Source organism: Chanos chanos, chromosome 3, assembly GCF_902362185.1.
Source record: "Chanos chanos chromosome 3, fChaCha1.1, whole genome shotgun sequence".
Taxonomy (NCBI): domain Eukaryota; kingdom Metazoa; phylum Chordata; class Actinopteri; order Gonorynchiformes; family Chanidae; genus Chanos; species Chanos chanos.
This window is the reverse complement of record NC_044497.1, coordinates 26291254-26362862: the sequence shown is the minus strand read 5'-3', so window position 1 is coordinate 26362862 and position 71609 is coordinate 26291254. Positions and strand designations below refer to the sequence as shown.

Here is a 71609-nt window from a genome sequence, read left to right as displayed (position 1 = left end):
ATCTGTGTTATTTTGTTATTACTCGCTTGTTTATTAAAAATAATTCTTTTCTTATTTACTTCCAGAGTGACTCATATGTACCCAGAGTGATTCATGCCAAATGTCCTTTTGTAACAAACATTGCACAATCCAGAGTATTGCTCAGTCGTGCAATTTAATGATAGCACAACAAACTACATCCAACATCTCAACCTGAATGCAGAGTAGACCTATTTTAGGTTGGGTACAGGTTTCAGTAAACAAGCACTTTAATATAGCAATTTTACAGTGAGCCATTTTCCTCCTCAAACACTGGTCAGCAGATTGAGGAGAACCATACAGGCACAACGTGGAAAGTGCTTGTAAAGTTTTACAGGATTTTAATAACAGCACAGGCAAGGAGGAAAATGAGAGAACAGCAGAAAGGGATAGACAACTATAGATGAAGGGAAGGAGCCAGTGACTGAGTCACTGCGTTACAGCTGACACACGCACACACGAGCGGTCTTTGAGCAGGAAAACACTAAATGCTCTTGGAAAGACATGAGAACTCATCAAAGCTAAAGTAGAAATTTGTTCGTGAAGTAAGACATTTATACACTGCTATCCAGCCACAAGCTAGTCGCACAAATCCGATCTGAGATAAGGACATGAGGTCTTGTCATACTTTCAGCCCTTGAGATGTGACAGACATACTACAGGCAGTACACAAGTCTAGTGTTAAGCACAGCAGACCACTTTTTAAGGATAACTGTTGGTAAAAAAAAAAAAAGAGAGAGAGAGAGAATTGAATGGTACAGTACGTTAAATGCACAGTTTTACAAAGTTGAAGCCAAATGCATAAACTTAAATTCTAATAAATCATAACCATGGCTGATGTCACCACTCATGTAAGTGGGTGAAGGGTATCAGAATCCAGCATGGACACCCAAAAGTGGGCATTCCCCTGGCACTGCCCAGAGTGTAGGACCCTTCAGTTGGCACCAGCCAGCTCATGATGACTGTGCATGAACTACTGCAAATAAAACACGGTGGTCTCTGAATTTATCGTGGGTCCACACAGTGGCAACCACAGGCTAAAGAACTTCACACTCTAATTGAAGGTTGCAAGTTTGGGGAGGGGAGGGGGGGGGGGGGGTTACACTGGCAGTCTTTCCCACAGTACTCTCCTTCTTTCAAAGGAAACTGAAATATTTCGGACAGGGATGCGGATTGTTAATTCAGTTGCTACACTGCGGGCCTTTTGTTGTTGTTGTTGTTTTTTCTTTTTACTTTTTTTTTCCAAAGGCATAGCCAAATGGCTGACAACCTCTGAAGGTGCAAACCTACCAAGGTTCTTAATCATTTCAGTGAGATTCATTTGGCAGGGAGGAGGGGAAATGAAGAAGCCTTTTATTTAGGCCCCCTGGGATTGCACCCAACAGCCAACATCAGGGGCATTTTAATAAAGGGACACCAGCATCAGTGCCACACTCTGTGCATGCTGAAATGCCTCACTTCTCTAAAGCATAACTCTGAAATAAAGAGAAAATGACCACTTAAAATACAGCATAGCATTTTTAACGGCTCTGCTTGTCATTCTTCAAGGAGAGCTGACATAAGGTACCGAATGAGGTTTAACTGTGAAACAGAGTTAGAAACAGAATGGGTATAAACTGAAATGTGAAACAAGATTTCCTTACAAATCCAACCTCTGAAAAAGGATTATAGCAATGGGTGGACATATTCATTGGTAGGTGGTATTTCCCAGTGGATCTTAACAAAGCCAGGGAGAATTATCGTCATTTTTGAACTTTTGTCATTTTCTAATATCCAGAACATGGTCTCACGTGCTGTTCAAGGAAAGTTTCAGTTGATGGAAGAAACCCAAAATGGAGCTAAGAAAAGACCAAAACAATACTTATTCACATTCATTCAGATAGCAAACCATGTTCTCCAGGTCCACTGCCATTTTTACAATCTCTTCAATAACAATCTCAGCTCTTTCTAAAAGAACAAAGACTCCACGCTCTTTAAGAGCCATGACTGAAGTCAGATGCCCCTTAAATGAAGACTGATGGAGGAAAAACACAAGTACCAAAATATCTGTCTATTACCAACCACGACCCTGGATGGCTGGGAGTTTGAGTATTGATTGGACCGTTAAACGTCTTAGGAACAATAAGTACGAAGGCCCTGGTTCTGCTGTGCCAGCCTAAGGACCAGAGAGACACAGCAAATTGGCCCACTTTCATAGAAGTCTTCATAATATTTGTCCAAGGCCTAGCTGGAATGTGGGAGTCACTTCACACATCTGGTCGTGCAGGTTAGAGCAGGCAACCTCTGAATATCTGTGATGAGAGAAGCTCCTGGGCCTAGACTAACAGTTAAGTTGTGAAAAAAAGCAGGTAGCTTTAACCATGAAATATTACACAAGGCTAGGAATATGAAAGCCAGTTACTAGAATACACACCTCATCTGTAATGTCAGTTCGTTCCAATAGTGCTGTCACCCAACCAGTCACGATTCCAACAACAACCCTTAGGACATTCGTGTCATTTTTCAAGACGGCCAATGTTGTTTAAAATCATTATCAGTTGTTAACTGACTGCTGTCTGAATGATGGAATTGCTTTAGCATGATGTGATAATTTGTGCAAACTATACATTTTTAGGAAACAGATGAATTGTTTTACACTATGTCCAATCCAAAATACAAAATTTAGAGGTTGGAAGCGTGATTATTTGGGAGTCTGAAGTCACTGGTCCAAAAATACCATTCTAATACTATTCCTTAAAACCATATTTAGGTTGTGTCATATGGATATAACAATCATGTATGCCAGTCACACTTGACTTGAGGGAAATATGATATACTTAGTGGGGAACAACAGACAAAAAATGGGAGGGAAAGTGGGGAAGGATGTGGTCAGGGGGGAAAAAAAGAGATGAGATTACAGTTGGAGAAAACTCATCTGGTGGACCCGAAAACCAGCGTCTGCTTCAACACCCATTCCTCTCTCTGCCAGCCAAAGGATGGAGGGATGGAGACAGTGAGGCCAGCTGGAACCCGCCTGACCCACTTTCTCTCCTTTACTGTCTCTCAAAGCTCAGCTTCCTTCATTCTCCTCCTCCTCCTCTTCCCTCCTTCCCTAACTCCATCGAAATCAACTCCAGATCTCCACAGCAGATTCCAGCACCTTTTAATTGATTTCATCTGCAGAGTCGTTTTGTGCAAGGATACAGCCTCGTAAAGAGGAGCACTGAAACTTTTTGCTACCCACACTGGTATAAGGAAAGTAAGTTAACCTATGGCTTCCACTGCATTTATTGAGATGGATCCAAAAACCGCTTAGACACTTCAGTCATTGTTGTCAAATGCTGCCATGTCCAAAGCCACATACCCATTCTACGTCTCCACCTTCACAGAGACGCCGTGTAACAGGAGTTTTCCTGTTTACAGTGGAAAGCACTCTTACTTTAAAATGAAAAAAAAAGAATAAAAATTATTAAAACTGTCGATACTGAAATATGACTCATCTTTATAATGCCATCAAGCTTGCAAACATAAAACTGAATAATGTTCAGGTTCTTTTAAACCAAAATATCTCCAAGTCTTGGGAATACTGCCGGCTTGTCTAGAGAACAGGAACCAAGATGGAAAAACAGGATGGATGGAAGAGATAAGTACAGGTAAATGATGGCCTTGATTCATGCCATACTGCCATTTGTATAACCAGGGGTTGACAGGTAGTGTTTCAGGAGAGAGAGAGAGAGAGAGAGAGAGAGAGTGATAGCAAGAGAGAGGAGAGCTGGTTCCCACCAGGCCGCACTCTTCTTCCTCTTCTCCTTTCTATCGTGTGGAATGTCTGCATGCCCCTGTGACATGCAGACAGAAAAGAGCAAGCCCAGCAAAGTATGTAATTAAAGCAGCAAAGTCAAGTTTCAGAATGATTTCTCAGAACCCAGTTCAGCCATATTTCAAAGCAGGAATTCTCGCTCTGAAAGCAACAATTAAAACCAAATGGAGATTGCTAGTTGGAGAAAGCTGCAGAGAAAAGTGGCTGTTATTCTTGCCTTTTTTTTTACTCTGCTTCAATTATTCAATGGAACACTGTTGAAGTGCTGCTAGCAAGTCAAAAGAGTCCAAGAGGGAGAAGTGTTAGGGTAAAAAGTCAAACGAGGAGGCTAGACCCACCTCCGGGTGGAACAAACAACAACAACAACAACAACAAAAAATGTAAAGAAGAAAAAGATACAAGTTTAAGATCCTTCCAGATATCTTCCTCATTGTCAAACACTCACGAAAGCAACAGTCGCCTTTAGAGACATAACAATGTAAGACTTTAAATAACCACAAACACACAGTTACTCTCACACACACACAAATCAATCAATAGAAGCACTGTACCGTGCTCATCCAATGGCAAAGCTCCATCTTCTCTTTCTGTGTACCATTTATCGCCTAACTGCTCACACACAATGTGACCTGGCTCTTTCACTCCTAACCCTCAGCCATCATTTTCATAGGGACCAAATGCACGTGCGCGCACACACACGCGCACACACACACACTCACCATACACAAAACAGCCCCTGAACTTTAAGGGTAGGGCAGTGGGGCGAGGGGGCAGCTGGCATTCTATTTGGGCCATCACTGCATCTCATCTCAAGACAAAGGTCAGCAACCGATTGGAGAGGTGACCTGATAAGAGCGCACACACTAGCAAAGGTCAAAGGTGAAGAGGCGGCATGCAGATATAGCTGAAGATTGTTGTGTTGTCGAATCTAAGGTCATGTCAGGTTCAGTTAAATGTGGGTGTATGAGTGTTATTTATTATTATTTAACTACCAGTTGTATTTAAACATTTTGGTTATTTAAAGTGGTTGACACGAATGAGCTGGCCTTTTCTCTCTCTCTCTTCTTTTTTTTTTTTAAAGACGTTAAGTTAGGTAGTTTCGAAAACGGTGTAAAAACAGTCTGGAGCGTAACACCTCTCAGACCGCGATTTTTATCTCCACCCGAAAACACAATGCTGCAGAGAGGACATCTGGTCTTTAGTAGTTGGTTAGAGAGGCCATAATTTCTCCATGCCCAAAATTCCACCAAAATATTAGAACATTAAACAGGTATTTGACCCACATCTAGCAACTTCCGCAACTCTTTCACTCTAATGTCCTTTCACTGCTAAACACTCCCTGTGTGCCACCATTCAGGAGAAGCTAACCCGACTAAATCAAAGACGTTAAGAAAACAGAAACACAGTGCCACTAAATGCTTTTTGGTTCACACAAAACATTGTACTCATCACAGCTAGTGAGGCTCAAAATAAGTAAATAAATCAAAATAAAAGTTCCACTGAATATTTCTGTCCTCCTGAGAAAAGTGGGGGAAGGAAGAAAAAGAAAAAAAAAGAAACAAAAAGATGAATATAAAGCTCATCCTATTAAATTTTTATGAAGAAACAAAACTTTAGTTCAGTTCAAAGGCTTTTCTCTAAATGCTAGGTATTTCAAAGCTTTAATGAGTTGTGCTGCTCCTCAAACGCTAGCAATTTACAGTCCCTCATTAGCAAAGATCAAAGCTACGGAGGCCATGTATGTGACTCAGTAATCAACAGCACAGAAAAATAACTAATACATAAAGGAGACCTTCCTGCTCTGAGGATGTTAACACTACCGCTGATTTGGTTGGAAATCAAGACACTAGTGGAGAAAGACCGAGACCTCCAATGAGGTTAAGCATGCAGAGCTGGTTATCTGTAGAGGTTAGCTTATGTCATTACTGAATAGAAAATGATTCCTCCGTAAGTTGTTTGTCTTTTCCTACAAGAGTGATGCAACAGGTGTTATTATGTGTGTGCCCCCCCCCCCCCCCCAGCCACCCACCCCAAAAAAGGAAAGGATTTACCCATTTGGTTATCATTTGTGGTGTGATTCAAGCACAATGTAAAACCAAATAGAAAGACATCAAAAGAAACATATCAAGAGTATCAGAGTTCTTGGGATTTTTGGGACTTAAATGTCAAATAAGTTTCTCATTTTAATTCAATCCTTGTGTTAACTGAGCCAACGAATAGGCTTTCAAACGCCATTAAAGCCTCCTTCGTTTGTGGTGGATTCCATGCTTTAACTCTAATTGCATGAACCATCCTTGGCTCACAGCAAGGCTGTGGGATGTTCCTGAAAGTTCTCCAGCAAAAGAGGAGCTGCACAAACATGCCAGCAACTGAGAGGAGGACGCTGTCCTTGAAACCATAAAGGGAAAAAAAGGGGGTAATGATGTCCAGGGAACACCTGTTTTCTTTCTTCTGTTGGTCATCTACCACTGAAACAACAACATGACTCAAAGCAGACTGCACACTGGACAAATAAACTCTAGCTATAGACAGACCCTAGCCAGGGGTTTAAAAAAAGCCATAGCTAACCAGGACACTTTGGACATTTTGTTGATTCACAGTTAGCAAAACGAGACAGCTGCCAATGAGCACAAATCCCATTCACCCCTGTGATCCACAGCTAGCCCGCTGAGCTTCACCACTGGAAGTGTGAACACGATAAAAGTCGACAGTTCTGACGCACGGTACCAGGCCATGAAATTGGAAATTCTCTCATTCCACACGAGTGGCTTCGCGGTATCCAGGTGCGAAAGCCACTGAGGTATCCTCAGCTCTTCTGTCCTTTCTCCAGACAAGTGTAAATGAAAGTCTCGGGAAGAGACGTGCTGCAGTGGGAGAAAGAAGACAACAAAAGAAGAGCCATCAAGCGGCCAGTGAAAAATCCTGCACTGGCCCCGTGGCCAAGCCCAAGGTGAGCAGGTGAAGAGTTCACTGAGAGTGAGAGGAAAAAAGAAAGCTTAAAAAAAAAAAACAAGAACAACAGTCAGCATTGCCGTTTTCACAAGTTAGTGCAGGATGTCAAGCAAACATGGCAACTGGTTGCAACATTTGAACAGCTATGTTTGTGCTTCAGGGCAAAAATTGTAGGGGTACAAAAAAAAGTGAATGAATGCACGATGGCTTTGCTAAAATTTTGCATGATCGAACAATTACATAATGGGCGTACTCCGTTAGGTAGGGCAAAAAAAAGGGGAGGGGACTACAACTGGTCATTCATGCAACAAAACAAAAGCCTGTCAAGTTGAGAAGAAATACCTGTTTAAAGCTACACATGTTTCCATCCTAAAGAGGGCCTACATGTTTCTTGTCACTGGCAGATCAACACACCAACACCCACTACACTCTGTTTTCCTCCATGTAGCAATCTGCTCCCATTGGGTGTTGGCATTAAATAGGGTAAACACTGATGCCACAACCAGAAAAACACAAATTACAGCACGCCCCTGCCTTCCACTGTCAACAAACATCCTTTCATCCGTAGCTCTTGCTCTTTCATACATGGAGAGCGATGCTGAAAGACACAGAGACGTTTATGCTAATCTGGTTTTAGCTCGCAGCCACCGCCGCCTTTACAGTATTTGACTGGAGAAGAAGGGGTGGAGGAAAACGGATCTTTTAGCACCTTTTGGTAAGGCTCCAGCTGAGTGCTGTGATGTAAGGCTCCAGTGGAGTTCACATCCCTTCCGGTTAGGAGCAATCCCCTGAACTTGGCCCTCGAAAATAAACAACAGAATGCCACATCTTCCGTTTATCATTTCAGATAACCAGAGAATTCACATTTGTTCACCAGTGTGTTCAGCTAATACGGGTCAATGATATGGGTTTTCAATCTGCAGGACTACGGTAGAGATGGAAGATTAAATACACATGAACCCAGTGTATACTGGAGTCTGGCAGCGCAAAAGCGATTGAAATTCATCAAATATATCAAATGTATTTTCCAAACATGAACAGTGTCTTACACAGCAATTACTAATGGTTTTTCACATATAACCAGAGATAATCGCCATTTCAGCTGAGTTCTGTGTAAAGAAGTGCTTTCAAATCAAATCATTAAATGTTCTTCCATATGAAGGACTAACTCTAACCATATCATTTTTGAATTAGACCTTTACTGGTCAAATAAGCCATATAACACTCCACTGGAAAACAAACAACTGGCATTGTGTAACTTCACTTTGGTTCCAGAACATTCTCAGGGCCAATCACTGAGAGATCTGATACGTGTTGGCTTCATACTGGATGTTTCATTCTCCCTCCAGATGTTGTAAGACGATCACGGTGAAACAGAGCCAAAAGATGGAAAGCATCTAAGAGACAGATGCTTTGCCTCTGAGCAATTCAGCCACTTGACCTTAAGACAACAGATCAAGAGCTGGACTACAACACCAGGGGTCAGGCAACTGCTTTGCCTCACTCCACCTGAAAAAGGCTCTGAAAATCCACAAACCTAAAAAACGATCAGTGTGTCATTTAAAAGAAGTTACAAATATGACATTACTAAGACAAGCTGAAATGATTTGTGTGTTATATAATGTGCACTAAATTTAGGTTACATAATGCAAGTCTGTCTGTATATTTGTAAGGTTTGCCATCATCTTAACTGAGGAGGCAAAAAAAAACCCTCTTTTAACAGAAAAAGGGCAAGCTTAGAACTGAATTTTAGAAACATCAATGGTCATATCATGTCAGATATTTACTTTTTTTTTTTTTTTTACATATTATATCTCAAGTCCCAAGACTGTGAAAAAGGTTAGTCTAACTGTGGAAAAAAACAAAAACAATATTACATCAAAACCATTAATTATTCAGCTTTTAATAAAAGCTTCCCTTACTTGGTATTCAGAAAGTTACAGTTTTTGGCCCCAGTAAACACATTCCTGTTCTGAGTGTAGTCTCCTTGTTATAAATCACTGTCATCTAAGTGTTGCGGTGGATTTTGACCATTTGTGGTCACACTGGTGGTGAGAGGAAGCAGACCTGCATTATGGCTGGTTGTTAAACTTGTCAGGAGTTGACAAAGCGAGGAGATCCAGCAGATCTGTGTGACTCACGCCAACTGGGATAAGAACTGGACAACAAAGCCAGTTAGACCACAAGAGAGGAGTCATTTACAGTGCTCCACACTCCTACAAATCTGAGGCGTTGTGAGATCAAAATAAGCAGGCCTGTTCAGAAACTGTGGAGGAAGGGAACGACTGGGATCTCATTCAAAGGACTTGGCCATCAGCTGCTAAACCAAACTATCTCCTCAAGAGAAGAGAGTGAGAGATTATCTGTTGGAGCCCCAGTGACGCTCACTGTGTAGCCTGAACTTCACCACTGTCATCTGGCATAAAGACAAATGCTTCCCTGTCAGCTTTTCTGTGGATTTCTATGAGTACTTTGTTTAAAAAAAAGAAAGAAAGAAAGAAAGAAATGAAAAGAAAAGAAAAAAAGATAAAGCATTTTCTGGTCCAACAATACATTTACAACAGCTTCAGTTATAAGCCCAGGTTCTGCAACATCTTTCTAATCTCACATTGAATCTCTGGCCCAGAAGGCAATCCAAAGAAAAAATCCATGCAATTCCTAAACCCAGTCTCCAGTGTCCATTCAGTTATCCCTTTAGCGTCCACTCGATTTGCCTGTCCATGCTATTTAGCTGTGCTATCATAAAGAATAGCTCCATACCTTACAGGCTACAAACAGTGTCATTTGGCTGCCTGACAATGCCTCTAAGCCCCTTCTTCCCTGCCCTGCCCACTCCATGAGGAAGGAGAGTAGAGCTATATCATGGGCTAGTTCTTTTCTCTCCTGTCTGGAGCCCAGTTTCCCTCCAGCCACATATGCATCCTGCATTAATGGTCTTCCTCCATCCAGATGTTACAGGAGGAGGTGGTAGGGGGCGGGGGGCGCACTGCTATGTGAGTTTCAGAGTTAGCCCTGCCTCCACTCTGCAGACAACCACCATTTCCTCCTTCTACTCCTCTCCTCCCCATGGTGCATTAGAAAAGTTAGCCCTACTCTCAAAAGCTAAAGCCACAATCAACTCCTTCAAACAATGAGACGATAAAACAATGTGGGAAGAGACAATAAAACAATTTACTCTCCATATTGAATACATGCCAATCATTCTCACATCACAGTTAGTTGTACAATCAGCATTAACATGATTAAATGAAAAGTGCAAGTTCCTTTACAACATTACCTACCACTTTTCCACTAAGAACATGCTCGAGTGAATTCCAAGTAACCTCTCTATATTAAAGGGACTGGAAAGATCCAGAGTGGATGGGTTTTCCACATATTACCTAAATTAGAACTTTGTATTCTCATCCTATCAGTAGCAAATGAGAATGTACACAAATGACACCATATTTGACAGGCCATGTTTGCAAAAACTGAGGATGAAGATAAACAGACCTGTAGGATGTAGGTGAGATGTGCAGGAGAATTTTGCAAAACTAGCCAGGTCATTAGAAAAGTCCTGCATCACATGAAAACTCAAGGTGGGATTTTTCATTCATATTCCACAGATAAGATCTTGCATGTAATACACAGATGTTTGCAAACTGTGTGTTAAGGGCATTACCCTACGTGTGTGTGGATTCATCATGCGTGTTCGAGGGAAACGTACATAATCTGTCAACTCCACTGACTGCATCTAAGAAAGGGAGGACGACACCTTCAATTCAGTGAACAACCAAGACTTCACTTCACTGTGACTATAGCTAAAGCTATGAATGTTTCAAAGATCATATTCTAATGTTTCCAGATATGATATAAGCTCATGTCCTGCATTATTTAAGTTAGGAAATAAAAGAAGAAGAAGAAGAAAAAAAGAAGAAATAGTCGGAGGGATCATTTATGCATTGGTTACAGAAAACTATTTGGGGTATTTATGCAAAGGCGTCCTACGAATTTTGTAGTAACAGACTGCTTTTCCTATTAGACATCGTATTCTTTCGGTTCACTACGCAGAAAGAGCATGCAAGACATAAAATAAACTTTTGGGGTGGTCGGGGCTGTGGATGGAACTGTCTGTGAATCACTGTACGAGCCTTTTTATGATGGAGCATACGTTAAATCAATCGCGCATTTGCTGCAAATCGCAAATTCACTCCAGGGTTTACATAATCCATGGGATAAGTGTATGATCTCTTTATTCAGGAATGTAAAATACCGCCATCCTTAGCATGAGGTCACCTGTAAAAGTTTACGTCGCCAGATCAGTGAATGGACTGTTAAATGGACATATGGCACATTGGTCTTAAGAGAACAACATGACTACTGTAGTTAACTGTATTACTGTGCGTTCATTTGGAGGGGACAGCTCATAAAACCAAAAATGAGAATGATGGAGGTCGATCGATAGCTGTCGGTTTTAAGCCACAAGACTAAAGTTAAACACTAACGAAATGTAACTGGTATAAGCACTCGTCACGTCTGAAAAGGTGTATTCGCAAAACTGCCTTCGAAACAAATTCGCTCCAAATTACACCACGAATTAAAGCGATGACGGCGTCTTTATGGAACAGGCCATTTAGACCCGCTCCTCAGCATTCCTCCAAAACGTGCCGCTCGGACAGTAATAATAATGATAAGAGATTATAAACGTACGTATGTGTGTGTGCAATTTTTCATGAGGTAAAAACATGATCGACCTCGTGAAGATGCGTCCTCACACTCGGTAAATGCAGGGCATTCTAGTTATGAACATCGCATGGGATTCGCGCTGTGGCGACTTCAGGATTCACTAACAAGCAGGCCGTTCCCTTTCACTGATATGAACTATGTCTCTCTCTATTGCCTTTCGGTAGCTCCGTTAAACAATGAAATCACATGAACGCTGTCATGGTGTTGTGGAAACAAAGGGTATCATGCTGTGTGCTACAGTAATTTATCAAGAATTATGGCCAACAGCCTGATTTGATTAAGCATTGTGTTTTGATGCATCGAATCTATGGTCTGGATCAATGTGATGCTAAATATACGTTTCCATTTTCTCTTTTTTGAGTATTTTGGGTAACTGAACAGCAATGTGACGTGCTACATAACTAATAATTACAATAGATAAATTGGCGTTATTTAGATGATGTGCTTTGCTAATGGTCGACATGTTACATTGTAAACAACCTGAGGCAGCAAAGGCAACAAATGCGAAAATGTAGCAATCATAAGCACAGGTGGTTACAAAACATTCAGTTGCGTAAAATATGACAAATAGGCTATCTTATTTCTCTGCACTGGAAAATATGTATTTTGACTGTATATTCTCGCTCTGCAGTGTTGAAAAAAATATAGCTGAACATTCTTTGTAAGTTGGTTATTTTAAGGTGTTATGTGGCCATGCAGGTAGCCCACCGCTAGCTAAGAAACCTCTCAGATGTAGCCACTAGCCTACTGAAAACTTTGCTAAAATTGTAGCACAGATTCAATCGGCATGCAATTGCAGCAGTCAAGAAATGTGACTGTATCGTTACTTACCATCAATGGCTCTGCTGGGAACTGTCTGCATACTGAGTAGAAATCCAAGGGAAAGCAATCCCATTGCCAACATGTTTGCGTTGCGAGATGTCATTGCTTTAGAGTATATACGAAACGTTTATTGAAAAGGTGAAGTTTTAAGGCTGGATTCATATACCTCATCCGAGCCTTTCAGTGATCCAACACCGCTGCTTGTTCCTTGCGCTTCCAAAAACGCTCTCCCACTAGCTAGCAAAGGTAGCTGTGCACAGTCTGAATAACATGCAGACAATTTCATATAAAAACGAGGCTTTTAGAAGCCTTGAGAGGCAACTTGTTGTGCTATAGCACAGTCATGTATGTTGTTTACGGATGTTTACCAATATACACACGTAAATAAAAATGCTGTTTAAAATCAGCATTGGTCACTGGGGCAACCAACCGTTACGCTGAGAGAGTCGAAATATTAAAAGCGCCTGTTACAGCAAATCCGTGTAGAGGCAGTGCATTCAATGATTATTCAAAAAATAAAAAATAAAAATAAACTAAGGGCGCCCTTTTCCTTCGATGCCCCACCGCCTCCGATGCTGGTGGTTACAGTTTGAGCAAGTGGTTGTGCGGAGCCTCTCCACAGACTGGTGTATGACGTCATCCAGTCGATGGCTATTCCAAAAGAAAAAAAACGGGAGCAGAGGGGAGGGGAGGAACCGAGGGGAGCTACGCGGCACTTGCCTTTTACGCAAGCGCGATCTAGCTTCACGCTTATTATCAGTGTCCCATCGGTGAGTGAAGATCAGCTCTGCTCTAAATCGTGTTACCAAAGTCACTTGAATTAGTAAGTACGCCCTATAAGTGAACAACTTCCAATATTTAAGGCTTAAACGGAGGGTTGAAGGCGTACTCCGTACCTTCACTCCTGACGTTGAATCAGATGTCTATAAGATATACGTAATTTACATTCCAATGCACAATTTGAGAAGATAAGAGATATGCCTCAGTGATGGACGTACCCCTGCCCACCGTTTGACGACTCTTCCTGTCCCGAATCAGAGCTGATACAAAAGATGAAATACCTCCCCCTAGTGGCAAATCATATCTCTCGCGGAACTCAAATACCAAACTCGTTTTAATAAAGCGTTTTCCGGATTGTGCTTAATGAGCTCGTTTGTAGTATTTGTACGGTATATCTACGTATTGTACTGTGGAATATGTAAGATATATCTCATTATTTAATCTGGGTATGCTAAAGTGCAACAATGTTAATTCTTTTTTAAATACACACAGCAAACAGTATTTGTGACTGTGGCAGGATTTTACAGAGCTGCACAGTTTTATGGTCATAGCATCGTAAGCCTCGTCAGCGTTTTGGCTCGGTTTTGCGTTTCTTGTTCCCACCACAATTATAGAAATCGTGTTTATTGTTGTTTTTGGAGTGGTGAGACGAATTTCAGCGTGACCTTAACATTAACTCAAAGCTGTGATGAGTAGGGACGCGCCACCCTCCACCCATCCTCTCTGCAAATTGAATTCTGCAAATTGAATTCTGGCACTTGGTGATTTTTCTTAAATAGGAGGAACTTATTAGAGTTTCCGGAGGACCAAAAAAAAACGATCTTCTTTAAAGCCAGATAATCCGTCACACTACTGAAAGCCTTTATTAGGCGGTGATGTGGGAACACAGGGTTACTAAATGTCATTGTGCTTTGTTTACCTCCTCATTCAGTCGATTCCCTTGCGAGCCTCTATCAACAGCCCAGGTGTTTACTATGAGTTACATTTAACTCGTAACTTTCTGATGACTTACAGTAAAATGATGGTAATGATGTTGACTTCTACACAGTTCTAACGTAGAACTGCAAAGCGGACTAAGAGTAGGATTTTACTTTTCATGGTTATCAAATGTTACATTGCTTACTGCACTAAATTACTGTGTGTGTATTTATTAATGTCCATATCTATATAGATAGATAGATAGATAGATAGATAGATAGATAGATAGATAGATAGATAGATAGATAGATAGACTGCATGCCGGACATCACAAAAAAATGCAATCAGTTGTTTAAACTGCGTGGCATAGGACTATATGATGTTACTGTGAAAGTATGAAAGCAGAAACTTTGCTTTTCTTAACATAAAAGAAATAAAGAAATAAAATAAAATATGAGCTATAGTCAGACTATGCCTGGAAACTACGATGAATGATTATCAGTAACCTTGAAATATATGGGGTTTAAACCCCTACACACAGATTCCACTCTTTTTAACCATAACAAAGCTACGGTTCCTATATTTTTGTCACCATTGTTTTACTAGATTATTCAAGTTTTCATACTCTTGGAATAAAAACCAACCAAAAGCCTTCCTTTGGTTTCAGTTTGATTTCGTTGGATTATTACTTTTACTGGAATCTAGGCTGTGCTTTCTCACCCAAATATTCTTTTTTCATTCATGGAAAACGACAACACTAAATATACAACTCCGAAACCAATGCGAATGAAATTGTCCTCTGTCATAAAGAGAAAAAACAGATGATAGTTGGAACCTGTATCCCTGTCATAGGTTTGGTATTCTGGAGCTTCTAGACTGAATCCAGATAGAGCTCTGTCTGAGTCTATTTCTGTGGTAGAAAGGGTGTACTGGCACCGGTGATTCTGGACATTTGGTGTCTCTTTGAGAGGATACAGACTGTCTCATTGTCTTTCCCTTCCAGATGGACAACGGCTTCCTCTAAACCCCAAGGCCATAGAAACCCTACAAAAAAAAAAGAACAGGATCAGTGATGATAATAATAAAACACTTGGAGTGTGTACAGTCTTGAGACCATTCATGAGTTCCCTCTGTGAGCAAAGATAGACAGAGACCCCACTAACGCTCTGACTCTCACTATTTCTGTTCTCTTTTAGCAACTCTTAGGGCGTATAGACAGACTCATTGTGTAAATGGTCTGTAAGGAATCAAACTTTCTCTGTTCTTGGACACTTGTAATCAAGCCATGTCCTGTTTAGTTGTAATGAGATAAAAGGCAGTTGTGTTGCTGTGTGTGTGTGTGCGTGCGCGTGTGTGGATTTGGGTGTGTGTTGCTTCTGTCTTGCTGATTAAATTATGAATCTATTTTATCCTGTCTGCCAAAATCAGGTCTGTTAAGTGTTTTTAGAGAGGAAAAAAAATGCAAAAGCCATTTATTATTTTTTTCCCCATAACATTCCAAATGAAAATGTCCAGAAAGTAATATATTGTTATTCAATCTATTGAATAAAGAAGGACTGTAATATTGAAGTTAGCGTAAAATAGAGACATTGTTAGGAAATTTTTTAAACCCTCCAGTCCTGCAGATGGCACCGCATACCAAATATCTCATCTGTCTCAAATGAAACAACAAATTGCTAAGAGCAACTTTTTCCATGGTTCTTAGGATTTGAAAACTTTGGCAAGAGAGAGAAAGAGAAACCAGACTAAACTTTACAATGACAATTTACTCAAAGGTTTAGCTAATGTGACCTTTCAGGTCTTCAAAAGTTCTGTAATTCCCAGTAAGGACTGCTTACAGCTTTGGGTAGGTGCAGCTGTGAGCTGACGGCATGCAATGTGGAGAAATCTAAACTTTACATTGAGAGTAGGCCAAGTCTGAACTGTGTCATGGAACACCATTCTGACCTGAATGAAGAATGTAAACAGGGTTATGTCACTATGTCATTATGATGGAATGACACTTCAGCTGTGCATGCCCCACCCCTGGGCCCCGTCACAGGGTCACAGAGGGTAAAGACCAGCTTGCAGCTTGTTCTATCACAGCATTACAAACTCATATTACATATGTAGACATATAATATAATGTCTATATCTATATTCTATGTATCATCTCTCTCTCTCTCTCTCTCTCTCTCTCTCTCCCTTGCTCTCTCTTTCATTTTAATGAAAAATGTCTAAACCCCCATTCATAGCATAGGGTACTTTATCATGTTTAATTGATAATTATTCTTTATTGATCATAGTGCTCTCGTATGTCAACATGCTGAAGAGGCCTTTTAATGGGGGTAAATTGCAAATTAAGGGTAAATTTTCAATAATATGCTTACAGCAATATGCTTATTAACAAAAGCGTTCTACCTCAATGAAAAAACAAACAGACAAACAAAAAGAATAAAGAAACAGAGATGTTCATATAAATGAACAAATTAAGTATACCTATTTTTCATCTCACGGCACAGTACACACGCTTCTCAAATAAAAGTGGAGCTCTCTGTTTTCCAAGGAGCTCGCTGCCAGGAGGATGTTTCTGAGATCTGGAGACAATCTGAGCAGGGTTGTGGCATGGGGAGGGGGACAGCTATGTCTGGGAGGTGGCTGGGACAGTGCAGTCTCCAGATGTTGTGGACTGGGGGGAAAAGCCGGTGGGATAGAATTCCAGCTATGTGAGGCATGTGTGAATAACAGAGATGAAGCGTCTGGTTGTCCATTCGTCACAACATGCCATGTCTGTCATTCTTCAGGCAGAGGAGGAGCCTTGATGAAGATTATTGTATTGTGTGTGTGATAAATCGATGTAAAGTGACTGCATATCTGACACTAAACCACAAGCCAGAGAGCAGCTGTGACTGAATGCCCTCATAGTTAATCGACAGTGAAATACGGAGAGAGTGAAAAAAAGCGGCCAAGTCAAACAGCATAGATTTTTTTTTAATTTAATTTAGTTTTTTGTTCTTATCCCTGACATCATTTCTGCTTTGTGAACCTTAACCTCCTGACTTAGTCTTGGACAGCTGGGTTATGGTATGTGTTTAAAGAGGTTAGATATTGGTTTAGGTCTTACATTCACGCAGATGTTGTGCACAATTATTGTGCCACTCCACGTAATGAAATATATTTGCTAGAAATGAGAAGTGAAGTACAATTGAGAAACGAGATTCTCGTTTATTTCTTTAATTATTTGTTTGTTGTCACACTGATAAAAAACTGACCTCATCTAAACCAATTAAACATTTACAAGTGAGTCAAACACAGAAATGGACATTATCCAGTAAAGCAATAGTTGTGATAGTTGAAGACAGAAGACTGCATTGTTGTATCCTGAAACAGAGCTGGCGTGTTGTGTGGGGGTTGGTTTGAGAGAGTGCCAGCGTAAACAGTCCCAGACCACATGTTCTCTCAGGGTAGAGAACCTGGACACTCTCCAAGCACATCTGCACACAATCCCCTTCCCTGCCTGCCTAGCTACACCACCCCGTCGGCACAGACTGAGCTGTGTGAGGAAGGGAGGGGCAGGGTGCGGTGGGGCGGGGTGGGATGGGGGGGGGGGGGGGGGGGCAAGTGAGACAAAAGAGCTGTAATCGCCCCTGAGTTTCTTTCCCAGACTCCACCAAAGTATTGCAGACAGTCATGAGCAGAGGAAGCCAAAAATTACAATGCTCCTCTTCACTGATTCTCTGGACAATTCTAAGAGATAAAAGAAAAACTTAATTGAAGTTCTTTTGCTCCTATAGGACAAGAAGTTGGTGAGAGAGAGAGAGAGAGAGAGAACTATTTTTCATCTTTTCTAAGTGGGCTTGGGAAAAACAAAAGGAAAAAAAAGAACATATGTATGTTAGTCTGCCAGCAACAAGAAACTCTTAAGATTGGTCACACTATTTGCTCTGTATTTTTCTTGTTGCTTTGCATGAAGTGTTACTCCATTGCATCCAGTGAGCTAAGACTGATGGAACCAGCTTCACACTGGGATTGAGACATTTCCTCTGGTGTGTGAAAACTTGAGCTGAATTGCGTCATGTAATTGGAGTGGAGGGATGTCTTCTGAGCCAGTATTACCCAGCTGGCCTTCAACCCTCAGACAAGATGGATTGTTTCATAAATCAAGGTTTGGAGTGTCCAAACCCATGCTCCACATTTGTCACTGAACTCAAGTAACATAAACACACATACACACAAAAAATACACACATACACACACTGACACGCGCGTGTGCGTGCACACACACACGCACACACACAATAAAGAGCATTACACATGCTCTAACTCAAAACTAACTCTAACTCACTCTTCTCTGTGCACAGTAAAAGGAAAAAAAAACTCACTCACACAGGATTTTTCTTTTATTTAAGATAACCTCAAACAAGTGGCGCACACACACACACACACACACACATACACGTGTCAACATTTATGTATATCTATTTATAGTGTTGCTAGTCATTTCCTATAACACAATGGATTGTGAATAGCAGGTAGTGAAGTTGAGCCCAGTGCATGTTTTCACAAGGAACTAATTACTCTGGCTTCCATGCTGACAACACCTGAGGAATTCGAGGCATGCACAAACACTGAAGATCCCCCCCCTCCCCCAACTCCCCTCACCCCCCATGAACCTACATACTCCAGCCCTCCCCTTGCCAGTCTTTCAACCCTGCATAAGTTTCGCCAGGGATATTTTTCTTGCAGCACTCTTTTATGAGAACTTTTTAAGAATGGTACACAGTACCAAATTTACTCAATTGTTTATATGGGCAATAACTGTTATTTTAGATTTTATACAAGATATATTAGAAGTTATTGCAACTTGATTATAATTCATACTGGCTTAAACAATTATGGGAAAAAAGGGTCAACATAAGGTGAAAAACAAGATGGAACAAGCTTACTGTGTTCTGAGAAAGACATATTGTAGATTTGAAATACTCAGGTAATCAGAGTGGTATATGCTAAGTTGGTACTCAATCATACCACTCTTTGTAGAAGTTTGTTCAGTTTCATGAACACCTCGCAGACGTAGGCATGTTGTTACTTTGGCCATTTTCGAGCCAGGAGATTATCGTGCAGAGAACTCAAGTGGAAGAGAAAAAAAACTTAGACGAAACATCTGCAGTTACCAAGTGAATGAATCACAGTTCCAACAAACCATCCCTAACGTAGTCATTCTCCTTTTTCTTGACTATTTTCCTGTTAGTGTGGAAGGCTGTGGATGAAGTGGGTGCTTTGGCTTTGCCAATGGCTGAGTCATGATCCAAAGTGTCTTTGTGGTTTGTATAGATTTGTCTCTGGCTCCTGCTCAAGAACAAGGCCTTGAGTATCTCTCTCACTTACTCACTCATAGCTCCCACTCACTCTTAGTGCTTTCTTTCTGTGAGTATATGTGTGCGTGTGTGTGCACGCATGTGTAAAGGATGTCCTTTTTAATCAATTTCAAGGTGTGCTTCACGAACTTTTCAGCTTCTCATTTTGGCTTTGATTGTTTCGTTTTTTTGGTAATTGGGGGATTGGAGGTGTGGTGGGGTGGTTAAATTTGTGATTATGTATAATTCCTTGGCATCACTGACAAGCCTGCACGGAAACAATGCTCTGACAGGGCACTGTTCTCTAAAAGCAAACTATTATTCTTGAGGAAGTTCGTAACCGCTGTCTCAGTAACGGCCCGCCTGAGTGTAATTTTTGATTTTGTTTCGGTTGTAATTTTTTATCAAACCTGCCAAGTACTCCTGATGAGAGTTCGCTGTTGTGATTGTAAAAACATTTACGTACGTAGAGTCTACACACATGGGGACTAATCAGCACAGGTTTCCAGTCAAGGCAGGAGGGACCGTGAAACTGAGTTGCCAAGCGACAGGCTAGTTAGGAAAACAGAATGGCTTCCTGTTATTCATCAGAATTTCAAACCACCTTTCCCAATTTTCATATTGAGTTTTTTTCCCTCCATTTGATCATTAACGCGTTAAAAAAAGAATATATCTTTATTTCTGAACACAGCATCAGTCCAACAGGAAAAGGGAGCGGAGTGTATTTAAATGCCTTCCGAAACTTGTCCCTCCCGTTTCAGTGTCTAAAAATTGTTATATGTTTGTATTAAGTACCCTGTACAAACTCTACGTGCGTATGGAAGCGCACTGCGCGGCTACGCGCGACTTCAATCACTTCCCCAGATTCCAAGCTGAATTTCCCTGGCTGACGTCAGCTGACTGCCTTGGCTGTACAAGCCGCTCCGGACATAGTGCTGTAAAAATGCTGCTCTCTGTGCCGCCAAGGACAGGAATCAACCCCTATAACGGCTATACCAGCAGAATCAGTAAGAAGGTAAAGCGATACGGCAACGCAGGCACATCGGTTGTTTTTTTCTGACCGGTCGATACGCTTATTTATGTACCCTATCTATAGAGGTTGTGTGATTGCATGACTGTAAGCTGCAGTGTCCTTGAAAGTGGAGCATACAGAAAAAAATCAACTGTATCCCCATAGCTTAACACCGGTAACTCTGCTGTACCACTGTAGAGTACTGTAAAATTTCAGCGCACCGCAGAAGTGACTGTGATTCTCTTTGTGGATGGTGAAACGAAGGTTGAGATTTTTCTCTCTTCATTGGTTCGGGGAAAGTCACCGAAAGGATTAAACTTGCGAACAGAATTGGGTATGGATTACTGCAAGCGCTCGTCGGCTCGCTTTTAGGGAGGGATGTTTGAAAGAGAAAAGACAGATAATCGTATCGCTGGAACAACAAATTATCAGTTGTTCATCCACGAAATACCTATGTCATTTTAAACATAGAAGAAATAGAAATTTTAGTTGCACAAAGTTTTTACGCTTACCGATTTGCCCCACCCCTTAAAAATCTTACTACGATGACGGGAAACATTGGCTTGCAAACAGGCTCCAAAGAAGAAAGAACAGTAAGTCGAGGAATACCTGAAGTGTTTTCCAAGGAAAAGGTTAAAAATGGAGTTAAGAATGAATTTCCGATGAATGTGTTTGAATTTCTGTTCGCTGTTCATCATCGTAATGATATTACTTTTATTCAATGTAGTTATTTCAAATACGCTTTAACAGATGGATTGTTCTACATGTTCTATATGTTCCACTTTGGTAATTGTCCTGTGTTGTGTTATCTCTGAGTTTCTTTTACGCGACGTTCAACGCACAGCATCTAAATAAGTCTTATTCGTGTATTCACATACTGTACTTTCCGCCAGGAATGCGCCATTCATGTGGACCAGCTGTGCCTGCAGATTTCAATATACTTCAGCAATTCAGATTTGAGTATCTGTACCAGATCTGTGTACCTCAAAATTAAACTTTTTCGTACAGTAGGCTACATCCTTTTAGGGATTAATAGAGTGTGTGTGAGGAAGCTAAAGATGGCTGAGAGTGTGAAATTGGTGGAAGACACTACTAAGACCGGACAGAACCCGGGCCACAAGTCATGTTTACTATGAAACGCCAGCACGTCGGTGTATAGGCTATAAATGATTTTGTACAAACAGTTGTACATTTCTATCAAAATATTCAGAAAAAATTGAATCCATGAGCCAAAGAGACTAAACTCCGCTGATTGAGCTCCTTTTTGTGTGGTACTTCGGGATGGGACGACCAGGTAGAGATTACGTTAGGGCTAGCAGGGAAAGGATGTTCATGACGGACTAATCTGCTGCTGACCTAATGACTGACATATTGTGTTGTAATGAACTTTGCACAGTAATCTCTAACATGTTTAAGAAGTCATTGGCCTACTCAGCTGCCTTAAGAAATCTCTGTCATCTTAGGTTGTGACTGTGTTTCATTGATTTATTGTTTTTCTTTTTCTCACAAAGTTTTAATTTTTCTCACAAAAAGAAAATGAAAGAAATGATGCTTTGAGAGTTAGAGTAAGAATTAGCATGATGTCTTCCAGCAGTTTAAGACCACGCTTTTCTTTTTTTTGACCCCCCCCCCCCCCCAAAAAAAAACCCCAACTTGAGACACTGATGGTTTGACATGTTCAGCCTGGAGAAAGGACACATTGCTTGTCTTTTTATGGTGCTACTGCCTTGTTTTAGGCCATTTCACCAAAAAAAGGGAAAAAATAGAAGACACACTGTGTATGCACTCAACAATATTGCATGATTCCTCTTTCAGAGAACAGCCAGAAATGAATTGGAAATGTTCTGTGAATGTTGCATTCGAGCCTTTGAAGAGATAAGATATGAAGCTGCTAGAATTCCTGAGCATGCATACATGCCTACAAGCTCCAAGTGCAACAGTGCAATATCTCTGTACTCAGATAACATAAAACCCATGCAGGACCTGCTCTGTTCCTGGAAACAGGCATGTTCATGATCAAGATAGTGATGGAGGGCCTGATGCATAGGTTTGACTCCATGAATTGCATTGATTCATAGGATTACTGACTGTACAAAATGATCAATGCTTGAGCTCCATTTCACGAAGATACCTTGGAGATACCTATAGTTTAAAGCTCTAGTTAACGGGGGGTGTTTTCGGTGTTAGCAAATGCAAGGGAAGTTTTATTTTGCTTGCTAGTAGGCTTTTAACACTTTTTCAACTTCTATTCCTTCTGCCTTTTCTTCTTCTGCTTCTCCATCTTCTTCTTCTTGCTTCTCCTCTTCTTATTCTTGTTCTTCTTCTCCTTCTTCATCTTCTTCTTTTATTTCTTTTTTTTATCTCAAGTCTTCATCTGTCTTACATTGAATGAATGGATGTCTGAAGGAGTATGTCAGCGCTAATTTGCCATGATCAAATGAAAAAGACTCCTAAGTCCTTTAACCGTATCCCTGTTGGGGGGAGTGGGGTGTGGGCAAAGTACATTTAACCTGCTGCAACATGTAAATCCTGAAATGCAGAGACAGGGGATACAGATTCCTTGAGGAAGGAGGAAAGGGTTTTGTTATGACAGACACACACACACACACACACACACACACACACACACATAAAACATGGAGGACAAAGGATACAATACTTTGTACTGTACGCTTCTTCAGATTAGGTCAGTTGACTGCTGTCTGAAAGCAACTGAAATGCAAACTCCTCGCACCACCTCTTTGTGAGTTATTCCTCTCCCTTGGCAGGGTCTTGGATCGCTCAGATTAATGACCTGGAATTCCTGGAATTCTGGACTCAAAAACAATGTGCTTGTTTCTGAAGAAGTGTTGGCTTTTGTGCAATCAAGAGTTTTTCTTTCTTTTTGCTGTTTTTTTTTCCTAAACAGTGAGCAGATCTGAAAAGTTACACAGAGGCAAGGGCTACAAAGGTGTTACAAAAAGACATCTTTCTATTCTATTCTATTCTACTCTATTCTATTCTATTTTATTCTATATTTCTGTGTTATTGAGAAGAGCCAGAGGATAGTGGGGGAGGATGTGATTTCTCTCTATCTATCTCTCTTGCTCACTTCTGCTTTTGATTACCTCCACCCCCCTTCCCTCTCTCTCTCTCTCTCTCTCTCTCTCTCTCTCTGTTTTTAATAGCTTTATTTTATTCTGTTTTTTTTCCTCTGGTGGATTACCATGAGAGAGGTTTCTCTGCTATGCAATCAGACAGTTTTACTTAGACTGGTATTACATCAGACTTTAATTTCATGTCTCCTGATTTTTTCTTTTTTTTCATTTTCCTGTCTTTGAGGTAATTTGATTGATATGTATGTCTGTTTTTATAAAAGTATTTCTTTACTTGGAAAAATGCACAATTATGCAAAGCATTGTAAATGTAAAGTTACATATTGTAATATTAAAGTGACAGATGCAGGTTAATGTTTGCTTTTTTGTTACATGGTTGTTTTTATGTGTTCTTACTGATAGCAGCTACGTAAAGTCATTAGTGGGGAAATGGAGGAAGATCCATCTGGGATGAGAAACCAGTGTATATGGATAATTTTACTATAATCATCTTTCTCTGTCCTTAAAAGGTCAATACTTTTGATAAGGATGGCATTTTAATGCTAGTTACATTTTGGCTGTAATCTGATGATCTCAATAGATATGGTTGTTCATGTGTGGTTCGAAGCACTCTGCAGTATCAGGAGTGACCTCTCGTTGATCTGACACAGAGAAGGGAACGAGTTATGCTAAACGCCATTTCTTTCACAGAAACAGTGATAGTGTATCCATGAATTTAAGGCTGCTGAATTCAAGAAAAAGAAATGTGCATGTGAGAGAAAAAAATATGTGGTCAAAGTTAGAGTAAAGGAAGATATTTCTTCCCTTCATTTTGTTCAGTGTGTTCAAGCAATGCAATGCATTTAGAGATCTGAACAATTTCAGTTTTGACAAGTTGTTTTTGTTGTTTTTTCCCTTCCTCCATCCAAGCCTTCGGATACTTGGGCATTCCTTTTTGAAAACCGTTTCAAAAGCAATTGGGAACAACTGTATCAATAATCTGGAGCCCATTTGTATCCTCTTCTGTCAGACGGCAGAGCCGTAAATATGCCGGTAAGAGTTCTACCTTAGCCCTGCATGTCAGATGAAGTCATACTGTACATGTGGTTCTAGACATACCTGGTCGTATCCCTGTAGGACTTTGGCACATATTCCCAGTGTTTCAGTGCAGCACTGCCTCCTGTGACCTCCATTTCACCAGGTTACGGCAAGACCTGCAAACCCCTACAGCGTTTTCATAATCATGCGTTACCCTTATATGCAAGTCAGCAGAGGAGCAGACTTCTGTAACACAGTGACATCTTGGTAAATTTAAGCATAGCCACAGTAATTTGATGAAGTAAAGTCAATAGTCAGATGTGCTTTATTGATATGTTGACTTCAGCTTGTTCAGGCAAATGGTCACATTGAGCAAGTCTGTGTGTCTGTGTGTGTGTGTAGAAGGTTCTAGATTGGAAGCGACAAGGCTGCAAGAATGCCAAGCTTACATGGATGAATGCAGATAAAATGCTTCACCCTGTGAAGACATCCGCACAAATCTATGTCAGGACAACCGAAGATTGTGAGGAATGTTTCTGCATCGTGTCGAGTGTTTTATGATTGTACAATCAAATGACAATGCACGAGGTGTTGTTTTAATGTAAACAAACAGGAATACATTTACAGTAACATTCATGTACAAGGAAAAAGGTATTTGTACCATGATTAGATTAAATAACTGTGACGACGTGATTTGAAGATGACGTGATTTAAAAAAAAGAATAGCAAGTAAGCAAGGATGGGCGCATTCTTAGTGTAAAAAATGCCTTTCATCTTTTACCAGTGGTTATTTTCGTCAAGTTTGTTGTCTTTCTTCTCATTGGTTTTTTCTTCCCTCTTCCTGATTGGCCATTGGATATAAGAGTAATTGTAAGGTGTGCAGTAGAACAGCACCTGGAGCAGAGCTGAGGCACAGATGGGGTTAGATGGAGGGGGGCGGGGTTAGGGTGGGGGTGGGGGTGGGGGTGGCGGTGGGGGTGAGGCGAGGCTTACTCTTCATTTTCCCAGAGCCAGCTGAGCAGAGCAACCTTAATGAGACGGTGCTTTCTGACTGAACAGAGCACATGAGAGGGATTAGCACTTGTAGCTAACAAGCTCGGGACCCAATTAGCCAGGCCTCCATTGGCCAAGTCCAGGCTGCAGAGAGAAGTGCCATTGAGAGACTGCTTCTGCAGGTGCACTCTCTTCTCATGGTGCATGGGTACCAACGGACTGTAACTGCATATCCGAATCTACTGCCAGAATTAGAAATTATTCTCTATTAATGAGTTTTTTTTAGATGTGGTTTCTTAAACATTGGATTCATCTTAGATACATGGATTTTAAATCTACACCTATTCTTCATGATTTCTATGGTTTTTACATGTTTCAGACTGAAAGATGAGAGTGGTGGAAGTTGACTGTGAAAAGTGATTTATGTGGAAAAGTCGGATGTTTGTGATGTTCTGTCCTTAAATGTCTTATTTTGGGAGATTGGCAAGTGGAGATTGGAAAGCTTCTTCATTTTAAGAAACCAAATTTGCCTGTGGCACCATTGTAACTTAGAACAGCTACTGTAAACCTAAAAATAAGGACTGAGGAGCAGTCGAGACAGTGTGACGCTGTTGTGGCCATTCTGAGAGAAAGACAGAATACCTCCATTTCTGTAATGTGAGAACTTGTGATATTGGGTTAACTTCGATATAGTTTCATTGCTTTATGTGATCTCCTCACTTTTACCTTCTTATTCCCTTAACGTAACTCACACAGAGGTCTGGACACGTTCTGTCTTGAGGAGACAGATCAATGTGTATAAATAGTACAAACAACCATCCACTGATGCTTCATTCTGAGTGTTTCCTTTGTCTGAAAATCAGACTTCATACACGTGTCTGGAAAGTCTGCCTCTCTCTCTCTACAGTTCCAGGCATACACTGCCCAACCAGTGAACTTGTGGCATCCATTAAATTGCTCCATTGTTCTCCTCTGTGATCTGATTTCATAGCCCCCGTCTAATGAAATACTTCACCCTCCCCTGCCTCCCTGACTGATGAGGAGTTAATTGGAAAACTAAGCATATCCTCTTGAGGAGGAGGGAAAGGCCACAGCCCAACTCGTTTCAACACATGAACAAAGTCGGGAAAGTTTTAATTAAAATAGACTCCGTATTATGTTACAAGTTGCCAACGTTTTTGTTACTGCTTTTTGGTACTGTTTTGCCGCAGTGGCAAGGTTAAGTTCACCGTACCATTTATTTGCATGGGCTGTAACCCTGACGAAGGGCTAGACCTTCGTCAGGGTTACAGTGCTCTTGAGAGAAAAAATAAACACTGAATTTTGAAACAGTACCTTCTGGCCAGATGTTGGGAGGAAAGAGAAACTTTTGAAGTGGTTAAAAGAATGATTTAATTTAGTGACGGAACCTTTGTTCTGGAACATGAAGCAACTTGCCTATGAGCCATGGGTGCCAATAGTTTGTCTCATTAGTTCATCAGTGTTTCTCTCAGTTTTGCGCTGGTTAACTTTAGCTGTGGAGCTGTAATGTGTGCGGGCTTCACCTCTCATCAAATGTCAGGTGAATTTCTCAGAAGCTGTATTCTCGTCCTGTCCTCCTCAGGATTATGTCATTGTCATTGTATCTCGTCCTGTTTTTTCTTTCTGTAGCAGGCGCATGTGTCCTCCAACCAGCAGATGGCACCACCCAGCCCCAACACCACTAGCAGCAGTAACAGCAGCAGCGGTGGAGGCGACCAACTGAGCAAAACCAACCTCTACATCCGTGGCCTCCACCCCGGTACCACAGACCAAGACCTGGTCAAACTATGCCAGCCGTAAGATTGCCAATTCATTAAATCATCTTTTCAAACCACTGAAACACAACTTTTGGATATGTATACATGTGGTCAGTAGGGCTGACACCAGAGCTTTTTTATATGGACTGCCCAGGGGTGGGGCGATAATTATTTTAGGGTAGCCAAGTACAATTTCTAAAACTGTTATGAAAATGTCTGCATTAAAAATTTTAAACTGGTAAGTTCATATTTGCTGGTTTGCCTCACAATAGGTGTTAGTTTACGCAGTGAAAAATGAAAGACATTCCTCATGAACTCACATATTTACATCCAGAATCCTTTCCATGGCTGTTGGTTACAAAAAACTGAGCAACATTTTTGTAATGTATTAATCTGGTTAGTGTTGCTGCACAGGTCCATCTCTTCTGTGGTCTCAAAGTCTAAGAGACTCAGGACAATACATCTTAGATACGTCTTTGTCTTGTACACTCATTATGTTAATTATAACACTGAGCACATACAAAATGAAAACTTAACCTTTTAGCCATGTTTCCTCAAACCAAGACGATTTAAAAGCTGATGTTCACCTGCTGTGCTGATCTTACTAGATGAGTTTTCTTTTCTTTTTTTTTTTTATTCATATTAGGTATATGGTATACATGTGGGCATATGTTGACTCCATACTTCTATTCCTAAAACATCTGGTCGATTAAGTGTCAGATATGGCCCACTGATCATTTTTTTATCGGCTGTCAAAGAGCTAATAACAATACCAAATTTTATTTAGGCTAGCTGTCAAGCTACAATTACAGGCTTGTAATATTTCATAGTAAACGTAGCAGGCTATATCTTGATCTCTAGTCATGGATGTACAGCAGAGCTATCCTTTAAAAATAGCAGACAAACTAACCTGTGTTGTTTCCGTACTGAAGTTGTTTAACTCTACCTGAACGGTTGTCACCAGAGACACCAGGTGAGGTATTAGGAATCCGACTGATGCACTGATTGTAAGTCGCTTTGGCTAAAAGCATCTGCCGTATACCAAATTGTAAATTGAATGTTAGTGATAGTTAGCCAGCTGTAGCTACGTCATAACTTGCTAGCAAGGTGGCGATATTAATTATCCTAGCTCTTCTACCTTTTTAAATTCTTTTAAATTCTTTTTTTTTAACCTTCATATTGTGTTTTAAGGCAAAGAACTAATTCAGGCCATTGATAAACTTAAGTCAGTGAACTGATACCCTAGAGGAAGTGAGTTACAGGGAAGGAACTGGGGACAGCTACTACTACTGTTAATGCTGGCCCTAAAGAGGTATTGAGTCTCTCTTTTCTCTGTTCTTCTATACAATTTCTTCTTTTTCTGCTGTACATTTCTGTTTTCTCAAAATCAGGGTGGGGGGTGTCTGTCTTCCCATATGAACTGGGGTGACCACAGGCGTAGCCAGACCTGACGTCAGTGGTACATCCTGACTACCCTCTGGCTCTGCTCCTGGTGGGTGAATGAGGAGAAGTTTTATATTCATGGGAAACTGTGACTCATGACTCTGAGAGAGAGTGGGAAGGGTCACAGAGACACAGAAAGAAAGAGAGGGAGAGAGAGAATTTAGATTGGAGGATTCAGTACGTAGCTGATCCTATACTCCATACCATAGGAGGTACCATAGGTTGCTGCCTGGCACACATACAAATGAATTTTATGTCATGTTGAGTGTTTGACATTTGTACAACATTAAAATATCCATCTGTCTATCTATCTATGTATCTACCTATATGTCCACACACACACACACACACACACACACACATATATATATATGGACACATAGGTAGATACATAGTGTGTGTGTGTATGTATGTATGTATGTATGTATATATATATGTATGTGTATAAAACAAGTCTAACCATGCAACCATCATCACAAAGGATGCTTGTTCTAGATTTAGCATATCATGGCATCTCACTCTAAACTTTTCACAAAATGGGCAGATTTGGGTATTGTACTGCTGTGTCGCAGTGAGTCAGGCTGTGTCATTGTTCATTGTGTCTCAGTGATCGTTCGCAAATAGAAGGGATTGCGGCCGGCAGTAGCTGGAAAAGTCAACATGGGTTTAGGTTTCAAACAAAGCTCTTTCAGGTTGGCTCTGCTGAGCCTAGACTTTCCAACAGCTCTGCATGGCTGCGTTCTCTCTTCCCCACACCTCTCTGGCTCCCTCACTTAGCCTCCATCTCCTTTTATGGACACTGAAAGGCGGAAGAATATGAAAAAAAGAGACATCAGCCAGCAATTTTCTCACAGTTTTTTTTTTTTTTGGTTGCCCCTCACAGACACTCTGAAGAGGACTTCTGTTTGGCACTTTTGTATCTTGATCACTGATAGCGAGCTTGGATGTGCAGGCATACCAATGTGGCTGGACAAAACTAGAATATCTCACTTGGAGTAGATAGAATCCATAACGACAACTGTTTGCATATTACAGAACTCAGTTCCATAAATACATTCTGTACTTATGTCTGTAACCTGTTGGTCAGACTTCTGTTTTCCATTCTAAATGTGTGACATTTTTAAGGTCCTCAGATAGCTGTCCAGCCAGTCTGCCTTAAGGCACAGAATACACCATTAGCTGAATTTTATATGAATGTTTTTCAGATTTATCCTTCTGTACACCTGTTCTTGTAGTTAATGTGCTCACGATAAATGAATTTAACATCTAGATAGTAACACAAAGACCATCCACCAAGTTGTGAAACAGCCAGAGAAAGAGTAAGACGGTGGGGAGAGAGAGAGAGAGAGAGAGAGAGAGAGAGAATGGGAGAGGGAGAGAGGGAAACATACAGACAAAGAAAGAGAGAGAGAGAGAGAGAGAGAGAGAGAGAGGCCCTCTTGCTTGCAGGCGACTTGAAGAGATGGCTTACATTAGGCTTCCCAATCCAACAGGAAACCCTGAGCCCAAGGCGGAAAAAGGAAGACAAACAAGGGCAACAGCTTTGAGACAGAGGGAAAGAGAGAGACAGACAGACAGAGAGAAAGAGTGTGTGTGTGTGTGTGAGACAGAGAGAGAGAGAGAGAGAGAGAGTGTGTGTTTGTGTATGTTTATTTGTGGGAGAGTGAGACAGAGTATGTATGCGTCAGGTGTTGTTTCGGGGAAAACAGGTAAGCAGCAGGGATGTTTGCTGGACCAAAAGCTCTCATAGTCAGCTTGAGAAGAAAGGGTTGCTTCTATACAATGGTGCATTATACATATGTGTGTGCACGCATGCATACATATAAATATGTATAAATATAAACACATATACACACACACACACACACACACAAAGATGTTATCATAACAAGGATTAACAAGAATGAAACATAGAGATACGGAGATTGTGCCCTGGTCTCTTTTGTCTGACCATTGCAGACAGTTAGCTCATGCAAACACAAAGGTTGGGAAATTTCTACATTGTAGCTTCCTGTGGCCTCTCTGCGGGCGTTCGTCTGACCATGATACTTTGTTCTCATACATGACTGAGCCTGCATCCTCTCTGTGTGTATGGGCAGGGGAAGATAACACAGTGTAGACTGTGGACTACATAGTCTAATGTCTGACACAGAGGCTGAACCCAGAGCTGTGGAGTAGGTTTGCCACAGAAGTATTGTCTACCGAACATGATCCAGAAACAGGAGGTTGTTTCCCTGGTTAGAATGCCAAATCTATTTATGACAATCACACATTGTTTGGGGCTGAGACATTGGACTCATGTGATAAAACCAATGATAACTTTTATCAAAGATAAACCTATTGTTTTTCTACTGCTTCAACTTCAGGTGGCATTGCCAACCTAAATTTTAATACAGCCCTGTTTAATTTACACCCCCGTGAAGATTTTGTAGATTGCAGTATGTCTTGGTTTTGCTCAGGTCTCTCTGAGTCATGAGAACATTTTTATAGAGCGTATTTGAGTCTTTTTGGCAGACTCATGGTTAGAAGCGATTGCGTAACCACACACAAGGACCTCACGTTCAGTTTATCAGATGAATCAAAGGGAGTCAGGCCAGGACAATGACTTACTGTAAAAGCATCAGTTTAGAGTCTTTTTTTTTTTCTTGGGGTGAATGGATGTTGAGTGTTGCTTTAAGCGTAGCATTAGGACCCAGACGAAAAGAAGTCCTCGAGGAAGCTGTTAGCCCAGTGGGCCTGAGCCAGCTGAGTGCAGGGTAGTCAAGGAGTGTGATCAGGTTACACTGCAAGCACTTACCCTGAGAGAGAGAGAGAGAGAGAGAGAGAGAGAGAGAGAGAGAGAGGACCCTGCTCCTAGCACAATAGAATAAAAGCAATAGAGGGAGGCAGGGCGCACACATACAGCTCTGGTGACTCACTGTATTCGTACAACACGGCAGTGCGGCTTCACAAAGATGCATAAAACAACCGGACCCCACAATAGCATTCATTATTGAAAGCACAGGGCACATCTCTGCCCGTGGTTTGTATTGGAACACGCCTGTGTCCCTCATAAAGATTGCATGCGAGTAACTGGAGAGGGACATGGTGCCTTTTGAATGGAAAGAGCGCTTCCTCTATCTGGGCTTTATGGATGTGTAGCTGGGTTGTAGAGATGGTTTGGCTGTGCTTTGATGTCTTGTGTCTATTTTTAGCCTCATACATCCATAATACAGCAGATGTTGATTAAATCCTTTTTTAATGACACGTGTATTTGTATGTTGTTATGTTGCAATTAAGCTTTTACACATGCACACACGCACGCGCACACACACACACACACACACACACACAACCTAGCACACTCAAAAACACACACTTATCCACAGACCCTCACATACACACACACATAAACACACTTGCACACACAAACACAAAACGCACACACGCACGCACGCACACACACACACACACACACACACACACACACACACACACACACAGAGTATAATATGTATTAATTAGTAGTGTTCCTGTATATTTCTAAGGTATGGGAAGATTGTTTCCACTAAAGCCATCCTAGACAAGACCACCAACAAATGCAAAGGTAAGGACTACAGAGAACAGATGATTGTTCAGGGTGTGTAGATTTACTAGGTTCACTTCATTCTTTTGTGTGTTAGGGGTCATTACAGAGACTCCTGAACAAGTATATTGTGAGGTCATGGTACAGAGCATGCCGTTGCATAATTCCACATCTGTCAGATGAGTAGAGTAGCCATATTACTTTGTGCGTGTGTGCATGTGTGTGTGTATGTGTGTGTCTTAGTGAGTGAGTGAGTGTGTGCACATTAGTGTATGTAAGTGATGCTGGCTGGACTTTGTTGTCTGGCTTGTGTGGAGCGTGCAGATGTGTGTGTGTGTGCGTGTGTGTGTGTGTGTGTGTGTGTGTGTGTGCGTAAGTGAAGCAGACTGTATTTTATTGTCTGGTTTGTGTGGAGCATGCTGAGGGGTGTGTGTGGATAAGAGTGAGCCGTGGAGGAGCCTGGTATCCCTGTGCAGTGTGACAGTGATTGGCTCTGGTTTGTGTTGATAGGCTATGGCTTTGTGGATTTCGACAGTCCATCGTCAGCCCAGAAAGCAGTGACTGCCCTGAAGGCCAGTGGAGTCCAGGCTCAGATGGCTAAGGTAAGAGGTCATAGCACTTCTCCTAGCTTAAATCAATGTTTTTTCTTCTTTTCTTTTCTTTTCTTTTCTTTCCTTTTTTTTCTTCTCTTTTCTTTCACCATATGGTCAATAAGCCTGAAGATCAGGATTATACGAGCTCGATAAAAAAGGGGGCAGCTTAATGGTCTTGAATGGATTTTATTATATTTCCTTATGCTTATATTATGTCATACAATGACTCATCTACAGTGTACATCTTTGTTATGACAGACACTTTTATTGGTCTCAGGAGTTTAAGCAGATGCATAGTCAAATGAATCGTTTGGTATTCTGGATGTTAGAGCAAGTCTTTTGTCACATCTGCTGTACCATGTGCTAATTAAACTGTCTTGCACATAATAATTTTGGGTGGAAGTGTTACATTTGGATAGACTGGCATTTTAAGTCCAACCTGCACTTCATCTACTCACCATCCTCCTACCTGCTTATGTTCGACATTTTCCATTAAGTCGGCGTACGTGACCTGCTGGCTGCTTCCTCTGCATGCCGCTAGGACACAGAGAATGTATTTAAAGGCCACCAACATATAAACGACACGTGTGTTCTTTCCTGACAGACCACTGAGTCACAGCCAGCTGGTCTCCAGGGCACATAATCCAACCCCTCTCTCCTTCAGGGCAAACGGTCAAACCACAGCAGCTGACCGCACGGTCTTGCGCCATCACTCATCAGGAGAAAGCAACCCATGCCCCCCATCGCCGGTCGTCTTTTAGCGATTTGACCTGTTTGGGGATTGAGTGACTTTCTGAGGCGAAATCGCTAACCATCTGAAAGTAGGGTTGAGATGAGTACCCAAAAATAAATAAATAAATAAATAAATAAATCACCTTCACTGCAGGCCGCTGCGATTGAATATACATTATTCATGATATGGAAATGAATCAGTAAAGCATTTACAGCTTTTTTAATCTCATCTGCACACCCAAGAAAATGAATATGCAAAACAGTGATGGGGTGAACTGCAGGTTTGTTATCCTGCAGCTATCTTTACAATCTTCTTAATTTGTTTAAGCGAAGCAAGATGTGGAGCCGCTCAAATGATAACTAACAAAAAATTCATTTTAACGTACCCAAAATAATTAAGCGTTTTTTTTTTCTTTTTCTAAACACGTATTTAAGTTTCCATGAGGATACATCTCCTGCTTTTTCACATTCAGTGGTGGAAATTGTGCAATCCACTGGAGGATTTCAGGCCCAGCATGTGGGCCTCTGTATGGTAATGAGAGGTCAGATGGGGGCACATGCAGAGCTGGATACATAAGCTGATCTGTGCCATCACACTTATTGAAGCACTTAATTCTTGGCCAATGGGAACACGGTTATGCAAATGAGCTGGAATAGTGTATACGTTGAACTTAGCATTGCAAAGCATTTCAGTGAGGGGAAAAAACGTTCCTTTGCGCATAAGAAGAAAAAGGCCTTCTAGTCCCTTCTACTGCCCTCTCTTGATGGCAATGAAGAGAAAATATTTTAAGAGCACAGCAGAAGTATTAGATTTTTTTCCCTTCTTAAAGTTGAAAGTTAAAGATAAGGTTTAAACCAGATGAGCTGCGTCTTCCTCTCTCATGCATTCGGGCTCTTACGACGGCTCTGGCTTTTTGCTCAGTTTGAAGAGTCTTGCATAAGACTGAAGTGGAGAAAGCCAGTGGTACTCTCCCTCGAGAGACAGAAAAAAAGACAAAGAGTTCAGACTGAGCCCAGCCACGGCTATCTCAATATCTCTCGCACATTCCTCAACCATCCACACACTCTTTCACTCTGCCCCAGCTGATCTTACCCTGCCCCCCCTCCTCTCTTTTCTACACCCGTTCCTGCAAAACCCATGTGGTGCTTGGTGCCATCTATGCCTGCATTTTATCGCCAGATTTTCATGGCCTGACGTTGTGGTGTTTGAGGAGTACCCACAGATAGATTGAGATAAGATTATGCAAAAACAGTTTTGTACTTACAGGCCTCCCCCTTTTCAGACCAGAGTAATTTGTGTAGTAGATACAAAACAGGTCTGATAAATGAGAGGAAAATAAAGAACTGAAGCTTATTCAGAGTGGTTCATCTTTATTGTCTTATGTCATGTACAAGAAACTTGATCAACACCTCAAATTGTATATCAAGATCTCTTTATACTGGCACAAACAGAGTCAAACTGAATAGCAATATTAACTAATATTACAACACTAAGATGGAACAAATAATTTCACAGCTCATTAGAGAGCAGTTATGTCATGTTTGTGTCCAGACGTGATGTTCAGACATGAAAAACGCTATGGATAAAAAGCTCACCGTTCACTATGATTTGTCGTTCTTCTCTCCATAGCAACAGGAGCAGGACCCCACTAACCTGTACATCTCCAACCTGCCGCTGTCCATGGACGAGCAGGAGCTGGAAAGCATGCTAAAACCCTTCAGCCAGGTCATCTCCACGCGCATCTTACGCGACGCTAATGGCACCAGCCGAGGAGTGGGCTTTGCTAGGTACGCCTCATAGACCACACCCCTTCCTCTCTTCCCTCACTCCTTCCCTTCCTACCTCCTACTCTGCTACTTTGAATTCGTCCAGTGAGCTAGAATGACCTTCTGTGTCTCAACAGAGGATCTCACTGTTTACACTAACAAAGCAAAAAAGGCTCCAGTGTCCTGGAACCGCTGTATGGGGTGTGAGTGCTGCACTGGAAATTGCTGTAGCTACATTTAAATATGTTCGTTTGGGGGTTTTTTTCAACAGGATGGAGTCAACAGAGAAATGTGAGGCCATCATTCAGCATTTTAACGGCAAATATATAAAGACACCTCCTGGAGTTGCAGGTACATCTCTCTCTCTCTCTCTCTCGCTCTCTCTCTCTGTCTCTTGCTCTCTCTCTCTCTTCCTCTCTCTCTCTCTCTCTCATCTCTTTGATTTTCTGCAGTAGCCTGAGTGGTAGTACTGGACTTCAAGGATATTTGTTTGTTTATTTGTTTGTTGGTTTGCTTCCTGTGTGCTTCACAGGGCCTGCGGAGCCTTTGCTTTGTAAATTTGCTGATGGAGGACAGAAAAAACGCCAAGGTCAAGGTAAATACGTACAAAATGGACGGCCCTGGACGAGAGAAGGAGAAACTGTGAGAATTATTTTCTTTTTTTCTTCTTCAGATCTAAACGTTCATTTTGTTTGCTTTGTGTTATTCACATCTTTCACTCCCCCTCCCTCTCTCTCTCTCTCTCTCTCTCTCTCTCTGTGACTCCCTCTGGTTTCAGGGAGGAATGACACTAACATATGATCCCACGCCGTCTTTACAAAATGGGTAAGTTCATTCTCAGTCTGAGACAAATAAGGATTATATTAAAGTTAGTATGTTTTGTGCAGGACAGTTTTTTAAATGTAGTATTTTTTAATCGTGAGCAGGACAAAGCTCATGTTTTTGAGAAAGACAAATGTCTCTGTCTCTCTGTGCAGGTTCTACCCCTCTCCCTACACCATCGCTCCCAACAGAATGATAGCTCAGACATCCCTCTCTCCATACATGCATTCCCCCATGTCCACCTACCAGGTTTGTGTCCTGTCAGATGCAGTTGAGTTATTTGTTTGGCAAGCAAACTAGACGTGCAGAAATCTGCAGCTCTAATTGCATTAGCTTTGGCTTTTCCTCTGTGGCGGTACGGTGTGGAGCAGAAGCAGACAGTGCTAGTGTGGGCTGGAATAGCAGCCTGCATAGTGCAGTCCAGACTTAATGCATGTACTGATTTCTGCAGGTTCACAGTCCCTCCTGGGTTCATCACCAGTCTTACCTCATGCAGCCCACTGTGAGTAAGCATGCCCTCTGTCTTCCACACAGACAAGCTCCTCCCCCTCTGTCTTGCTCACTCTACAGGCTGTTGTGTGTGTTTTACAGGGGGCAGTGCTCACACCCACCATGGAGCATGCCATGTCCATCCAGCCCACCCCAATGATGGCTCCACTCACACAACAGCTCAGCCACCTCTCACTGGGCAACACTGGCACGGTCAGGCTCCCTATTGTATAGCTTCATACACACATGTACACACACAGAAATACACTTTCACACACACAAACACACACACTATCACAATGTCACACACACACACACACACACACACACACACACACACACACACACACACACACACACACACACACACACACAAACTGTACAGACATACAGGTTTGAGGCAGGGTAGTGTAGGTGTAAGCTCAGACTATCATATATTGATATGTGTGACATCATGAGATCTTGTTTTTGGCTTTCCATATCTGTTCAAGAGGCTGTCATTTTGACTAGATCATTGTGTTCAGACTTGGTTAATGACACTATATTTCTCTCTATCCCCTAACTCAGTTTATGCCAACTAACACAGCTATGCAAGGGACGTACATACCCCAGTACACCCAAGTGCCTCCTTCTGGTGTTCCAGTAGAGGTAAAGAGCAATCATTGTCGGCCCTCTTCAAAATATTGCAAAGTTTCAGTCATACTAGATAACTCACAGTGCCTGTAACTGCAGGAGAACAGTGTCCAGCAACAGCAGGTTGCCATAGAAACGCCCACAGAACACACCACCTACTCCTACCAGCACAGCAAGTGAAGAAGAGGTGAGTTTGTCTGCTTTGCATACATCTGACATTTTCCAGGAACTTCGAGGAGCCGTGAGAGCAGAAAAGTGCTAAATAATATGCAAAAACCTTAGGTTAAATGATGTGAAAGGGAATTTTCACTGAGAAAGAAGGAACTGTGAATGCATTTTATTTGACTATGCTTCACTGTGCAACATAGAAGCAAAAAATTTGTAAGACCACAAGTACAATTCCCTCTCCACTGTGTAGAGAAATGAATATTTTAAAGTAAATGCCTTTACATAAATATGACAAGGTAACTCCAAACAAATAAACAGAATCTATACTGAGTCTCCCCTGCCATATGTTACACTGACTACAATGATAATTTTTTGAACAATAATCTAATTTAATTTCCTGCATCAATTTTTATTCCAATATCATAAGGTACCTGATGTTGAAGCAGCATTCTCTGCTGTGAGACTGACTCTGACAGGCTCCTGAATGGCAGCAAAACCTTAGAGCCAGTGTTAGGCTGAGACCCGTATGGTTATTTTATTACAAACCAGTGTGACTGGATTAACTTGCTGTTCATAATACTTATAAAATCACCAGTGATGCTGGCATTCCTTTTTTATGCCATGTTTAGATGAACTGAACTCAGCTGTCTTTTTATTCACAGGAACTGCTGAAGGAGGTTTTCGGACAAGACTGTTCCCATGGGTTTGAGCACATCCTCGGCCTGGCCTCCTCATTCCCACTCTCTGGACTTAAAGTGAATAGAGACATTATGTGGAGGACTAAAGACGTTTTTTTTTGTTTTTTTTTTTAAGGAAAAGACATGTTTGTATTGGCTGAAGATTCTCCAAAAGAGCAGGCCAATGAGGCATGGATTACTGCTATGACTGAAAGCTAACTCTGTTTTGATAACAGAAGAAACACTTGGAGTGAAGAGGAAGAAAAAAAAGAAACATACACAGATGTCCACACACGAAAGGCGTTATTTTTCTGCACGTAACGAAACAAATTGTTTTCTAAAAGTTTCTGGATAACCGGAATGAAACAAAGAGGAAAAAAAAGGCTTACAACACCATGTGTCATTTTTAGAATCTTAGATTTTGTTTCATTTGTTTGTTTTGGTAAAATTGTTTTACATTTTGTTTTGTCTGACTCTTTAACTATTTGTTGAAGAGGGTTTTTGTACAGATTAAAAAAAAACATGAGTGATTTTATCTATTTCTATGGTGGTGTCGCAGATTTTTTGTTTATCGAATAGTATCTCCTTTTTTTTTTTTTTTTAGAAAAAAGAAAACAGAAAAACAAACTGCTTAATGCTGCTCTTAACTTTCCTTACATTGAAGTTTTCTGATTTGGTTTCCTAGGTTTGTAGATAACGTGCACTACTCAAGCCAATTCAAACCCTAAATTTGAAACACAGCAACTAAGCAAAAAAAAAGAAAAAAGAAAAAAAGTCAGAGAATATAAAATGAGATAACGTGTAAAAATATTATTCTCTCAGATACTTTTCCCTTTTATGCCACAGGGAACAAAAAAAAATATTGTTTTTATGATGCTGGCTGACACATTTTGGTTCTTCGCAGTGGTGAAGAAGGTGACTATATAAACAATACCCACAAAGCCATGAGGTTTTGAGTGTCCTGGTAAAAGCAGTGATTTTAAGCAGTTTATACTCACTGTTGATGCTGAAATTCTTTATTTTAAGAGTCACTTCGTGTTATTACACAGTCTAACATCTGTTTAAAAAAAAAAAGGACCCCTTCCAACTTAAAGTAGTGGAAGTGGAAGTGGAAGTGACTTTATTCAGTTTTGACTTTCTGTCTGTGAAATGCTGCGAGACCCACGGCCCTGTTTAGTGAATCAGATTAAATTTTTAATTAAAAAAAAAACTCTAAGAAAACATTCCTGTAATAACACCAATTAATTTTATAAATTCGTACTCAGATTGCTGTACTCTGTGTTCTTTCTCCTTTTAATTTCTTTCCTTTTTTTTCATTTCGAAAGATTGTCTGGATTTTGTCATGAACTTTTCTGGAGAGTCTTACATGCCTAAAGAAATACATGACAGTGCTTTTAATGCAACCATCTATGACAAAATGCAAACTGTGAAATGCTTTCGTTAGCAGGACACCATGTAAAATTGAAGCTGAACAGGTTAAAACAAAACTGAACTAAATTATTCTCTGAGTAAAGTTGGTCATAAACTGAAGGCAGCACAGTTCATTCACTAAATCTAGATCTGTTCAATCTCAGTAACTGGAGAAACAGCCTCAGGGCATTAGGTGGGCTGTAAGGTGACAGATCCGTGCTAAATCCATCAGCAGAACCAGGATCAGCCCAAAGTAATATGTGGGAAGGGGCAGCTGGCCCCTCACCATAGTCCAATCATTTCCAATGCCATTCTTCAGTACCTCAGTACTTCACACTGTTCAATATTCATTTAGTTTCCCTACCAACACTAACAGTCAGCCATATGCCCTCATCTGTTGCCATTTAGAGTCATGCCATCATTACAATGTGAGGCTGTTCATAAGGGTGAATGTGGATGATTGTTCCTTTATAACAGAAGTAATGTTAAAAGAATACAGGCTCTCTATGAGTAAAAAACGAAGGGGTATCCAGCAGAGAACATTATTGTCCCAGAATGTCATGTTATGTGCTTTTTTTAAATGAAAATTTGATTCATTTTGAGAGATGAAGAAAAAGCTGTATAATGAATTCAGTTTTCATTTCCAGTAGCTCAAACGTGCGTCAGCAAGATGCACTTCAGTTTTACAGGTATTCAGTCCATTTTACTCAGAGATAATACTTTACAATTATAAAATACAAACCCATATGGTAAGTAAAGGCCAACTTCTTCTATTTTTTTTTTTTTTGGTCATCTAAAAAACAAAACATTTTTTTATGATTTGGTGCCATCCTGCAGTTCTTTTTCCATATTGTGGGGACTGCAACCTGTTCTGCACCTTCTTGTCTTTTTTTTTTTTACCATTTTGTTTTTTATTAAAATGTTTGTTTTTAATACTTCTCTTTTCCAATCCAAATTGTGTTCATTTCATAATAATAATAATAATAATAATAATGGCAGTTTCAGGGGTTATTCATATGAAATTTTGGTTTAAGCAAAAATGCCAGTATCAGAAATGAAATTTACCAACCCAGTACACACAATTTTGTGCCAATTTATTTCAAGCAAGATTTGATCTACATTAAGAAAAAAAAAGTAATAAAAGGTACAAAATATGTATTAAATATGTCTTCAGTTGTAGTCATACCTATATACAAGACATGTAAATATCCAGGGGGAAAAAACAACAACTCTAAAAACAATATAAATTGCAAAATATATCTTAATTATACAAACTGATGGAAGTGGGTAGTCCAGGGTAGGAATCCAGAGTGAATAAGTGTCCGACGTAACCGGTTTCATATGGGAGACGTATTCAAATGTTCAACGGATAAAACCCACTCCATCTGGAGATGAAGGGAGCTGCAGCATAAAGGTTGTTTATTGTGACTGTCTTCATAAATTCAAAATAAGTCCCAATAACCAGAGCTTGGTTAATCGGTAGCAAACTCCACGACAAAAAAGGGATAAGAATCCAGAATTGACTGGTATGGTCTTTACAGATGGGCTGTAAGAAGAAGGTAGACACAAAACTGAAACTCTGCCGGCATTTCACCTCTACGATGAAAGCTATTATTATTTGACCTCAGATCACATTGTGAAGTCAGAATCTTGGAATTCATTACAGTTGCTGTGAGAGAATCTGCTGTGTTTGTTCAAAGTAATGAGACTGCCATGTACTTTCAAATAGGTCAGACCTGTTTTTTGTGTTCATCTAAGCTTTCAAACTCCAAGTTACCACTAAATTGAGGTACAAACTTGCCAAAGCAAACATCTGCAGACTGGATACCAGTAAAACAGCTTTTGTCTCTCTCTTTCTCTCTCTCGTTTGCCTCAATTTGCTGTGTTGAGAGGAATAATTAAGCTCCCATGAGACAAAAGCAGACAGCACCTCCTGTGTTCAGAGTGCAGGTCAGTTTTTTAGCACGTTTATTCAGAGGAAACATGAGCACTCTATACAGCGTCTTCACAGCTTTTAACAGTCTGTGTAGAAAACTAACAGGTATCAATAGATCAAAAAATAACAGCTTGTACAATATTATTTTTCAGAGACTGATTGTCAGACTGACATGTTTACTGCTGTGGGGTTAGTGTGAACCCAGCTGTTTCAGTCATGTCACAAACAATTGCCTTTCCTTAAGCTGGGAGAAAAAAAAAGTTAAACCAGAAATTCTGCATTCTTCACAAAAAGCAAAAAAAACATTTCTCCATTCCAACAAGCTCCTGTAAACAATTATGACTTCAAATATGATTTGTAAATGGGACCTGCTGACTTCAATGACAGAGCAGCTTGCTTTTGAACAACAGAATGCTGACAATTAGCAGAATGGAACAAAAGTGAACTAACGTCAAAAGAGAAAAAAAAAAAAGATTCAGTTTGAACCTTTCAGCCAGATTACATTCAAACTCAAAAGCTGAGCAGATAAAAGCATCTAGCGCAGGGAAAAGGTGGAGGAATCACTTTACGTCACGTGACCCGATTCGAGGCATCTTATTGGGCCATCCCAAGTCGTCCAGCTTGTCAGTAAGAGTTCAGAGTTCAAGTGTGAGGCCCATCTTCCACTTCACTGGTACGTTACAGAAACGGTAAGCCGAGGGGTGGCCAATGGGAGAGCACCAGTTGAGGAAGTTTTGTCCTCTGTTTTTGGCCCTGGTCCAAACTGAATCCTGCAGCTGACCAGAGCACTGGAGTGCCCACCGCGCTCCACAATGTCATCACAAAATAAGTCCAATAAAAAACAAACAAACAAATAAAAATGCCCCAGCTCACAACAGTTTCTGGTTCAAGATCTCCCAAACCATTCGCCTTCTGAAATAGGGCATTTGTTTCTGTAGATTGAAGGAGATTTTGAAAAAAAAAAAAAAAAGGTGAATTGAAGGGCCACATATGTATTTAATTAAAAGAAAGAAAGAAAAAAGAAGATTTCATAACCTTAATGTGTGGTCCTCACCTGGGTGAATGTGATTGGCCGGTCTTTGGTGATGTATTCGGCATATTTGCATGTGAACATTCCACAGTCGCTTCCATTCATTTGCTGAGGGATCTCCTACAAGAGAAGTGAAAAAAATCACAATAAATTCACATGGTATTAACTACACAAACGCCAGTCTGACAGGAGAGAACCCAGTGCATCTCACTCACGTGGCGTTTTTTGCTTTGAAGTGTCCAGTGTGAGGTATCCATTGGTTTTCCCCTCTTGTCCTCACTCTCCTGCTTGAGGTAATTTCTGTGGAAAGGAGCCATCACTCATAAAGATATTGAAGGATATATCTAGAGGTCTGTACACATAACTGCCTTCCTCAGTACACTGTACACTTCTGCGTGCTTACTTACAACAGTATCCTACAGGCTTCATCGTTGTTTCCACCCATGGAATCAAAATATGTAATACTCTTCTTACGAAAGTCCACCACCTACGAGAACAAAGGAAGTGGTAAACTGAGCAATCTAACTGAGGAAAGTGGTCAAGTGATGGCTTAAGAATAACAGAGCTGCTTTCGGTTTCATTTTATTTTTGATTGCCCTGGATTCCAAAAAAAAAGGCTTGACTGTGTTTATTGTGGCTATTGTCCAGGTCTGCACTTACAGAGAGGCACCAGTGCACCCCCAAGTGGACAGGCACCAGAATGATATCCACAGAGAAAATATCCACTTTCTTCGTCCAGCGCCGGACGGCAGAGTAGCCGGCGCTACGCAGTTTGGGGAAAAAGAAGGTGTTGAAGGTGTAGACGGAGGGCAGGCCAGGCTGTTTGCTTCGCTCCACCAGCATGTTCATGTAAAAGTTAATGACCTGGAAGTGAAAGGAGAGGTCAGAGACTGAGTCACCTGCACATAGCTACCAGTCAACAGCTGTGAAAACATCACTTCAGGACATCCATTATTAAACTGATTTAAACCAAATTTTAATAATAATTTTAAACCAAAACCTAGAGAAGTACTTTGTAAGCTAAAGAAAATATACTGACTGTGATCAAGTCAATATGGAAGACATCTAAAATTAAAATTAACATACAAATAAAATTTTGAGTGAAAAGATTCTAGAAAACCAAAAATTTGGCCCTGAACATGTCACTATCAGAGCTAGGCAAAGTAATGGTCCAGGTGTCTTAAGGAGTGAAAACCTGTGCTGTGACAAGCATACACACAGAAAACCTATTTGCATGACAGTGAAGTCAGTCTCATGTTTACAAATGTAGACTTAAAGAAAAAAGAAAGAGGATGTTGAGTTATTCAGAAAGCAGTGGGCTAGCCTAGAGATTAACAGACAGCAGCATAAATAAACCTTTACCTGAACAAACACATTCTGCGTCAAAGTATCTGTTATCTAATCTAAAAAAAAAAAAAAAAAAAGAAAGAAAGAAGAAAAAAACTGCACTGTAGAAAGCAGCAGAGTGGTTCTCTGACCTCGTCGTTAAGCCAGTTGAGGTGACTGAGGGTCTGCAGGTCTTTGCGTGTGATGGTGAGTCGGAAACCTTCACTCAACACCTCATCCTGACTCCCTCCTCTCAACGCCCTGCTTACCTCCCCCTCCATGTCCTACACACACACACACACACACACACACACACACACACACAAATTTGACACAATCACAGAATTTCTTTAAAAGATATAGAAGAAAAAAAAAACTATGTCAAGACAGAGCATCCATAAAGTCCCTGTGATGATCTGCATTGTTAATGCTCCCTGGTATTACTGGGGATGATAGTGTATAACTGAGCTCAGTCAAGCCCTCTGAGTGTTTCTGCACTCTGAACAGTCATGAAACACAGATAAGTCGGTTATAACTATTGTTTTGGAGACACTTTGCTCCTTGGTTCTTGTGCTGTTTTTGATTCTATTTGTGATCATGACACAGCCTAACAACAGGGCAACTTAACGTTTGAGCAGACTTCAGATGGCAGCTGTAAATCAGACTGCCCTCATTAAAATTCATATGCTTATGACCACACCCAGTTTGCTCATACAGCTGGGGGGTGGAGCATTTTATATATGATGTTCCTTACAGAAGACTAAAGGTTGCACTGAAACAGCATTTTAAAGTTTTCTATCAAAACATATTAAGGCAGAGCTTCAACACATTAGGGCTTTTCCAGGAAAATCTGTAAAAAAAAGCTGGATGTTTGTTTGGTGTACCTCTGTTAGCTCTGGGAACTCTGGCTCCTCCACAACAGGCTTTGGCTCCTCAATAACAGGAGCTACAGGGACCTCCTTCTCCAGGGGCACCCGTACCTGTAGCTCCACGGTAGGTGGGCCGACATGGCCTTCCCCAGAGAGCCGCTGGGACACAGGGGAGGAGGAGGAGGAGGTGGTCTGAGTGAGTGGCTTTCATAAGGCACATGCTCACAGCATGGGGAGGGCACACACACAGTGATCTGCTGACTTACCTGCTGCAACAGTCGTGATGCCAAAGCCTCTTGCTCCTCTATCAGCCTCCGCCGCTCCCGCGCCCGCGAGTCATACAGACTTGTCCTAACAGACGAGTCATGTCAACGCATGAGCCGCACAACCACACAACAGCCAAGAACCATTCACTTCCACATAAACATGATTCACAAAGACAGGGAGGAAAAAAACAAAAACAAAAACCAGTATTGATATGTAGAGTAAAAGAGCTGGAAAATCACTCACAGTTCCTTGATCCAAAGTTCTGCCTGGAAACATGGTATACTATAAAAAAGAAAAAAAAAAACAGTTAAAAGGGATTTAGTGGAACATGTGGACAGACAGACGAAAGAGTTACAGAGGTAAAGCAGGATCTTTCTCTTCTACCTGGAGCTGTCTGGCCTCTTGCCCTGCTGTTCCTTCACAAAAATAACTGAATCCCCATCATGAGCTGCAGGACAGAAAGTAAGAATGAACACAGAGCCTTAACAAATATGATTATATTAAAATTACAGCAATATACAATCAAAGAACTGCAAAATAACACAACCACATTAAAACTATGTTTAACTAGACTGGATTGTAGAAGAATGCATATCACATGCACATGATGAAACATGATTCAAAAAGCTTTTTTTTCCACCTGTTTTTTAATATTACATGTGTAATAACGAAGCCGTTAATTTGGTCCTAACCTGATGATTGTGTGTCCTGAGATGATGTGTCCTGTAAAGCAGCTGGAGACAGGTCTGAATGTATGGCTGTTGGTCCCTTGGAGCTGTTCTCGGAGTCTGGGGCCCAGGGCGGCTGCGGCTGCTGCTCCAGCCCGCCGGAGCCTGCCCTGGGGCTGGGCAGGGTGCTGGAGGCCTGGCTGGAAGCTGGATGCGGACTGAGGGATGAGCTGGATAAGCCGAAGGAGGACTCGCCCAGAGCTGAGCCTGTGGGGGTGGGACACTGCAGCAGCCTGCGACTGGACGTCAGGAAGCTGGTGCTGGGGGCGGGAGAAGAAAAGTGGTTCATTCTTTGAGAATCGTGAAATTATCCTGCTGTGTATGCGAGTACTGGGAGGAGGGAACTTACAAATCTCGATGCGAACGCAGGCTGGAATGAGAGCTCCCGTCATGGAAGAGCGAAGACTGGCCACCAGACACCATGGCAAGGAGCTGTCTGTACACCTCCTTCTCCTCCTCACGTACTGACTGAAACCGGTTACAATCCAGTTACTTCATTACTCTAACCTGACACTGTTTGTTTTGCATTTCAGTTGCACGAAGCTTCTTCACCACTCTAGGATCCACAAATCCTACACACCATCCACTCCGATTAAGATGAAAAGCAGAGTTAATTTTGGCAGGTGATTTTGATTTAGTCTTAGTCTTTTGACTAAAATACATATTCGTTTGTGTCACATTTTAGTCATTTGATCATTATAAGTTTTAGTCTAGTTCTAGTAAATGAAGACTAGGCAAGTTTTAATCAAATTTTAGTCAAATGCATTTGTCACATTTTTGTTAATTTGCTTCTTTTTTTTAAAATTAAATCAAAACAGTGATTTCATCAAGCACATAGATATTCTTAGACTTGCTATCGGTATGCACAATTGATGTTACTAAGTCAAATGAACAAGAAAACATAGCTGTCTGTTTCTACCTAACAAAGTCAAGCCTTTCAGTTGATTTCTAAGTCTAAGTCACATTTCTTGCTGGTGCATCTTCAAATGCTTCTTGAGCTTTGAGGTATGTTTCCCACCGATTTTGCACCCACACTGTTTGCAATGCGTTTTATTTTCAGTTGTATTATAGCTAAAACGTGCCACAAATCCGTTCTTTTTCTTCTTCCGAGAGTAGCCATGATATGAGCTGCCAACAGCGTTGCCAGATGGGAAATGTTAAAGTATCATACCAGAGACTTAAAATTATCATATTTTGAGGGAAATTATCGTACGCGAGTCATAACCAAGAGAACAAATACATGTAAATGTGTCATTTCAGAAAACATGTATTCACTGAGACAAAAATTTTTTGACACCGCTGACAAGCCACATTGTTTAAAGACAAACTTTGCCTCTTGCCTGTCTTCACCTTCCTGTTCAGCGCTCATTTTTTTTTTTTTGCTGTTTTCACATGGATGCAGCAGTAAGCTGGATCTAGTGCAAACTCTCCTCATATGAGTGGGCGCTCATTTGACGAGTTCATTTAACTCATAATATTATAACGATAACTGCATTGCATTGGGTAAATATAGTACTGGCCCGTAAGTTACTGCAGTCAGTATAAAACACCCCAAATTTCAGACCTGTAAAGAGGATTTGATTAATGGTTAAGTTAACGACAGCCGTGCTCATGAGTTCATCATCACAACAAGAATGACTGGTTGGAAAGAGTGTGAGAAGAGATGCGTAAACACAGACGTAACGTCCATATTTTACTATCCTGGTCATGTCGGGAAATGAATTAAAATGAGCCTAGCCCTAGACTGATTACAACTACTAGCGCTAAGTGTCACAAAATGATCAAATTATCGTACATTATGGGACGTTGGGCATTACTGATCGTACATTGTACACAAATTCGATAATAATCATACATCTGGCAATGCTGCTTGCCAAGTTAACGTTAGTTAAAATGTTTAATGTTCGATTTCTAGAGGAGTCTCTGACATTACTGTTTCGTTAGTATTTGTCAACGAAAATGGTAATATATTTAGTCACAGTTTTTATTTTCAAAGGTGCATTTTTATTTAGTTATCGTCATGGAAAAAAGTTCATTGACGAACATTTTTTGTCAGTTTTTGTTCACGAAATTAACACTGATGAAAAGGTGGTGTCTAACGGTGTAAAATAATAGTGGGGTCGGGGAGGCGGGGACGCCTGACCTCTTGTGCTGTGCAGCGGGCTCTGGTTCGGCAGTGTCGGTTGGAGCTGCCATGTGGAGGGCTCTGAACCACGCGTATGGGAAAGGTCCTCTCATACATGCTGGTGAAAGATGTGCTTCCTGTGTTTACTGCAGGAGTGGAGTGCAGGCTGGGAAGACAAACAAACAAACAAAAAACATCAGTTCATTATTTACACATTCATGCTACTTTAGACAATTCATTTCAGCCAAACACAGCAGTGTTTAATAGAGATAAAAATCTGATTTACAAAAAAAACCCAAACAAACAAAAAAACCCAGAAAACATACAAGCTCTGTTATAATTTGACATGTCAATTTCATATTAAATTACCATACACAAGACATTCAATAAGATACATGACTGCAGCACCACGGCCCACAGACAAGCAGACACACAGAGAAAGTTCTGGTAAATTCTGGAAAATTATTAATCACCGAACCTACCTTGATGACCTGAGTAGTCGGAGGTGCAAGGCTCTGCCCAGGCGAGGAGAAGGGCATGGTTTAGGAGTGCAGGAGGAGGGCAGACTAGCAGAGTGGCCATTCGTTTTGGGTGTCTCACGGGACTGGACGCCCATGCAAACTTGCCGTCTGCCGACCTTTGAGATACTTACTGACTTTTCAACCCTCAGTGAGTCTGCAGTAAAACAATGACGGACAAACATTATTCAAAAGATCATGAACAGAGTAGCTGATGACGTTAACTTTAACGAAAAATAATTAGAAACTGAAAACGGTTTCTTGCCTGACTTAGTGATGGTCTTCCATTCAACAGCAGATGAGGGTGCCACAAATTCCTCCTCAAGAGTATTTGGAGTCCCCTCCACAAACTGACAATATTGAAACATGATAAGAGAACGTTAAAAACAATGTTCAACAACTACAGACATGCTATCATGAAGACAAAGGACAAGATAGCTGATGCAGCTAAACATTTTAAGTTCTTTCGAATTCTTCTGTTCTGAAAATCACACACACTTATGAATTACTGCCTAACTCTTTTCACTTTTCATCTGAACAATACCTTATTTTTAGGCCACGAGGATCCCGGCGCTGAATCATTAGTTAAAGGCTCCAGGGAGGGGACTTCCTTAGGAGGACCAGGGGAAGCAGGCAGCATGTTCCTCAGAGTCGGACTAACGTTATTCCGCACCCAGGATGCCATGCTAGAACCATGGGTCCTCACCCCCACAGCAGCATTCTTCACTGTGTCCACAAAATCTCCTGTCCAACACAACAGCGTCAGCCTTAGTTAAGGTCCCAGTCACCGAAGATAATAAGGCCGTTTTAGATCCAGTGCCATTGACGAATAAAACGTCTTACCCATTCTAAACCTCTTGACAACCCTGTCTTCCTGATCAGTAGCTTCTCCATCCTCCAAGCTGTTTTCAAAAAATAATATTTCATGCATGGTAAATGTAAATGAGAGGACAGTCGGACAAATGGCTACAAGTAAATAGCAACATTATCGACCAGCGGCAATTTATGATTACAAACAGGCGACATGGTGAAGACTCAAAGAGGCTACTACAACTTTATCCTATCAAAACATAGCAAGCGCGCGTAAGCCAAAAAGAACGCGCGTGTCGATAAGTTTTAAAAGTTCAGTCAGTTTTGGTCTTCCCGCTACAGTGACGTGCCGATAAGGTTAAAGGCAACATGCGTTATAGTTTTAAATCGGTTCGCGCTAACTTAGCACATACCTTTCCATGAGTTCTTAGACAACACGTTATAGAAACAAGAAAGTGGTGAGTTAACGGCTACAGATACAAAAACAGCCACTACAGTCATATAATTTCAGACTACCAACAAGACATTCATCCCGTTGCTCATTATTACACACCAGTTTATTGGTCTTTTTCTTCTCAAGTGACTATCGTCCTCAACTCCAGGATCATCTTCAGCTGGCGCTCCGTTACGGAGATTTGCTATTCCTGAGCCGATCCATTCGTAGAATTTATTGAACATGTTTAAGCGGGTGACTTAAACTACCGAGAATGTTTTACTAGGTTTTACGTTTGCTTCAGATTTGCCTGCCACCGCAGTTCCAAACTCACACAGCCATTGCCCGTCATTCGCATGCTAGTAAAGAGCAGCCGCTAGCTAAGAGCAAGTGCTAACTAGCTTTGTTAGCTAGCCAGCAAACTTAGCTATCCCTTTTACAGGTAGGTTAGCTGAGTAACCTTATTAGCCAAAGAGCCAGCACGCTAAAGGCAGCTAGCAAATCGCTAGCTAGCTTAGTCGTTCTTTAAACTAGCTAACGTTAGCTAGCGTGTGTGGCTAGCCAGAATAATGACGATCACGCAAGACGTGACGACACTGCGAGGAATTTAATGGACTCTTGTACATATATCCATATTCCAAAGTATTTTTAAACTGGTAGTTTTTTTGTAGAAGCCGTAAGAACTACTCAGAATGAAAATTAGTGAAAATAAACTTGCTCGCACGAGAACCTCTCCCGCTTCTTCCTCATTTAAAACCACAACATGGCCGAAACCCATACTTTAAGAATAACCATTTTCATTGGTGGACAAGAACATGTAAACGTCACTGACTCTCAACATTCCAAACGGGGAATGGATGAACCCGATCTAATTGGCCATGATCACGTCACGGGCTCTCGATTTAAAATTTAATTTAAACCCCCGGTCGACCATTTTTTTAAACTGATCGTCTATTACCCAAACTTTTCACCCCGAAAGAAACACTACTGACTAGAATGTCGTGTAAAATTACCTTTTTTCGTTACATCTGTCTGCATGACCGTAGACCTGTTTGATTGTTGGTAAGATTACATAGCAGCTGCCTCCGACTGTACGTATATCTATAAAGCACAACTCATTGAATTGTGCATTAGAAAACCTCAGCTGTACAGTGATTGTAGTTACAACTATTTGTCACAAAGTTCAGAGCTACTATAACTTTCACGGTGAATTCAACAACTTCCGAGTCTTACAATACCTCTAACGGAAATATAGCAACCTGTATTGGAATACCTGAGGCTCGGGTGAAGATAAAAGCTCTTACTGAACGGCCCACGACAAAGATAGAGAGAAAATCAATAAACCTCATCTTTTGTCCCATTGGACATGAAATGACCACTGCCATTTTTTTTTAGAATTGCAGATGTTACTGAACAGTTTTGTTATAATCCTGTAATGAAAACTTGGGTACACCTGTTCACTAAAGCATGGTGAACCGCAGGGAACATCTGTTTATAAACAGACATTGGTCCAGATGCTAATAATGCTGTATTCTCAGGATAAACTGAAAAATACTTGAACAACCCTTATGCAAATGAAAAGACAAGTAGTGATCTTGAAATGATTTATTTGTGCTGCAGAGAAATATCAGTTCACATTTACATTCACATTAGTTCTTTTATTAATAAAGGTAAACAAAATAATGTCAACATTTAATCTCTTGTTATGACTGTCAAAGTGCAACAAAGTAGATTAAAAAAATGGTTTGTGATTTGTCAATCACCATTCCCCCCCCTTACACAAAACTGTTTCCATATATTCTCTAAATTTTACATGTCAAAACTATCAAAAAAGCAATATTTAAAGCTGCAACACTGTTACAACTGCTAAGGCCACAGATTCTTCCAAACAGACCTCACTATTTAATTTATCCCAAAATTCAAACAAATTCATCTATACCACATATAATTCCCTTCCCCATCTCATTACAAAACACCAAATAATACAAATAGAAATAATACAAATAATAAACAATATGACAGTGAAAATGGTAATACTGTTACTTATTTGGTGATAATCATGGACAGTACAGGGAACAAAATAGGAATAGCTAGTGGAAATCACTTCAAATAAAATGATTCACACTTGTTATAATGTTAAGTTCAAAGGAATGCAAAAGTAAATATGTCATTTGGTTAAACTGCAGTTTTCTAAAACTATTTGTGTGAGTGTGTGTGTTTAACAAAAGACGCTAACATAGTGTAATAAACCTTGTCCAACTTTTCGATCTGCATCATATCTATTTTTTTCTTTTTTTAAAAAATAGATCTATTCACAGAAGTTCACATGCAGCAGTACCAAACAGGAGGGGAATGCAGGGAAGACTGTGAGAACAACACCACAGGAAGGAGACCAAACAGACAGGGGCCCAGGGAGGATGGGCTTTTCCTCGCTGGTTTTATATTCTTTTTGAATTTCCCATGTATTCTGACATATTTCACAAAATATAGTTTCATGCATTGCATTTTTTTAATGTATGAGAACTGTCACTGTTGTAAGCTTCAGCAATGATGGGGACCTCAAGTGCTCTGAGATATTGCAGAGAGACATATTATTCTACACCAGACAAAACAAAACATTCTTCTTTCAATTATATTTCTTCTTCTTTTTTTCTCAATAAATGTGAATTCTTCCTTGCATCAGAACTACACATAAATGTGTGTGTGTGTGTGTGTGTGTATGCATGTGCTTCAATTTTCTGTGGATTTGAAGCCTTTGGGTCTAAAGCCTATATGTTAGATTTTTTTTGTGGCACAGAGGAGCAGATAAAGGCTTAGCAAACAGGCTAAACATGTAACACAGCGCACCTATGATCCTGATCATGCTAGAGAGCGCAAAAACTGTCACAACAAGAGGCTTTCAGTAGACAGCATAACTGTGCACAACTGAATTTTTACATTTTTTGTAATGGATACATAAAGAGGAGCTTCAATCCCGCTCTGTGCCAAACAGCTGGAGGAAGAAGGTGAAGATATAGACAATATCCAAATAAATGTTGAGTGATGCAAAGATGTACTCCTCAGGGCTTATGGTGTAACGCTTGTTTCCCATCAGCAGCTGTGTGTCAAAAACTAGAAACTGAAGTTCAGAGAGAAAGAGAGTTGAGAAGAGAAAGCAAAAGGAAAAGAACATTGAAACTGAATATCGATATTCAAACTCATGAGGCAGATTTAAGATTAAAGATCAAAATCAGATTAAAATTAGATATAACTTTGAAATTGTGAGTTTACCATGGTAAATAGGATTGCTCCCAGGGCTGCATAGATAGCATGGAGCCATGGAACCTATAAAGAGGTGAATTATGAATTTAGGAAAAACTATTTCAACTTATCTTTGTTTTTAATTTAATTTTTTTTCAGTTACAGTCCTGTTAATTGTACTCTGATCTGTTTGTTCCATTCTGTGTATAGCTCTGGTGAAGGAGAGAGATATACTCACATATCCAAAGGGCAGGACAAAGGCCAGGACGAGACCACAGATTAACAGAGTCATGCTGAAGATGAACAGTACGCCCTGGCATGAAGTCACATCAACCTGCAGAGGAGAACACTGCATGAGTGTATGACTCACATTCAGTGGTGAGTAAGGGACTGGACGACAAAAGAAATAGTGTGTTACTCCCATTCATTAGGAATGAATACAACCGTTTTGTCAAAATGTAACAATACACTTATGCATGAAATTTTAAGGGCTAGTTCTAATGCTTGTTGTCATGGGTTGTATTTCTCACCTTTGTTTGGAAGCTGAAGATTGTAACTGACAGACAAACCAAAGCTGTAATGCCAAGGCAAATCATCACAGACTTTGTGTTGTAAAAGCTAGCAGAGACAGAGAGAAAGATCAAATCTGTTGAGTTATTAGTGTTGTGTTAGCATCCGTATAAACAAACAAACAAACAGAGACAGACACAGACATGCATGACAGTCAAGGGCAATCAAACATGAGCCATAGAACCTGTGAGAAATCATACCTGGACAGCATCCCTGTCATGTATGAGAGAGACAGTGTCTGGAAAGGGAAAGATTACATTTTAACATGGAGGAATCGATTTTGGTTCACTGATAGGAAAACAAAAATGTGAACTCTTGTTTTGTTGTGCTGTCTATTACAACCCAATTTATAAGTGATAAACTTAGTACTTACAAATTCTTATAAACGTATAAATAAATAAATTGTAATATAAGTTCTTATAAGAACTTAATTTATAGGACTTTGAATATATGGTTTTATTGATATTAATTTCAGTTCCAAGAGGAAAAGGACTAAGGAGAATTGGTTTGTCCTAGTACTCACAAATATTGCCAGAAGAATCAGATTCCATGGAAACTTCCTCCTATGGGGAAGAGGAGATGGGGGGGGGAGATGTTGTGAGAGTGTATAATTAAAATAGAGGTAATTCTTATCGTTTCATTTCAAAGCTAAAACTCACCTTGGTGCAGAGCAGCATGAGAGAGTCAGGTATGTGATAAAGAACACTGCACTGTAAAGAGGAAAAGAAAACACATACATTTTTAACAGCTCTGATTCAAATGATATTTCCAGGTAAACCTTTGCACAGTACTGGTGTTCACTAATTAATTCACGCAGTTTGACACTTACAAATGCAAAAATTAAGCTATGTACACTTTAAAGAAAGCATGGCCATCAATATTCCTTTTTATTGCTTAAATCAGTGTTTACAGTACTTACTATGAGGCCCAGTACCATCCGGGGTTGGTCTGAATATATGTCTTCAGAGGCTCACTGAAAGAGAAGGATGCAGTCTTCTCAGTGTGCTGTTTCTCTGAAAGTCCCCACTCCCATTAGCATTAGTGCTGTGTGTTTTCTCTTACTGTGACATTTTTTGTCCTTTTTTCTTGTTAATTTTATCATGGTACCAATATCAGTGGTTTTCACAATATTTTTAGTAGGAACAAGGTCAGAAAAGGCACTGGCATGAACTAAATCAAACTGAGTACAGAAAACCATGTTTTGTACATAAAACATCTCACAAACTTACCAGAATGTGAAGAGAGCCACAATAGCTAGAGTGACAGAAAGCTGTATCAGTAAGATAGCATACACCTGCAGAAGAAGAGGAAAGCACTTAGTTTATTTACACTAACATTCAATTTAAAAAAAAAAAATAGCACAGTGCTGCACAACTTCCTTTAAGGCAGTTTTAATCAAGAAGCAAATCAATATATATCAGTATCACTCTAACAATCTCACTGGCATTACCTTGCGGATGAATACCCGTCGGATATTTTGGTCATCCCAGCTAAATTCTGTGAGCATGTCACCATCACCACTGTAAGCTCCACTGTAGCAGGGGCTGCTGTCTCCTACACAGAAAAGCAGTGTTTTACATCAGCTCTCAGGCCCATAGTCATACGTCATGTTCCCTGAATGCGGCCTCCGACTCAGGCCCGCTCTAACTTGCTGCTTGGTTGCTGCAGTTTCTTCTGATGGCCACAGGGTGGCATTGATGAGCACAGTTTTTAGTTGCGCAATGGAATGTTGATGCAGAGCAGTGTTTTTCCATTTGAGGCATTGTGCTTATATTATTTACATCCTTTTCAACTGGAACAGCTTATGCAATAAGTGGAATGTTTTTTTTCAGTGTATGTATGCCAGTCATTGTTAATCTAATTGTCTTAAGCATCAGGGACACATTCTATAATAGCATCATAATATTAGTGCTAAATAATTTGCTCAGTTTTTGCCTTGAGTTTGTATTTGCTCTAAAATGTAAACATTCGGCTTTCTTTCTGGCTGATTAATAAATAATTTTTTCTAACATGTATAGGATTTTTTGTGTCGAAACAAGGAATAATTGTCTTTAAAGAAAAAAAAAAAGAAAGTAAGAAAAGAAAAAGACAGACCTGCAGTGGCCTCCTGATAACTTGGAGGATGTGGGGGCATGGCATCTCCATATGAGCCATTGTTTGACTTGTTGGCCACTGACACCTGTAAACAGAGGATTCAAACACTCCGCTATACGTCTATCTCAATAGTCTCATTTTAATGGTTATTTTTTGTTTTCAACATACCTTAATACTTAGAATACATGCAACAGTTACATCAGCTTAACAAGGATAAAGTCCTTGTATTTCTCACACATCAATGTCTAAAGTTGAGTGAAATTACAACCATTCAAATGACATTAACATAGGATATGTTTCAATTTTAACACAATTCAAAACAGTAGAGCATATAATAGGCTTCTCAGTAAGGTTCTGTAAGCCTGGTGGGTGTGTAGACATGACAGTCTGTTGCGTCGTCAGCTCTGTGTGAATGGAGTCAGAGTGTCACTGGCATGACCATATGTCTAATCTGGCTTTAGCTACATGATCCCATCCCCCCAGTTCACCAGCCTTTTATGCATCATATCCCAGGATACAGAAGATCAAAATTTAGCAACATCGTCTGTGAGAAAGGGGGTCAGGGTGAAAGAGGAGGAGGAGGAGGAGGAGGAGAATGAAGAACAGACTCAGGGACAGGTGGAGTCACACACACACAAAAAAAAGATATGTGTCTGAGGAAGAAAGGATTTGAACTCATATTCTTGTTTTGCCTAAATCAGTGACATTTCAAATTCACCTTAGAGGTAAACTTACAGAGACTATTAGAAGAAACACACATTCATCCCTTTACATGATCCAGTAAATGTTAGTTTTTAATATGGATGAGAGTGGCCCATGCTTACACTTAACATAGGTCTTCTTTTCTAATGATGTAGTCTATTTATGCATTATGGTGGCTCTTATGTTTATTAACATGAATGGTATTGTATCCATATGGTAATTATACACGTAAAATTACTGAAACAAGAAGAGCTGCCATTGAAATGGAGAACTTCAGTGAAAAAATACTTATAATACTTATATTTTAGTAAATATTTTATATACTAATACTTATGTTAATGTTATACTTATAAAATAATATACTGGACTTCACTATTAAATCATTATCATTATTAAATTTTGTAAAAATGAATGCCAAGTGTATAGTAATAACAACTATCAATAAGAGGCTTGTCTACTAATAATCTAATCCACTTAATACAAAACAGTGAGAGTGAATCTATTGAGCTATAAAGGTATGATAGAGGTAAATAACAAAATAGATTTAGGGGAGGGATAACCACAACATTCTTCTAAAGAAATAATCTGAACTCTGAGTTACATCAATTAGCTTGCCTATATTTCTAGCACATTCTGTAGATGAAGTGACAGACAACATATCTGAGCACACACCTTCACCTTAGCTGTTCTGAGCTGTCACGGGGGGAAAACCCAATAAGAGTAAGAGACCTCATTCATATCCCTCTGATATGTTGTTTTAATGATTGTGTGAGGAGCCAGTGTACATACTCCACAAACCGAATACAAGGCAAGGCAAAATACTTTTACTGGTTTTTTTACCTCCACCTCAGACTATGACCAGATTATGTAGGAAAGATTAAACATTCAAAGGCCCCTACGTCGTTTTTAATGCTTTGTTAAAAAAAAAAAAAGTGCGTATGTACCTTTTCATATCCCTTGTGGATGCACAATATGTACAAACCTCCTCAGATATAAAGTGCATCAACCCAGAATCGTCAATCACCAAATCCGGAATGACACTGCTAATTTCACATATCAGTTTGTTGTCGGTGAAAGACAAAAATGAAAACAAGTCCATAGCAGCAGCATTACCAGAGCCTTAATAACATTACATCAAAATGGAGCCACTACACCAATCTCTTTCATTAATGAATTCTAGCTGCCTGGTGCTTTTGTTTTTTTGTTTTCCTAAACTGTGTGCAGATGTGACTATTCTTAAAACAAGAGAGCCGTCGAGAGCTTACCTTGCCTTGAGTCATGCTGATGGTCCTTGGTGTCTAATGTGTCTCCCTTTCTTAATTAATTTATACACTCCAGCCAAAGACTTGGTTTCGAGTGAATTATTGCTCCTTTTCAGATTGCTGTCTTTTATATATAGACCACTGAGTGACAGTTAAATATTGGAAATTGCGATCGAGAGAAACGGAGGGATGCTCTTCTCCTGTATGCCTGTGAGTGTATATGCTGCTCAGATGAAACGCCACTCACTGCTGTAGTACACTGAGCCTTCGCAGAGCAGCATCCTGTATCTCCCTCTCTCTCTCTCTCACACACACACACACACACCCTCCCTCTCTCTAAAAGGCACATTCTAGCAATATCCAGTTAAGGCAGCACCATTGACAGTAACTTGGATTATAGCACTGAGCCTGACGAAAAAGGGGTGATTTTTTTTCGCCCTCTTTCTCTCTCCATCGGTGCTCATTCAGCTGTGAAACAGTGATGTAACGCTCGTCCAGAGAGATCTGGAATTACAATCTGCTGCAGCAGGAGCAGAGAGGACGATAGGGCGAGGACAGAGAATGATTCAGTTTCCATGGGTTTTTTACATGTACCTAAAATTTAATATTAAACAAGATTCATTTTCTCTTTTCCTGTTTTATACTGCATGTAAACCCCCCTCAACATTGTGGAGGACAGTGAGATGGTCAAATCCTACATGTTTGTAACTGTTTTTCTGTTAATGATGCATCTGCTGTCTTTACAGTCTTTGTTCTTTTCACTCCCAGTCTCTATATTAGACTGTTCCACTGTTTTTTTCCTCTTCCTCTATCAGCTGCACAGCAGACATGAAAGAAAAATAAATAAAGGAATATAAATGTGTGCAGGAAATAAACCACGTAAAGAGACATACATTGCCATGATATTGTCTCTAAAGTGTTTCTTTAATAGCATTTTCAGGATTACTAAAAGAACTGAACATGTTTGTTCTTACAGTGACACAGAATGAACATTGTCACACAGTGCACAGTCTTACGAGCAAATCCCTTTCCATTAAAAAAACACACCCAGGTTGGACCCCATCAAGCAAAATTCAAATGACAAGCAAATAAGTCATTTACATAAATATGTAATGCATGTAAGGTATTTATTTTAAGTTATGAAGAGGTATCTGAATGCTTACACCAACTATAGGCCTTTCTGTAGGCACAGGAGTGGATTAACATGTCTTATATAGTAGGAGAAAACCTGACCAGTCAATTATACTGTAACATAAACCTTCATTGCAATCAGGAGATGACATTTTGGTGTGTGCTGGAACATAAGACAGGTTGCAGACCTTCTATTTAGTACGTGCATTTCCTATCTGTGCTATCTGGTGGAATGTGGGTGAGACAGCCACTGCTAGTATAAAAATGTCTTACGCCAACTATTTCATACATGAACACTAAATTACAGCGGTGTTTGCAAGTCTTGCTCCTGAACACATACAGCTTGGTACATTTTAGGTCTCTTTTTGCTCTAACACACCTGCCTCAGGAAATCAAAGGCTTTTAGAGCGAGCTGATGAGAAGAACCACATGTTAGAGAAGGAAGAGATGGATCTTCAGGAGCAGGAACGGGAAACATTGCTTTAGTTTTCTTAAAACTGTGTGACACTGTACATGCTGTTGAGGTGTCATTGTCTCAGTCATAGATACATGGATACAAACAGATGTTTTTTTTACTTGAATGATTCTCAGATCCAGATAAAAAGAGAGGAAAACATTTGGATGGTCGACAGGGGACAGTGTGAACTCAAAACACATGTGGCACTGAACCTCTGAGACTGTTGTCAGGTAACATGTTGAGAGTTCTCCTTAGCAGCAACACGGTAGCTTCCCGAGCAGAAACTACAACAAGGTAATATTACTACTTTACAGAACAGACTTCAAACTCACAACATAACTGAGAGAACAAACTCTGTAGTGAGATAAGTGTGTAAAATGTTTTGGATTCCCACAGAGTATATGGTAAATGAAGACAACACAGTACATCTCACTGCTGTCTCTCAGTGAAAACAGTACCAGGGGCAGTCTCGTGTATTAATCACTGACATCTTATTTTTTAGATATTTAATATTCTCAAATGGTTCTTAACTCAATTTGCATAAAATAAATTAACCAAAATAATAAAACAAATATCTATCATCATTTATGGCAATGATCAAACTCTTTTTCATAGAGTAATTTGAAGCTGTGCATTCAGTCACCTGAAAAAAAAAATCTAAATGAACTATTTGATTGGTTGGCTTGGGTATCACAGAGCATAATCCTGCATAATTAGGAAAATAATATAAAGTTAAGCAATGTAATAATGTAATGACAATACATTAGGGGTACCAATAATTTGCAAACTTTTGGGATGACACCAAAGTTGATAGTCTCCAGTCAGAGGGCAGGCATTTAGTCTAGAAATTACAACTAGAGTAAAAACACACCTATAAAACAAACTCTCAAAACATCAGTCTAAAATCCAGTGCTAAGGTCGTAAACAAACAACTGTGGCAGCATGCATATGCAAATTGGCACTGTCAAAACATCCTGCGGCTCACAAAAGGCAACCCAGAAGAAGTGTGAGTGCACGGTCAGTTGAGACGGTCATACCATACATAGTTTTTCTCTCAGCTTACAGTGTCATTTTAGAAGCAGCAGCTGCCCATCACTGCCACAAAGGGTAGCCAGACTAATCTCCAAAGTTCAACCGGACCCCTCACAAGGACACACACGCTTACACACACACAGAAATGGAGAGAGAGCGAGAGAGAGAAAGCGAGAGAGAGAGAGAAATGGACCCCATAGAGAAAGCTTGTCAGTGTTTGATATCTTAGTCTTTAGAGTGTAGCTATTACAGTTGCCATTGATACAATGGTCAAATACATGTTACAGGTGTTTGGTTTAAGCATGCTGTTTCTGTTCACTGTACTGCGGAGGAAGGCATGGGGAATACTGATTTAGGTACCAAACTTTATAGGTAAAATACCAGCATAGTAGTGCACACCCAGTTCCAAGGGCCTTGTGAGAAACATCATGAAAATAGACAGAGGTACAGCCAAACATCCATATCCAAATGGCCACTATAGCATTTAGCATAACATATAGAACATCCAGAATGGTGTCTTCAGTGCCTTGCGTTTGAACCGCTCTCCTCAGGTGAAGCATTGGTGTCATTTCCTCTACAATCACAAGAGCAGAGTAAGCAAGGATGAAAGAGTGTCCTGAAATGTCATATCCGTTCCAAAAGAAACCAGCTTTCTTGCATTCTGCCTTCGACGCTAATTCTCCACGAATGCTCTCAGAGGATTCAGTCTCATAGCATGCTCCTGTGATGTTTTCAATGTAGAAGAAGGTCTCTGTGCATGTATACCAGATGACAGTCGCCACAAATAAAGAGGACAGCCTCTGTAAGACAAAGGCATTGCCCCTCTTGTGAGAGTTGGACAGATAGATGAATGGGAGCAACAGGAAAATGGTCCATCCCCAAGAAATTTTTACAAAGTATCTAAAAAGAAAACGAAAAGACATGCAAAATAGATGAGATTTCATATTCTTTAAGTTGAGGAGATATTTTGGAAGAGAAAAATTGGAGAATAGTACAAACATTAGGCAGGGGGCTGGGACAAAATGACAGAATTGGGCATTAAATCGGAGTTACGAACATACATTTTCACAAACGGTTCTCGGTACGATGAATAAGAAAGCTGTGCATGCAAAAACACAGGCGTAAATTTAACTGTGAAACAGCATTTTTTGTTGGATTGTTTTTTTAACTGTTTCAACCATTCATAATCCGGATTGGTCATGCTCCGCAGCCCCTACAACCACCCTTAAACGTCAATGAGCATAGCTTACGCTAAAGTCACTGTGCCTTACTAATGTAAAAGTTCACACTGCTGAGGCAAACTGAATGATAATTAGCGATGGTTCTGTCTAACTAATCAAGGAAGTCCGTTCATTCAGCTACAGCAACTAACAGAACAGAGAACAGGGCAACGTTTAGTCGTTAGCTAACTAGATTACTAATGTTAGTCAGCTACCCAAAGCTGCAAACGCTAGTAGGACTTGTTCACTCTCCTTAACCGATTCACCAATTGCTTTCTAACACCATCTTACATTCAGTTCAGTATACATATACTACCAGTTCATCCTCTGGCTTGCTAACATTAACCCTAACGTAAATATCAGTCACTGCTGTGTTTAGCTGGTTTACTGTGGGTCAAAGAAATCCACGCTTTTGTGCGCTGTCAAACTTAAACTGTACTTACAGGTTCAGGAAATTTTTGCTGTTACTGAAGTAGGTCTTCGGAACAAGCTCCAGTTCTTTGAGGATGGACCCTATTAAAGAAATACCTATGAAAAGATACGGCAAATTCTGTCGTACATGGGTTAACCTCCAGATTCTTACTAAATTGTTCACGATACTACGGAGGGCAGCCATGATTGTGCCTTGACAGTTGCAGATGGAGGAAGCACTGAAGAGGGCGGCCGTGTGCTGACGAATAGTTCATTTTAGCCGGCTCTTTAAAGTGAACGCCGGGACTGGAGCCGAATTACCTCTCTAAGAGCAGGTTCGATAAGTTTCCGTTGTTTTGCTGATTACTTGCTGCTCCTTATGTGAAATGACCAAGATAACACATTATCTCACAACAGCTTTACAAGTTACTGTAATTCCATAGCAAATTAACTGTTTAGACACAGGGGAGAGGGTAGAAGAAATGAATGATACCAACACTGAGAAATCAAACACACATCTGTGACTGCTGCTGTCTACAGCATTTTATATGTCATTATTTCTATGTTACATAACGTCAAAATGAGTAAAACTACGAACAAAGAAACATTCTATCGTGTTAACGCATGCAACGAAATATTGGGTTTCGAGGGAAAAGTGCTCATGAATGGGGAGGATTCTGTAATTTTCAGTAAGTGTAACTAAACGAAGAGCAGGCCCAGAACCATAAAACTCGAATCTTCTTGGTTAACGGATCTAAATGAACCGGCTCCTAAAAGAGAATCAAATTGTCCACCACTGTTCACCACTATAACTGGCTGGCCATCAACCGCCACCACAGAGGCGTGGAGCTAGCCAGGCTCTGGCTCCGCCTACGCTATCTTGCCTTCTAAATTACATGAGGACGCTTGTAGCAGAAACGGCGTTCGAAGAACTATGATCGTCTTTAGTTCTTGCAGTGCGGACACACGAAAGAGGGTACTTCTTCCAACAGTTCTAATAACTGCGAAAAAGTTCCTCCGGTCCGAAAGAGCCTAAAGTTCCCACCAAGCACCAGACGTCCATGGACGTTGTATTTTGGGCTAAATTTCGGCCCGTCATGGCCTTTATTTAGCCCCAAAATAGCCCTAATACAGCCATGAAAATACGATGACATTGCAGCAAGTTGGGAATTATATTTCGACGAGAATGTCTTGTGTATGCTAGTCCCAAATTAATCATTCTGAACATTTTTTAACACAATCACTGCTATATAAATATAAATATGTTTAAAATACGACATACAAATAACTTGTGACGCTATGGTGTTAAGACAGTGATGGTGCCGTGGCCTACGAGATTTCAGGGTAACAGTTAGGCCTGTGTATTACAAAGCATGTAGTGTCCTTATTTATTTATTTTTTTAAAACTGTTTTAGGGTCCGATGAGGATGTAGAGTGCCAGATACAGCTCAGATAGACCCATGACAGCCTGTTCTCTGGGTGGTGCAATGCTGCTCAGCAAAGATGGGAGTAAGTTGTATTTTTTAAAATAAATCATAAGATGTACCATGAAATAATACGTATTTCAACCAAAGTCTGGGCTGTGTGAAATGAATTGTGCAATTAGATGGTTGTCAAGTAAAACTTGTTATTTTAGGGTTATCCTGAGGGAAATGGGGCTGGAAGGGGTGGTCTCGCCTGCTAAAGTGGGAAAAAAGTGGGAAAACCTAAAAAAACCCTTACAAAGTAAGTAGTGCATGACAGTGCAATGTAGAGTGGTGTGCACAGCTATGGCATTTTGTAAAAGAGTGTAGCTAAACCCCTGTTAAACTTAGTTTCTCCTAAATAGTAAAAAGCTACGCATAAATGTGCCATCTGTTATGGTCTGTTTGTTTACTAAAACGTATTCACATATTAATTATAACCGCACTGAAATTTAAAGGAACTCAAAAAGCCCCCCTCTGAAGTGGGGACCGAGTCAGGGGAAGCCACCGCAGGTTCCTGGAAGTGGTAACCCCTGATGGATGAAGTGCCGGGGGGAGGGGGCATCTATTTGTCCTCCCCTCCTCATTTTGTCTGCAGGGGGTGAGAACTCCAGTGTGGCTGTGGTGGCTTCCCCTGAGGCAAGAGGTGAGCAGGAGGAGGAGATCCGACAGCAGTCAGAGGGGAGAGGAAAGAGGAGGAGGGACCCTGTCCTGGAGTTTTTGGAGAGGGAGGCAGAGAGGGCAGAGGGGAGGGCCAGGAGGGATGAGGAAAGGGAGGACAGGCTGCTCAGAATATTAGAAAAAATTGCTGAGAAGATATAATGAGTTTTTAATGTGCATTTATTTACCTATTTATTTATTAAAAGAACAAATGAAATATTAAGTACTCTGTGAAAAACTGATTGTGTATGACCTTGCTTTTAGAATACACCCAGGATAAATTTTTAGAAGACAAAGGGGAAATTTGTCCTCTGCATTTAACCCATCCTATACACTTGGAGCAGTGGGCAGGGCCAGCTCTGTTGCCTTGGTCAAGGGCACTTGCAGGAGTATTAACCCTACATGATGTACATATCTTTGATGCTGGGGAAACTGGACCACTCAAAGGAAACCAAGCAAACACAGGGAGAACATGCAAACTCCACACAGAAAGGATTTGAAACCAAGACCTTCTTGCTGTGAGGCTACAGTGCTAACCACTGAGCCACTGTGAAGGCAAAAATACAGTACCATTTGGTGTATAGGTTTGTAAAGGGAACTATACAATACAGTGCCATTTCTTATATAGGTTAGTAAAAGGAACTATATACTATAAACTATTATCCAGAAAAATCCTAACTTACAAAATTATCTAAATGACAAATAATCTAAATTTACTAGATGGCACATATATACAGAGGGTAGTGGATGGGGGCAGAGTCTTTATCTCTGGGGTGTGGGGATGGGTGCAGAGTCTCTATCTCCAGTGGCAGGGAATGTGTGTTTTTTTTAAATATAGTCACGCTCCTCCAGTGCAACCACCACCTCAGGAGCAGACACAGCAGCTGCCGGCTGCTCCCTCACTTGCTCCCCACTGGGATCTGGCTGCTGCTGATGAGGCTGGTCATTGTCATCATCCCCCGTGACTGACTCCTCTGAGGGGTCCAGCAGGTCACCAGAGTTCATTGCAGTGTTATGCAAAATGGCACAGCATGCCACAACCTCTGATGCAAGGGGAAGGTCTTACTTCCTTACTGCTTTCAAAAATACTGCCCTCCACCTTGTCTTCGTCATTGTCTTGGCATGGTGGTGTTTGAACTTCCTCTCCACTGCCCTCACCACCGGTTCTTGGTGTTACGTACCAAGAACGGTTGTTGCTGTTGTTTCAGTTGTTCAGTCTAAACTGTGTCCCATTAAATACGTTAAAATACGTTACGTTAAGTAGCTCGGTCATGGAATACTTACACGTGAGCTATAACAAGAATGGCAGGGGTGCCGTTATTTTAATCCTTAAACAGGCACAAAATCAAAACATGTAATGTCTAAAACATGTCTGACCGCTCCTGACCGTTAACGTTAGTTCATTTGGTAACTGTGAAACTCGCTTGTGATTCCTGAAGATTCTGTATCTAACAAGAGACTCACTAAAAATAGACTCGCCAAGATCAAAACGTCGGTAAGAATGTGTTTTCTATCTCCACAACTCACTTTCAAATTAGTATATCCAATTTGTTGTTGTTAATGTTGTCATCATCAAATAGCCGTCTGCAAATAGGCCTATTTTATGGGTTAATGTTAGATGTGACCACAGCAAAAACTAACATAGGCTAACGTTACTGTCATTTACAGGAGATACCTCAAGTCAAGGCACCTGTTTGCTTGTTCTTTGTGTGGAGGAGAAAGAAGTTTTGTTTTTTTTTCAGCACAATAAAAGCTCCCCCGCCGACCCTAATTAGGATAAGCGGCATTAGATAATGAGTGAGTGATAAAAGCTCACTTTGATAAAGAGAATGAAAAAGGCAGGCCTATATAGCCTGATTCATCTGTACATTCTGCCATTCTAAGGTGGTGACTCCCAGTTCAAACACCAAATTTAAGGTGACAATGCCCAATGGGAAGGCTCAAAAACAAGTTTCACAGTGTGAACTCTTCATTAGGAGGAGTTCCACACCATGTTAGGCATTGACTCAGATGGCTTACAAAACATCGCTTTCAAGGTGCAGATTCTCCTCTCAATGGCTCTCAAAACATTTAATGAACTCCAGTGACTTGGCTCCAGATACCATGCTGAAGTGAATGACACTTCTTGAAAGGAGTCTTGTAAGAGTGTCTTAGAAGAGAGTCTGCACAGACAGGTTCTTAAAATAGTATATTAAGGATAGGAAATGGTCAAATTCAAGCTTAGGGTCATGAAGGAGATATCATGATATGCATGTGTTGTTTTAAATCACCACTGAAAGAGTGTTTTAAAGCTCCAAATGAATATAGATCCAGTTCTCAGTTTGGACTGATTCAAAACAGACCCACAGAAGAATCTATACTCCAAAGAGATTCAGTTTGAGACATCTAAGGGGTGTTGTTCATTTGTTGTTCAGTTGTTCATTTAGTCATGCAGGACACCCGGTCTAGTTTAAACAATGCAATATGTTAGTGCATTGTGAATATGTCTCAGAGTGAGAGAGAGAGCAAAGCAAAGCACCCACACACCCAGACAGACAATGTACCTTCAAACCAACAGTAACACCACCCAGAAAAACTTGTTTTATAACTCGTGTTTTGAAATGTTTTCTTTTCTTTACAGTACAGTATGTAGTTATTACAACACAATGGTAAATGCTTTTGAAAATAAAAAAGAATACAAAAAACTGAAACTGACTAAACAAAATATATTTTTCTTTTCTTTTTATTAAGAAAGTCTCAGGGACTTCATCCCTGTCACACTATTGCTCTTCATGAAGTGAGGCGATGATTCTGAGTCATTGTACACTGCAGTCGCCTCTTCTACTTCCTCCTTTTCCTGGATGACTCCTCCATTTTGTCTTCGGAGGTGTCACTGGAGCTGGAAGACCTGCTGCTCTCCTGGCTCCTCTTCTTGGAGCGTCTCTGCTCTCCTGGGGAGCTGGAGCTCTGACCTAGAGCTGTGTGGGAGCTCTGGGGTGTCTGTTCTTCCTCTTCATCTGGACTGTCAGCAGACCCTGAGCTCTGTCCACTAGAGGCCTGGCTGTGACCTGTCTGGAGGTGGGGAGCTGAAGAGATCTGGCCCAGCTGATGGAATGTGGCCTGGAGCCTTGGTCTGTGGTAAATTGGGAAAAAGCAAGAACATTTCCCAGCATCACCAGATGCACTGAAGGTCAGACCAACCTCATCAGCGTCCCACTTCATCATCTCCTCCAGGGGACAGTGAGAGTCATCCTCAGAGAGAGCTCTTGCTGAATGAGTGTGGCATCTGCCTATATAGGGATGCCACCTCCTCCTCCTTCCGCCAGCTCTCTCGCACTTAGGGATGGCTTTCACCAGTCTTCTAATGGTGGCCTCCTCTCTCCTTTGTGGACAGGAGCTCTGGCTGAATGTGGAGCTCCCACACTGCCTTTCATCATCCTGAGAAGAAAATGAGACAGGGGGACTGAGCCCTTGACGCTGACCCTCATCTTCAGATTCAGGAATGATGTGTTCGGCCCTCCACTTTTCCTCTCCCTTATCTACAGTTATGTAGAACAATAAGATATAGAGTTAGGTCATGTCTCCCAACCACTTGAAACCCATTAGGAAAGTGAGGACACTAAAATATCTCAGCTTACTGATTGCACCAACATGACTGAAAACCAAGAGTCTCCAATAAAGTGTAGCTTTACAAACTGTATTGCTTGATGTAACTTGATGTTACGTTATCATTGGTAAATTAACTGAATACCTGAAATAAGGATAAACTAAATTGTTGGGTTTAAATATATCTGGATATTTTTGCAACTATTGTTATGTAGTTGTGCAACTATTTCAGTTTTGTAAATGTTTCAGTGTTCAGTTATTTTAAATTTTTAGTAAGCTATTATAAACTACATGAGAATTACACTATTAATTTGATGTTGGTTTGAGGCATTCAGTACACAATTATTACAGTTTTCCTAAATTTTCAGCTCTACAGTGTACTTACCTCGATTGTCCATCTGTAGAAAATGAATAGTAAAATGAAAATCTTTGATTTTTCAAGAAATATTTTAAAAAGTAGCACATAAGATGTTCTCTCTGAAATGTCAGTGTGATAATAAGCATCTCATCTGAGGTACAGAAACAGAACAGTTCCATATGGATGTGATGTCATAGAGTGAATTGTGACATCACATGCAAATTGCAACACTACTGAATATGTCTCAAGCCACTGTCGTGACCCTGATGGAGCTAGAATTAAATCTTATGAAAAGATGTATAGGAATGTATAAGTCTGACCAAAAAAGAAAACATGACATAAATGTGATGATCCAGCTGTTAAGTAAACTACAACCAAATAGAATTATAACTTTTAAAGATTTAATTGTTCAATAAGAATGGGAGGTAAGATAAATTGTTAGGGGGTAGCGCCAACACAAAAGCAAAACATTTCTGCATTTCTGTCTGAAGAGCAATACATTTCAAGATTAAAAAAAAAGACATCTCTCAGTGAAAATTTCTGTAATATAATCTAAGGGCAATGCAATACGAACATACGAACATTTACAGACAACACATTCACAGTTTCACTTTTAACAAATCTGACAACTCTCAGTTCACCAATCAGATACCAGATATAAATTGTGCAGAACCGCCCCTAATAGGACAAAAGGACGGAGAGAGAGAGAGAGAGAGAGAGAGAGAGAGAGCGCAAAGCAATGCATCTGCACACCCACACACCAAATTATACATTCACTCTTATATTCAGGGGATGTAACACCACCCAGAGAAACTTGTTTTGTAACCCTTCATATAGTATAGGAAAACCGTGAATATTTCAATTTAATTCAATATTTCATTATACAGTTATTTTTCATTTTTCGTATAATAAACTACATAACAATTACACTGTCACTTCAGTGTTGGCTCAGTGCACAATTATCACAGTTTTCCTAAATTTTCAACTCTACAGTGTACTTACCTTGATTTCCCATCTGTAGAAAATGAATAAATGATTTGTAGAATATCTTGAAAAGTAACATACAAGATGTTCTCTCTGAAATGTCAGTGTGATAATGAGCATCTGTGTTGAGATACAGGGAGAAAACAGTTCCATATGGATGTGATGTCATAGAGGGAATTGTGACATGACATGCTTTGTTTGTAAAGCAGAGAGAATAATATACTGGCTATTGTTATTAATTAATGTTGTTCCACATATTGAGATGAGTTGGGAATATGAGTTTACAGGCACGTTTCACGGGTTGTGTATCCAAGTGTACATGTGTATATAGACTTTTTTTATGTGCCTCACATAGGCAATATGTTACCCTTAATTTATTGTTAACTTGTTTCATTGATATTATGTATAGTCTCACACATTCACATATAAATTCAGATAATAAATTCACATAATAAATTCACATATAAAGTCTTTTTTCATCTTAATTTGATCCAGGTTTCAAATTCAGCAGAATTAAGCTTGAATACATTTTTCGTCTTGCAGTAATTGTGCACTGTTGTCAGCATGTGACACAGAACAGAGCTATGAAGTTCAACTCCAATCCAGATGTCTAATTGAGAAATGATCCTTTGTCCCCTCATCAGGGCTGGGATATTGGGCAACCACAATTTGGCAGACACCGCTTATGAAAGTGGTACACACACACACACACACACACACACACACACACATATATATATATATATATATATATATATATATATATATATATATATATATATATATATATATATATAGACCATACCAGTTATGAAATTCAGGGTCATTTAAGGATGCTAAATTTAAATGATCATAGCACTAGATTAGGATTTCCCATCTCTTTCTGCTCAAACACACATGGTTCAACTCATCAGTTAACTATCAAGCCGTCCTTGGTTTGCTGAATCAGGAGTGTCATTGCAGGGAGAGACCAAACATATGCAGAGTGCTCCTCTGAGACTCGTATTGGAAGAACATCTTACCCGGTCATTCATACAGACAAAAAAACCCCAAAACACTTATCTGTTTTGAGGAAATGATTTGTGGGTATTATTTCATTTGCATCCCCAAGAAAACCTCAGTTGTCCAATAGATGGCAGCGTAAGACACTGAAGACCAGACTTTTTAGGAGGAACGTGACAAGGACAGAGGACTCCATGAGATTCCTCTGTAATTTGTTAAGTGTTAATTTGTTAATATAGAACATTGACCAAGGATTAGCTGAACTCTGTCAGCAGCTCCAGAAGTTTCCATTTATTCCAACCTTGGGCCATGTGTTTGTGGTGACAGACCCACCAGGTGTTGTAATGTGCCATGTTTGTGGTTTTGAGTGTAAGGTCAGGTTCTGGCTTTATTCCTAACCACTTATTGACTTGTTAGCCAAGTCTTACAACTCTACAGAGCCTATAGTAGTATTGAAGCGCAGTACTGGCTATTTTAAAGCTTTCTGTCCATTCTACAGCCAATCAAATAAAAACAAGCTGTTGAGAAGAAAATAGATTTCCCACAGAATCGTGCTAACGAGTCTTATTCTGTGTTGCAAAATCCTGCCAATGTATGTGGTTTCACAAACTTGCCCTTGATGCACTCTCGACTTGGCAAGCATGTATTTATTCAAAGAATCATTTCCAAGGATATCTCACATTTGGCCCTGATCTCTCCTCATTCAGCCCCTTTATGTGCCAAACATGGCGGTCTCAAGGGAAGAGAGACAGTGATGTTGTAAGAGATATGTGCAAGGATTTTAATAATGTCTTGCTGTGGATGTACTCTGGAACCAATGTGAGAGCTGTATTCCATCTCCCGTCCCTCAGTTCAACATAGCTGAATTTAATGCCTGTTTGTGTTGGTTGAACATGGTCGATATTATACTCAAAGGGAAATATACAATGATTTGACCACATGAGGCTGTTTACATACACCGAGGTAAATGTAGGAAAAATGTTAATGCCATAAGGAATTCTACAACACATGAGGGAATTATTATGATCACCCATCCTCCAAACTGCAGTGGTTTGCACACCTGTAATTTAGGAGGTATGCACTTTTGCAAGAAAATTTTTTGCCTAAACATACAGTGTTAAAATATGTGGTATCAGGCAGACTGTAGTTGTGTGCTCGTCCTGTAGAACTTCAGAGGTGCCTCTTCCTTCAGTTCACTGAGTGCATGAAGTCTCTACTCTGCAGTCAAACTCTGAGAGCAGCACTGGCCACTGCTGTTGTGTGTAATGACTGTCCGTTTACTTCGCAGGCATTCTTGGATGTCACACAGCCAAGTTGACCTATTTTAAATGATTTTTTTGCCATCACGAGGAGGACAAAACACAAGCCCTGGCTTCCTGCCTGGCAAACCGTAATCTAGTAAAGTTCAAGTATCAGTATGTATGATTAAGGTTTTGCTTCTGTGTGACTGTTTTATATAAAAAATGTTCATATTTATTTATTTTTTTTTATTATGATCGGAGGCAACATACAAACTGCAAGTATAGTCAATGAATTAGCATTGTCTCATTTGCTTGTTTTGGTGATTTTGTCTGTTTGTTATGTGTCCTAATAAATAATATGAACATGTATGTGTATGCTTGGCTGTTGAATTCTTTGAGGACAAACATTTTCCTTCAGTTTTTAGAATAAAACATAAGCATGTCCTCCATTTGTTCATCCACTTAGCTGCCAGAATGTCTGCAGGGCCATGTCCAATGTTTCGTCTGCACGGCCACGCCTAATGTTTCGTCTGCAGGGCCATCTGCTGTGTTCCGTCCCTGTTTCAACCTTTTAAACACGTGTTCCACCTTTGCCAACTTTGGCATAAGCT

The 71609-nt window shown here is 40.4% G+C and overlaps 5 protein-coding genes across 6 annotated transcripts in view; 1 reads left to right on the top strand and 4 right to left on the bottom strand.

The window, feature by feature from the left end:
- lrp1ab (low density lipoprotein receptor-related protein 1Ab) overlaps window positions 1-12890 on the bottom strand; it is a 108691-nt gene extending 95801 nt beyond the window's left edge. The window contains exon 1 of the mRNA XM_030767967.1: window positions 12326-12890. Within this exon, the coding sequence (XP_030623827.1) occupies window positions 12326-12419 (94 nt within the window). The 5' untranslated portion in view covers window positions 12420-12890. The remainder of the gene's footprint in view (window positions 1-12325) is intronic.
- A 14254-nt stretch (window positions 12891-27144) lies between these two features.
- rbms2b (RNA binding motif, single stranded interacting protein 2b) lies at window positions 27145-37382 on the top strand. Of its 2 annotated transcripts, none has more exons than XM_030768006.1 (11): window positions 27145-27284; window positions 32216-32274; window positions 32764-32855; window positions 35209-35366; window positions 35617-35696; window positions 35878-35987; window positions 36124-36170; window positions 36323-36416; window positions 36619-36669; window positions 36759-36869; window positions 37224-37382. In XM_030768006.1, exons 1-11 carry the CDS (start codon window positions 27145-27147, stop codon window positions 37380-37382), a joined length of 1101 nt encoding a protein of 366 aa, XP_030623866.1. The 2 variants fall into 2 exon arrangements, with proteins under 2 accessions (XP_030623866.1, XP_030623865.1); XM_030768005.1 differs by having other exon boundaries at window positions 35878-36026.
- Window positions 37383-42141: 4759 nt separating this feature from the next.
- senp1 (SUMO specific peptidase 1) lies at window positions 42142-49831 on the bottom strand. Its single transcript, XM_030767979.1, has 18 exons — window positions 49707-49831; window positions 49187-49245; window positions 48888-49087; window positions 48609-48693; window positions 48308-48500; window positions 47844-47991; window positions 46050-46168; window positions 45665-45960; window positions 45357-45420; window positions 45216-45254; window positions 44972-45056; window positions 44721-44864; window positions 43989-44120; window positions 43171-43374; window positions 42918-42997; window positions 42726-42810; window positions 42535-42630; window positions 42142-42412 (listed from the first exon to the last, which is right to left on the bottom strand). The coding sequence occupies exons 1-18, from the start codon at window positions 49829-49831 to the stop codon at window positions 42350-42352; spliced, it is 2217 nt and encodes a 738-aa protein (XP_030623839.1). The 3' UTR covers window positions 42142-42349.
- A 2723-nt stretch (window positions 49832-52554) lies between these two features.
- On the bottom strand, window positions 52555-57472 carry LOC115807142 (protein lifeguard 2-like). The gene is made up of 12 exons (XM_030768014.1): window positions 57458-57472; window positions 55491-55575; window positions 54847-54950; window positions 54626-54690; window positions 54316-54369; window positions 54056-54106; window positions 53920-53959; window positions 53597-53634; window positions 53357-53444; window positions 53065-53160; window positions 52857-52910; window positions 52555-52704 (listed from the first exon to the last, which is right to left on the bottom strand). Exons 1-12 carry the CDS (start codon window positions 57470-57472, stop codon window positions 52555-52557), a joined length of 840 nt encoding a protein of 279 aa, XP_030623874.1.
- A 2898-nt stretch (window positions 57473-60370) lies between these two features.
- Window positions 60371-61910, bottom strand: fitm2 (fat storage inducing transmembrane protein 2). Its single transcript, XM_030768009.1, has 2 exons — window positions 61738-61910; window positions 60371-60974 (listed from the first exon to the last, which is right to left on the bottom strand). The coding sequence occupies exons 1-2, from the start codon at window positions 61908-61910 to the stop codon at window positions 60371-60373; spliced, it is 777 nt and encodes a 258-aa protein (XP_030623869.1).
- Window positions 61911-71609: the final 9699 nt, after the last annotated feature.

Coding starts and splice junctions, on each gene's coding strand:
- senp1 (XM_030767979.1), bottom strand. CDS start 49,831: ATGTTCAATAAATTCTACGAATGGATCGGCTCAGGAATAGCAAATCTC. Junction 49,246..49,706: donor AGAAAAAGACCAATAAACTG/GTGTGTAATAAT, acceptor TTTTGAAAACAG/CTTGGAGGATGGAGAAGCTA. Junction 47,992..48,307: donor CGACTACTCAGGTCATCAAG/GTAGGTTCGGTG, acceptor TTGTCTTCCCAG/CCTGCACTCCACTCCTGCAG.
- fitm2 (XM_030768009.1), bottom strand. CDS start 61,910: ATGGCTGCCCTCCGTAGTATCGTGAACAATTTAGTAAGAATCTGGAGG. Junction 60,975..61,737: donor AGCAAAAATTTCCTGAACCT/GTAAGTACAGTT, acceptor TTTTCTTTTTAG/ATACTTTGTAAAAATTTCTT.
- LOC115807142 (XM_030768014.1), bottom strand. Junction 54,691..54,846: donor GACGGGTATTCATCCGCAAG/GTAATGCCAGTG, acceptor CTTCTTCTGCAG/GTGTATGCTATCTTACTGAT. Junction 53,960..54,055: donor TCATGCTGCTCTGCACCAAG/GTGAGTTTTAGC, acceptor TCTTCCCCATAG/GAGGAAGTTTCCATGGAATC.
- rbms2b (XM_030768005.1), top strand. CDS start 27,145: ATGGCACCACCCAGCCCCAACACCACTAGCAGCAGTAACAGCAGCAGC. Junction 35,697..35,877: donor GACACCTCCTGGAGTTGCAG/GTACATCTCTCT, acceptor TGTGCTTCACAG/GGCCTGCGGAGCCTTTGCTT. Junction 36,670..36,758: donor CTTACCTCATGCAGCCCACT/GTGAGTAAGCAT, acceptor TGTGTTTTACAG/GGGGCAGTGCTCACACCCAC.